This window comes from Pan troglodytes, chromosome 8 (genome assembly GCF_028858775.2).
Source record: "Pan troglodytes isolate AG18354 chromosome 8, NHGRI_mPanTro3-v2.0_pri, whole genome shotgun sequence".
NCBI classification, from domain to species: Eukaryota; Metazoa; Chordata; class Mammalia; order Primates; family Hominidae; genus Pan; species Pan troglodytes.
This window is the reverse complement of record NC_072406.2, coordinates 140,768,838-140,840,926: the sequence shown is the minus strand read 5'-3', so window position 1 is coordinate 140,840,926 and position 72,089 is coordinate 140,768,838.

Genomic DNA, 72,089 nt, shown 5'->3' with positions numbered 1-72,089 from the left:
CCTCCCCCAACACGCCAGGGGACTGGCCACACTGCACTTATACACACCCCAAAAGTCTACTGCTGCTTTCAACTGGGTCCTTTGCAATGACCATTCTCTCTGAATGCCCAACCTCTGGTCCACCATGACAACTCTTGGCCTTTGTTCAAGTAGAAATTAGTGTGTAAGAGGGCAGACTCCGTGTAAGCCTGGAGGTGACTCCTGCTCTAAAACTCACTGGCTGTGACCTTGGATGTGTCACATAGGAGGACACAACCTCTCTAAGGCCCTGTCTCTTCTGCATCATGGCAAGGAAGGCATGCCTACCTACACAGTTGACACAAAGTTGAAATGAGCACATGGGCCGGAGGGTCAGCACAGAGCCCACTGTGGTACAACTGCCCACCAAGGGCTGCTGAAGCCTCAGCAGGCTGCACCCTCCACAATCCCCTCCCAGATGCCCCAGGCACTTGGGCACACCCTTCTCCATGCTTGTTGGTTTCAGAGCTCTATTGCATGCTTATCTAGTCTGGAGGCTGCTGAAGGGCAGGGGGCTTTGCTGCACACATATTTCTGATTGTTATGGTTTTGAACAGTGCCTGCTACCTGGCTAATGCTGATACAAGCTTCCTATTTCGGGAAATGAATAAATGAACACTGCATTTTCTGAAACTTTCAAACTTTGAATGTGAAATCAGAATTGTCAAATATCCTACAGATTTCCCCACTTGATTTGAATGTTGTCAGAGCGTTTCCTCCAGCAAAAGCCAGAGCCAATGGCATTCGCAAATCAGACTCAAGTCCTCACTCCACACTGCAGCTCTCTACAGAAGTCCCTTCTGCAGCAGAGGGGGGCACTGGCCTTGGCTGGACAAAGTCAGAGGAGCCAGTGGTACCAGGGATGACCACCTACCCCACCCCCAGTCCACCCATGAACAAAGTCCTCTGCCTCCTTCTCCAAAATATGTTCCCAATCTACCCCTCCTAGCTGCCTCCACACAGGCCCCCATACATCAAGAATGCATCACATCAAGTGCCCAGCCAGCTTCCTGCCTCTATTCTTCCCGGTCCTGCACCTGCAAGCATCTCCCTGCAGCCTCCCTCCCTGCCTAAGTAGCTGTCATCGCTCTCCCAATAAAACCCAAATGCCTTACCCTGGCTCACAAAACTGTCTGATCAACAGTGAATTGGAGCATCTTTTCATCTTCTTGTATGCACATTTGTGTATTTTCTACTGTGAATGCCCTTTTTACGTACAGAAGGCTTATCTCATTTTTCTATTTGCAATTTTGTAGATTTTAAAACAAATCTTTAAAATATCTTTAGCATTCATGTTGTCAAGACCTTCTTGATCATCTGCCTTCAGCCTTTCCATATTGTCAAAAATCTTTGGGTTTTTAATTTTTATATAGTTACACCTTTTATTTTTTTTCAATTTGTTTTCTGCCATTAGCTAAATATTTAGAAAGTCATCAGATGACTTAAGATTATGAAAATATTTTCTGGACAATGCTTTTACAGTTTCACTGTTAATGATGTTACATACATATACGTTAACTTTAGGTAACTAGTTTTCATAACAGCATTATTAAATGAACGATCCATTACCTATTGATTTCTTTGTCCTTTCACAATTTTATATTTATCTCCGTCTTTAGCATTTTCATTCTAATCCATTGATCTACCTGTTGTTTCTAACCCTGCACCATTGTATCCTGATACTAGGTTTCAATAACCTACACTAACGGTACCTCTCTTTCAAATGTTTCTGTATAATTCTTGTATGTCTATCCTAGAGAGTGAATTTCAGAATAGTTTTGTTTAGTTCCCCTCTCCCCTAAAACAACTTTCTTAGAAAAGAATATTACTCAACAATAAAAAAGAATATAATATTGATACACACTACAACAAGGTTAAATCTCAGAATAATTATCCTGGGTAAAAGAAGGCAGAAAAACAGAATATACTGTATGACTTCATTTATAAAAAATTTAGGAGATGGAAATTATATGTAGCTACAGAAAGCAGATGAGTGTTTGTTGAGGGATAAGGATGGGGAGTCAGGGAGGAGTGAGAGAAATTTTCAAAGGGGCACCAGGGAATTTTGGAAGGTGAGGTGTATACGTCTTGAGTGTGGCATGGACATACATGGAAACTTACCAAACTGCACGATTTAAATATGAGCAGTTTATTGTATTTCAAGGATACTGCACCAAAGCTCTTAAAAGAGATTGTGGACTTAGGAAAAAAATCACATTCCCCAAATTGACATCTTAACAATAATGAGCCTCCCCATGCGGGGCTTCCATCTTTGCTCTCACTGGCTCAAGTGTCATTTTCATGATCATCTTTGTACTGTCTCCATAAAGGCCTTGGATCTTTCTTGTGAACTCTATTCCATAGCACTATTTTTTTTTGTGATTATAAATAGATTAATTTTACATTTTGTTTTCTACTGACTATTGCAGATTCCTAAGGAACTGCATTTCTACGTTTTGATTTTCACTCCATGCATAAGCTCGTTTCTTTCTTTCTTTTTTTTTTTTTTCAGACGGAGTCTCGCTCTGTCGCCCAGGCTGGAGTGCAGTGGCTCAATCTCGGCTCACTGCAAGCTCCGCCTCCCGGGTTCACGCCATTCTCCTGCCTCAGCCTCCCGCTTAGCTGGGACTACAGGCACCCACCACTACGCCCTGCTAATTTTTTGTATTTTTAGTAGAGACGGGGTTTCACCGTGTTATCCAGGATGGTCTCCATCTCCTGACCTCGTGATAGCCCGCCTCGGCCTCCCAAAGTGCTGGGATTACAGGCGTGAGCCACCGCGCCCAGCCGCATAAGCTCCTTTTTGAAAAAACAAAATGAATAAACATAAAGAAGAAAATCTTACCACTGGGTTTTATAACCTGAAGCTATTGATTTTGAAATGCTTATTTTATAACTGATCATTTTATTGAACATGCTTATTATTTTTAATTTTATTCCAGTAAATGATCTTTCTTTTCGGGAGGGGGAGACTATTTGTGAACAGCCGTGCTATGCAAATAATGGTCACTTCCTCCTCCTTTCAAGAGGTTACATCTTCCAGATCTGCAATAAAATATCTTTTTTTATCTTTTATCTTTTATTTCGTTCTATGGCAATGAGCAGAATTTTCTGAACATGTTGAATGTAAGTGGAGGAAATAGACATCTTTATCCTGTTCCTAATTCTAATAGAAATGACTCAAATCTTTCACATCACATACTTTACCAATTAGTGATTTAAGATGGTCTTAAGTATTGAGAAATGTCACTTTCAATCTTGCCATGTTGAGATGACATTGAGATTAGATGCTGACATTTTTTCTAATATATTTTAGACATCTTCCTTAAAAGATTCTAATTTAATCTGTTGATGCGGTAAGTTATGTTTACACATTATGTAGCAGGAATAAATCCTACTAGTGTATTACTATTTTTCTATTCGTACAGTATTGGAAAGCATTCCTACTCTATATGTGTATTATTATTATATTAGTATGTTTAATTTGATTTGTTGTCATATTTTTGTACTCATAGTCAAAGGTAAAAGCGGTCGATACTTTATTTTCATGTGTGTATGTGCCCGTGTGTGTGTCTTTTTGAGCTCAGAGATTGCAGTTTATTCTAATCTTATAAAATGAATTCAGAAGTTGCCCAATTCTTCTAAGATCTGAGATATTTTAGGTAGCATGAGCATGAGTGATGTCCATAGAATTTAATGTCTGGTACAGGAAGGGCCCAGAGGCTGGCTTAGCAGGAGGTGGGTCCCTGACTGCTAGATTGTGGGGAAAGCCCAGGGCTCCATGCAGTTGGGAGGCACTGAGGGTGTCAAGCTGGGGTTTTTACCAAGTGGCAGAAAGTGTTTTAACCACAGTTATACAGGCTGAACGTGAACCCTGACAATGGAGCTTCCCTATCCTCCGACCCTTTGTCATGACATCACCAAGAGCCAGGCAGTGACTTCAGCAGCGCATGCAGATTTTCCTCTTTAGAGCTCACTGCACACTGCAGGCAGGTGCAAGCACGTGGGGAAGATACAAGGCATGACACGTTCTCAAGACACCGTCAATACAATAATTGGGATGGAGATCATTTTTTTTTCCATCTCTTCCATCATTTGGGGGCTATTTGGTTTTTGTTACTTCATATTTTTAAAAATACATTTATTTCACAGAGATTTTTGAAATTCTCTGGCACAGATCTGTACATGACAGCCTTTTACAATTTATTAAAGTGGCCATGGTTCCTATTAACTTATATTTCTTTACTATACTACATAGGGTTTTGTCTATTTTATGAGGTTTTTTTCTAAATGTTTATGACACCAGCTCTTTGACTTATCAGTTCTTTTTGGTTTTTTGTTTGTTTGTTTTGTTTTCCAGACACAGTCTCTCTTTGTCACCCAGGCTGGAGTGCAGTGGTGCGATCTCGGCTCACTGCAACCTCCAACTCCTAGATTCAAGCTATTCTCCTGCTTCAGCCTCCCGAGTAGCTGGGATTACAGGCATGCACCACCACTCCTAGCTAATTTTTTTTTTTTTTTTTTTTTTTTTGTATTTTTAGTAGAGATGAGGTTTCACCACGTTGGCCAGGCTGGTCTCAAACTCCTGACCTCAAGTGATCCGCCCGCCTTGGCCTCCCAAATTGCTGGGATTACAGGCATGAGCCACAGTGCCTGGCTTATTTTTAAATTATTAATATCTACTCTTATCTTTTTAATTATTTTTGTGATTTTGATTCTAAAGCATTTTAAGCATATAGTATGGTGCTGAGAATAATACAACAAAGGCCCACTAAAGTGCCACACAGATATTGAGAAAGGCAGGTTTTTGCCATATTTACTTCCAATCTCAACTGTTCATAAAATAACCCTTTCCAGACACAGTTGAAGCCACCATCACCATCACTACCTACCTCCCTCACCCCAAGGGTAACTGTACCCTTGAAAGCATTGGGTGTCCATCCACCCTGGTCAGATACCTATACGTACATGTGCATATGTATCCATAAACAATAACTATAGTTTGTTTTTGAAGTCTGTATAAATGGCAAAAACCCTATATATTCTCTTATCAATTTGTTTTTCACTTAGCATTATGAATTCAAGTTTTACACATGTAACTTTAGTTCATTTTAACAGATATTATTCTATTATATAACTTCATAAAAGTTAATTCATCCATTCTTCCATGGAGGGTATTGACATTAGTTCCAGTTTTTAGTATAGGGGAATAGTTATCCAGTTAATATTCTTATCAAAGTGTCCTTATCTGTGGAGTGAGGAATTCTTTAGGATGTGTGCCAAGGAGTAGAATTGCTGGGCCGAAGAGCAACAGATCTTCAATGCATGGACACTGCCCGACTGTGCGACAGTTCATGCCACCCTCCATCTGCAGAAATTCTTAGACAGAGGGTGGCCACATCATTTATTGTCCAAGCCAGAACACTCTGGACAGGGAAAGTGATGTCTGTGGACATTTATGCCTGACAAGAAGCAGAAACCTGAGGGGTTCGAGTTGAGCCAGCACACGTGGCAGCCATGGCCCCAGTCCCCATGTCTCTGTGTCTGCACAAACACTATCCCTAGAGGCTTTCATTCTCCGATGTCAGGTGCAGGACGGTATCTCTCTGTTCCATCAATTTGTATTTCCTTGATGACTGGTGAGGTTGGACGATGTTCTCTCATTCCATGGCAACCCGGGGCTCACTCACTGAATGCCCAGTCATGCTCTCAGTCCTGGGACACAGAAGTGAATCAGGGAGCTAGGGAGCCTAAGTAATCTATCCCCCCGGAGCTCACCTCGACTGGAGGAGATTTTATCATTTCTTCTCAGTCTGTTATCATCCAACTTCAGGCATCATGAAGAGAAATTATGCTGGATTGGGGGACAGAGGTGATGGTGTCAGGGCCCCATTGGGTAGCTTAGGGACCTGTGCCAGGCCTCTCAGAGGAAGCCTGTGCGAGGTGGGAGTCCAGGGAGGAGCATTTCAGTCTCTGGGGCCTGGAAGAGCTTTAGGTGTCTGAGGAAAGTGGTAGGAAGCGATTTGGAACAGGAAGTCAGGGGCCAGGCCATATAGAATCTTAGCCATGGTGAGAAATGTTATTTTCCCCCAAGGGTGACTGGAAAAATTGGGGGGTTTTAAAAAGAGAAGTGAGCTACACCATATATAGGTTTTTATAGTGCTCTGGGGATAGATGGAAAAAGGGAGGCCAAGGGAGAAGTTCATGAGTCCTGGAGGGAGAGGGCTGCGGATCGGTCTCAGCTATAGCTGGAAGTTGAGTTGAGAGAACTCGTTCTATTCGGATTATGCTGTAGAAGTTAAACCAACAGGATATGCTGGAGGATTCCATGAGGAATGTGAAGCAAACAGCAGAATCAAGAATGACTATTATTAGATTTTTGACGTGAGCAACTGGGCAAAGTTCTTCTCCTGTGAATTGTCTGAGCATGGTCTTTGCTTGTTTTTCTCATGAGATTTTAAACATTTTCTTATGAATTTGGCAAGTTTCTCTATTGGTATTTCATAGTCACCATTTGCCAGTTATAAACTTATAGATAATTTCTTGTCTGTGAGGTATTTTTTCACCTTATAGGAGGAAAATTTATGGCTTGAAATTTTTATGTTTTGTTGGACACTGTTAGAAGAAAATAGATGTAAATCTTCAAAGTATTGGGTTTGTTCTTCACATGTCAGTCTGGAATTCAACCAGAATTTAGGTGCATGTGAGATACAATGTGGAATTTAGGTCCATGCAAGATACAATGTTAGCATCAAATTTTATTTTTTCTATGAGAATAACCATGAGTTCTAGTACTATTTATTTAAAACCATCGTTTCTCCCAATCTTAACGCCACCACTGTCATGTATTATATACTAAGTAGTAGTCACGTACATAGTTAATTTCACAGACTTTTGATCTTGTTCCATTATTCTATTTTTCTATCACTGTAAAAATAATAAACCCTTGGATCTGGTAGATATTCCCACCTAATACTTTCTCAACATTTTCTCGGCCCTTGACAAACTGGTCAAAAATTCTTATGGACTATAAGTTTCTAGGGAAAACCACTCTTGGCATTTATATTGAAATTGAATTAATTTTTGATTAACTAGGGGTAATAATCATCGTTCTGGTACTTAGTCTTTCTTCTATGAACTTTCTATCTGCTCAATTATTTAGACCTAAATTCTATAATTCTATAATATTGTTTCTAATTTTCTCCATAAATGTCCTACATACCTTATATTTAAATTTAGGTCATGTATAGATGTTGTTGCCATCTCATAAAAAGCATCTAATTTTATCTTATTTATAATTACTTGTTACAGGAATATGGAAATGACATGAGCAACTGGGCAAGGTTCTTCTCCTGTGACTTGTCTAACCATAATCTTTACCTGTTTTTCCTATGAGATTTTAACCAGTTTCTTGTGAATTTGGCAGGTTTCTCTATTGGTATTTATTGATTGATTTGGAGTATAAAATTTTGATTCTTGTAAACTTCTGATATCTTGTATTATAAGTTCTAATAATGTCTTTAATTTCTAAGCTGACAATCATATCCACGGTGATTAATGGGGACGTTTGTTTCTTCCTTTTGAATTCTCATAACTTTCTTGCCTTTTCCTCCTCCTCACCTTTCCCCACTCTCTTTCTGTCTCTCCTCCTACTGTATTGTCTGGGGTCTTCACAATGAAGGCTTCTATATCTTATTCCTGCTTTCCTAATCTGAAATGATCTGCTTCCAGTGGATTTTACTCTAAGCACAACATTTGCTGTAAAATTTTTTGGTAGTTAGGTTAAATAAATGTATCTTCATAGTTTTTTCATTAAAATATATGTTGGACTATATTAATTTTTTTCAGAATGTAGGGAGGGAGTTTATCCCAGAGCTTTTCTCCTCTAATGTGTTAATTTGACAAACAACCTTAATAGTATTTTTAGCATTAAATCATCTTTACACTTACATGATTAAAGCCTTATTAAATCATAATGAGCTTTAAAGAAACATATCTGGAAATTTCACGGCTAATATTTTATTTAGGATTTTGAAATCTGTTTATAAGGAAGCAAGATCTCAGCTTTCCCTTCATTGTGTCATTCTTGATCTACGTTTGGTATCAGTTAAATGCTAGCTTCCTAAAAGGAGCCATGAGTGCTCCTCTCCTATTTGTTATCTGAGATGGTTTATATGAGGTACAAATGAGATTTTACTTGAAATTTGGGGTAAAATTAAAATTCACTTGCAAAAACACCTGGGCCAAATCATGTGTTTTGGGGCAGATTTTTAATGTCTTATTTAAATAATTCAGTGATTATAGATCAATTCAGTGTTTCTATTTCTCCTATGTCCATTTTGAGGATTTTTATTTTTCTATAAAACTATTTGTTATTTCTGTTTCCTAATGTATTGGCATAAAGTTTCCAAAACACAAGTAACCACTTTGTGTTTTTTGTTGTGATACATATCATAAATACCAAAATTTGCATAAAACATAAAGGTAGAATTCAGAAAGCCACATAACTATCACCAGGTCTTCAAAAACTTCCTGTGCTACAGAGCTACAAATCACTCCTTCTCAACCACAATTCCTGTCTTCTAAATGTAATCACCATGATTTTTGTGATAATCATCTCCTTGCTTTTCTTTATGGCTTTCCAACCTAAAAATACATCAATAAAGTATATAGTAGAGACTTAGGTGTTTTTGAACTTTAATAAATGGAATTGTGCTTTATGTATTCTCTTGCATATCTTCTGCTCAACATTGTTTGAAAAATTAATCTGAGTTATTGTAGATGTCACTTGCAAATTTTCACTGAGGTGTACTATTCCATTATATGCATATATCATAATTTATTCATCCATTTTACTACTGATGAACATTTGGATTATATTCAGTGTTTGCCAATTACCAATAATGTTGCATAAACAGTCTTGCAGGCATCTCCAGACCTAGAGCACATTGTTGCATGTTAGGAAATGCATATCTTCATCTATACGAGATGATGCAGAAAATATTTTTCAAAGTGGTTCTACCTATTTACACTCCCACCCACAGTGTATGAAACATTTCATTGCTTCACATAATTTGGTATTGCAGACTTCTTAACTATTGTCAACCTGATGTATGTGAACAGGAATTTCATTATGATTTTAATTTGCATTTGCATAACTACTAATAAATTTGAGGGTCTTGGCATATTTTATTAGCCATGTAGAAAGTCTTTTGCCTACATTTCTGTTAGATGATCTACTTCTGCCTTATTGATCAGGAGGGGTTCTTCATGTTTTACAGATAGTAGAACTTGTTGATTATACCTGTTACATACACATTTCCATTTTGGGTTTAATCTTTTCATTTTCCTTCTGGTACTTTTTGATGAGTAGAAGTTATTATTTTTAATGTTGAAAAACCTGTCAAACACATTTATGGTTAGCGCTTTTTGTGTCTGTTTTAAGAAACCTTCTCGGCCAGGCGCGGTGGCTCATGCCTATGATCCCAGCACTTTGGGAGGCCAAGGCAGGCAGATCATGAGGTCAGAAGTTCGAGACCAGCCTGGACAACATGGTGAAACCCTCTCTCTACTAAAAATACAAAAATTAGCTGGGTGTGGTGGCATGCGCCTGTAGTACCAACTACTCGGGAGGCTCAGGTAAGAGAATTGCTTGAACCCAGGAGGTGGAGGTTGCAGTGAGCCAAGATCATGCCGCTGTACTCTAGCCTGGGGGACAGAGCAAGACTCCATCTTGGAAAAAAATAAAAAAGAAAGAAACCTTCTCTATCCTGAGATTCTGAAGATCTTATCTTCTATTATCATCTATGTCCTTTGTTATCATTTTATTATCATCTAATAGCTTTAGACTTTACTTTTTTTTTTAATTTTAAAATCAACTTTATTGAGGTATAATTTACATACAATAAGTGCACCCATTTCAAGCATATAGTTCTATGAATGTTGAACAAGTATACACCACTGTAAACAACTCCATAACCAAGACATTTATTTTCTTTCTCTTTCTTCCTTCCTTCCTTTCTTCCTTCCTTCCTTCTTTCCTTTCTTTCTTTTTCTTTTCTTTCCTTCCTTCCTTCCTTCCTTCCTTCCTTCTTCCTTCCTTCCTTCCTCTTTCTTTCTTTCTTTCTTTTTTTTTTTAATTATACTTTAAGTTTTAGGGTACATGTGCACATTGTGCAGGTTAGTTACATATGTATACATGTGCCATGCTGGTGCGCTGCACCCACTAACTCGTCATCTAGCATTAGGTATATCTCCCAATGCTATCCCTCCCCCCTCCCCCCTCCCGACCACAGTCCCCAGAGTGTGATATTCCCCTTCCTGTGTCCATGTGATCTCATTGTTCAATTCCCACCTATGAGTGAGAATATGCAGTGTTTGGTTTTTTGTTCTTGCGATAGTTTACTGAGAATGATGATTTCCAATTTCATCCATGTCCCTACAAAGGACATGAACTCATCATTTTTTATGGCTGCATAGTATTCCATGGTGTATATGTGCCACATTTTCTTAATCCAGTCTATCATTGTTGGACATTTGGGTTGGTTCCAAGTCTTTGCTATTGTGAATAATGCCACAATAAACATACTTGTGCATGTGTCTTTATAGCAGCATGATTTATAGTCATTTGGGTATATACCCAGTAATGGGATGGCTGGGTCAAATGGTATTTCTAGTTCTAGATCCCTGAGGAATCGCCACACTGACTTCCACAATGGTTGAACTAGTTTACAGTCCCACCAACAGTGTAAAAGTGTTCCTATTTCTCCACATCCTCTCCAGCACCTGTTGTTTCCTGACTTTTTAATGACTGCCATTCTAACTGGTGTGAGATGATATCTCATAGTGGTTTTGATTTGCATTTCTCTGATGGCCAGTGATGATGAGCATTTTTTCATGTGTTTTTTGGCTGCATAAATGTCTTCTTTCGAGAAGTGTCTGTTCATGTCCCTCGCCCACTTTTTGATGGGGTTGTTTGTTTTTTTCTTGTAAATTTGTTTGAGTTCATTGTAGATTCTGGATATTAGCCCTTTGTCAGATGAGTAGGTTGCGAAAATTTTCTCCCATGTTGTAGGTTGCCTGTTCACTCTGATGGTAGTTTCTTTTGCTGTGCAGAAGCTCTTTAGTTTAATTAGATCCCATTTGTCAATTTTGGCTTTTGTTGCCATTGCTTTTGGTGTTTTGGACATGAAGTCCTTGCCCACGCCTATGTCCTGAATGGTAATGCCTAGGTTTTCTTCTAGGGTTTTTATGGTTTTAGGTCTAACGTTTAAATCTTTAATCCATCTTGAATTGATTTTTGTATAAGGTGTAAGGAAGGGATCCAGTTTCAGCTTTCTACATATGGCTAGCCAGTTTTCCCAGCACCATTTATTAAATAGGGAATCCTTTCCTCATTGCTTGTTTTTCTCAGGTTTGTCAAAGATCAGATAGTTGTAGGTAAGTGGCGTTATTTCTGAGGGCTCTGTTCTGTTCCATTGATCTATATCTCTGTTTTGGTACTAGTACCATGCTGTTTTGGTTACTGCAGCCTTGTAGTATAGTTTGAAGTCAGGTAGTGTGATGCCTCCAGCTTTGTTCTTTTGGCTTAGGATTGACTTGGCGATGCGGGCTCTTTTTTGGTTCCATATGAACTTTAAAGTAGTTTTTTCCAATTCTGTGAAGAAAGTCATTGGTAGCTTGATGGGGATGGCATTGAATCTGTAAATTACCTTGGGCAGTATGGCCATTTTCACGATATTGATTCTTCCTACCCATGAGCATGGAATGTTCTTCCATTTGTTTGTATCCTCTTTTATTTCCTTAAGCAGTGGTTTGTAGTTCTCCTTGAAGAGTTCCTTCACATCCCTTGTAAGTTGGATTCCTAGGTATTTTATTCTCTTTGAAGCAATTGTGAATGGGAGTTCACTCATGATTTGGCTCTCTGTTTGTCTGTTGTTGGTGTATAGGAATGCTTGTGATTTTTGTACATTGATTTTGTATCCTGAGACTTCGCTGAAGTTGCTTATCAGCTTAAGGAGATTTTGGGCTGAGACGATGGGGTTTTCTAGATAAACAATCATGTCGTCTGCAAACAGGGACAATTTGACTTCCTCTTTTCCTAATTGAATACTCTTTATTTCCTTCTCCTGCCTGATTGCCCTGGCCAGAACTTCCAACACTATGTTGAATAGGAGCGGTGAGAGAGGTCATCCCTGTCTTGTGCCAGTTTTCAAAGGGAATGCTTCCAGTTTTTGCCCATTCAGTATGATATTGGCTGTGGGTTTGTCATAGATAGCTCTTATTATTTTGAAATACGTCCCATCAATACCTACTTTATTGAGAGTTTTTAGCATGAAGGGTTGCTGAATTTTGTCAAAGGCTTTTTCTGCATCTATTGAGATAATCATGTGGTTTTTGTCTTTGGCTCTGTTTATATGCTGGATTACATTTATTGATTTGCGTATATTGAACCAGCCTTGCATCCCAGGGATGAAGCCCACTTGATCATGGTGGATAAGCTTTTTGATGTGCTGCTGGATTCGGTTTGCCAGTATTTTATTGAGGATTTTTGCATCAATGTTCATCAAGGATATTGGTCTAAAATTCTCTTTTTTGGTTGTGTCTCTGCCCGGCTTTGGTATCAGAATGATGCTGGCCTCATAAAATGAGTTAGGGAGGATTCCCTCTTTTTCTATTGATTGGAATAGTTTCAGAAGGAATGGTACCAGTTCCTCCTTTTACCTCTGGTAGAATTCGGCTGTGAATCCATCTGGTCCTGGACTCTTTTTGGTTGGTAAACTATTGATTATTGCCACAATTTCAGCTCCTGTTATTGGTCTATTCAGAGATTCAACTTCTTCCTGGTTTAGTCTTGGGAGAGTGTATGTGTCGAGGAATGTATCCATTTCTTCTAGATTTTCTAGTTTATTTGCATAGAGGTGTTTGTAGTATTCTCTGATGGTAGTTTGTATTTCTGTGGGATCGGTGGTGATATCCCCTTTATCATTTTTTATTGTGTCTATTTGATTCTTCTCTCTTTTTTTCTTTATTAGTCTTGCTAGTGGTCTATCAATTTTGTTGATCCTTTCAAAAAACCAGCTCCTGGATTCATTGATTTTTTGAAGGGTTTTTTGTGTCTCTATTTCCTTCAGTTCTGCTCTGATTTTAGTTATTTCTTGCCTTCTGCTAGCTTTTGAATGTGTTTGCTCTTGCTTTTCTAGTTCTTTTAATTGTGATGTTAGGGTGTCAATTTTGGATCTTTCCTGCTTTCTCTTGTGGGCATTTAGTGCTATAAATTTCCCTCTACACACTGCTTTGAATGCGTCCCAGAGATTCTGGTATGTTGTGTCTTTGTTCTCGTTGGTTTCAAAGAACATCTTTATTTCTGCCTTCATTTCGTTATGTACCCAGTAGTCATTCAGGAGCAGGTTGTTCAGTTTCCATGTAGTTGAGCGGCTTTGAGTGAGATTCTTAATCCTGAGTTCTAGTTTGATTGCACTGTGGTCTGAGAGATAGTTTGTTATAATTTCTGTTCTTTTACATTTGCTGAGGAGAGCTTTACTTCCAAGTATGTGGTCAATTTTGGAATAGGTGTGGTGTGGTGCTGAAAAAAATGTATATTCTGTTGATTTGGGGTGGAGAGTTCTGTAGATGTCTATTAGGTCGCTTGGTGCAGAGCTGAGTTCAATTCCTGGGTATCCTTGTTGACTTTCTGTCTCGTTGATCTGTCTAATGTTGACAGTGGAGTGTTAAAGTCTCCCATTATTAATGTGTGGGAGTCTAAGTCTCTTTGTAGGTCACTCAGGACTTGCTTTATGAATCTGGGTGCTCCTGTATTGGGTGCATATATATTTAGGATAGTTAGCTCCTCCTGTTGAATTGATCCCTTTACTATTATGTAATGGCCTTCTTTGTCTCTTTTGATCTTTGTTGGTTTAAAGTCTGTTTTATCAGAGACTAGGATTGCAACCCCTGCCTTTTTTTGTTTTCCATTTGCTTGGTAGATCTTCCTCCATCCTTTTATTTTGAGCCTATGTGTGTCTCTGCACGTGAGATGGGTTTCCTGAATACAGCACACTGATGGGTCTTGACTCTTTATCCAACTTGCCAGTCTGTGTCTTTTAATTGGAGAATTTAGTCCGTTTACATTTAAAGTTAATATTGTTATGTGTGAATGTGATCCTGTCATTATGATGTTAGCTGGTGATTTTGCTCGTTAGTTGATGCAGTTTCTTCCTAGTCTCGATGGTCTTTACATTTTGGCATGATTTTGCAGCGGCTGGTACCGGTTGTTCCTTTCCATGTTTAGCGCTTCCTTCAGGAGCTCTTTTAGGGCAGGCCTGGTGCTGACAAAATCGGTCAGCATTTGCTTGTCTGTAAAGTATTTTATTTCTCCTTCACTTATGAAGCTTAGTTTGGCTGGATATGAAATTCTGGGTTGAAAATTCTTTTCTTTAAGAATGTTGAATATTGGCCCCCACTCTCTTCTGGCTTGTAGGGTTTCTGCCGAGAGATCCGCTGTTAGTCTGATGGGCTTCCCTTTGAGGGTAACCCGACCTTTCTCTCTGGCTGCCCTTAACATTTTTTCCTTCATTTCAACTTTGGTGAATCTGACAATTATGTGTCTTGGAGTTGCTCTTCTCGAGGAGTATCTTTGTGGCGTTCTCTGTATTTCCTGAATCTGAACGTTGGCCTGCCTTGCTAGATTGGGGAAGTTCTCCTGGATAATATCCTGCAGAGTGTTTTCCAACTTGGTTCCATTCTCCCCATCACTTTCAGGTACACCAGTCAGACGTAGATTTGGTCTTTTCACATAGTCCCATATTTCTTGGAGGCTTTGCTCATTTCTTTTTATTCTTTTTTCTCTAAACTTCCCTTCTCGCTTCATTTCATTCATTTCATCTTCCATTGCTGATACCCTTTCTTCCAGTGGATCGCATCGGCTCCTGAGGCTTCTGCATTCTTCACGTAGTTCTCGAGCCTTGGTTTTCAGCTCCATCAGCTCCTTTAAGCACTTCTCTGTATTGGTTATTCTAGTTACACATTCGTCTAAATTTTTTTCAAAGTTTTCAACTTCTTTGCCTTTGGTTTGAATATCCTCCCGTAGCTCAGAGTAATTTGATCGTCTGAAGCCTTCTTCTCTCAGCTCGTCAAAATCATTCTCCATCCAGCTTTGTTCCGTTGCTGGTGAGGAACTGCGTTCCTTTGGAGGAGGAGAGGCGCTCTGCGTTTTAGAGTTTCCAGTTTTTCTGTTCTGTTTTTTCCCCATCTGAGGTTTTATCTACTTTTGGTCTTTGATGATGGTGATGTACAGATGGGTTTTCGGTGTGGATGTCCTTTCTGTTTGTTAGTTTTCCTTCTAACAGACAGGACCCTCAGCTGCAGGTCTGTTGGAATACCCTGCCGTGTGAGGTGTCAGTGTGCCCCTGCTGGGGGGTGCCTCCCAGTTAGGCTGCTCGGGGGTCAGGGGTCAGGGACCCACTTGAGGAGGCAGTGTGCCCGTTCTCAGATCTCCAGCTGCGTGCTGGGAGAACCACTGCTCTCTTCAAAGCTGTCAGACAGGGACATTTAAGTCTGCAGAGGTTACTGCTGTCTTTTTGTTTGTCTGTGCCCTGCCCCCAGAGGTGGAGCCTACAGAGGCAGGCAGGCCTCCTTGAGCCGTGGTGGGCTCCACCCAGTTCGAACTTCCCAGCTGCTTTGTTTACCTAAGCAAGCCTGGGCAATGGCGGGCGCCCCTCCCCCAGCCTCGCTGCCGCCTTGCAGTTTGATCTCAGACTGCTGTGCTAGCAATCAGCGAGATTCCCTGGGCGTAGGACCCTCCGAGCCAGGTGTGGGATATAGTCTCGTGGTGCGCCGTTTTTTAAGCCGGTCTGAAAAGCGCAATATTCAGGTGGGAGTGACTCGATTTTCCAGGTGCGTCCCTCACCCCTTTCTTTGACTCAGAAAGGGAACTCCCTGACCCCTTGCGCTTCCCAAGTGAGGCAATGCCTCGCCCTGCTTCGGCTCGCGCACGGTGCGTGCACCCACTGGCCTGCGCCCACTGTCTGGCACTCCCTAGTGAGATGAACCCGGTACCTCAGATGGAAATGCAGAAATCACCCGTCTTCTGCGTCGCTCAGGCTGGGAGCTGTAGACCGGAGCTGTTCCTATTTGGCCATCTTGGCTCCTCCCCACCTAGACTTTACTTTTTATAATTGACACCTGGGATTGATTTTTGTGCAGGGCAAAAGTAGATATACCACCCTATTTTGGAATATGTTTGCCCAGCTGGCTCAGCACCATTCAGAGAAAAGATGTGGATTCCCCACTGCTCTGCTGGGCCATATTTGTGATGTACCAGCCTGTGTATTAGTTAGCTCTGGGCTGTCTCTTTTTTCCTGTGCCCATAAGACAATGTCTTATTTATTATGGCTTCATAATAAATACTGGTATTTCAGAAAGCAAAAACAACTTTCTTATGACTGTGAATGACATTCATTTATATATAATGTTTAAACAACTTTTCTTTCCTGTTATAAAACACATTTTGTATATTTTTGAATTTGATAGGGAGTATTTTGTTTAGCATTTTTGCATCTTTATCATGATAGATATAGGTCTGTAGTTTTCTTCCTTTGTAATGTCATTTTCTGTTCTTGGTGTCAAGGTTATGCACATCCCGTAAAATAATTTGAGAAGTATTTATTCTTCCTCTATTTTCTGAAGAAATTTGTATAACATTTATATTATTTGTTCCTTACCTGTTTTATACAATTTGCCAGTGAAGCCTTCTAGACCTGGTGCTTTCTTTGTGAGAAGGTATTCAATTACAAATTCAATGTCTTTAATACATATAGGATTATATTTATTTTCTGTTTCTTCTTGAGTCACTTTTGATAATTTGTATCTTTTGAGAAATTTGTCCATTTTAACTAAGTTGTCAAATGTATTACTATAAAGTTGTTCAGATTTTCACCTGTAATTTTTTTATATGTGTAGGATTCACTTGCATATGTGTAGGATATATCCTTTCTCTCTTTCTTTTACTTTTCTTTTTTATCAGACATGACCTTGTTCTATTGCCCATGCTGGAGTACAGTAGTACAATCAAGACTCACTGCAGCCTCAGCCTCCTGGGCTTGAGTGATAGTCCCACCTCAGCCTACTGAGTAGCTGGGACCACAGGTGCATGCCATCATGCCCCGCTAATTAAAAAAAAAAAAATTGCAGAGATAGGGTCTCACCATGTTGCCCAGGCTGGTCTCAAACTCCTGTGCTCTAGCTGTCCTCCGGCCACAGCTTCCCAAAATACTGAGATTACAGTTGTGAGCCACCATGCCTGGCCAAATGTCCTTTCTTTCATTTCTATTACATGTAACTTTTTTCCCCATCAATCTAGCTAGAGAGCTGCCAATTATCACTATTTCTAAAGAATCAGCTTTGGCTTAATCAATTTTCTTTATTATTCTTCTGCTTTCTATTTTACTGATCTACACTCTTGCTGTTATGATGTCCTTCCTCTACTGCACTCTTTGATATCTAGCTTCTTAAGTTAAAAGTTAGGTTATTTGATTTTAGGTCTAACATAATATTTAAATCTATAAATTTCCCTCTGAAAAAGACTTTACTTATTATTCTGATTTTTTTATATTCAATTAAAAGTACTTTCTAATTTTCCTTCTGAATTATTTCATTAATCTTTGAATTATTTAGAAATATGTTATTTAATTTCCAAATATTTGAGGATATTTTCAGGTAACTTTCTGTTAATGGTTTTTACTTAAATTCTATTGTGATCAATAAACATATTTTGCATATGTTTAAAAATACATTGAATTTTAAACATACATTATGTTTAAAATTTTAAAAATTTAAAAATTTTTAAAATTTTAAAACTACATTAAATTTTATTTCCAGCCCCATCTATTGTATCTCTTAGTGAACGCTGCATGGCACTTAAAGAAATGTATATTTTGCTCTTTGAGGGTGAAGTGTTCTTAAAATGTCAGCTACTAGGTCAAGTTAGTCATTGTGCTGTTTGAATCTTTTAAATTCTTGCTTGTTTCTTTGGCTTGCTAATTCTGTCAATTACTGTGAGATGACTATTGAAATTTCCCACCATAATTGTGGCTTTGTCCATTTTTCATTTTCTTCTGTCAGGTTTTGCTTTTCATATGTTGAAGTTCAGCTATTAGGTGCATACACATTTAGAACTATATGTCTTCCTAATAAATTAAGCCTTTGTCATTATAAACTTAACCATGTTGCTGCTAATATACTTTGTTCTACAGGCTACTTTGACTGATATTAATATCACCACTCTGTCTACACCGCTTATCTGAAAACAGTTGTTTCACTTATTCTGTCTATTTTCCTATTTGTTTATGGCATGAGAGAAATGTCAATCCTAATACATCTCTTATGGCCTGAGTGAAAGTCCCCATGATTCTTTCAGTTGCGGTCTGATAATTTAATATTACTTTCCCAAATTTTCAATGCCCTTAAGGAAATGTCTCTGTATATTTATATGTAAGTCAGTATTTTAAATTATTTCTAGTAGTGATATTGGTTCAAATGAACCAGACTACCATTACTAAAAACAAACTTTCTTTACGATGTTAAAAATTCTTTACTGTTCATATAGTTTTATCCTGTTTACCCAGCAATGCCCATTTGTGTACTTGTTTCCTTGATTAATTTTGCCCAAATATTGGCTCTTTTATTAATCATTTAAAAGAGCCAAGTTTTGATTTCGTTGATCTCTCTATTATATATTCTAATAATTTCCGCTCTTAACTCTTATGTCAATTTTTCCCTTCTTGTTGTTCTTTTTCTAACTTCTTGAGTTATCTTTTATAAGCTTGAAAACATAAATTTCTATGTAAGTATTTTTTCACAGTAACCCACAGGTATTATTATTACTGATATATATTGATATGCAGTGAAATGCTCATACCATAAGTGCACCATTGAATAACTAGTAAAAGTGCATATAATACTATACTTAGTAGATTTCTATCACCCCAGAATATTCCTCTATACCCTTTCCCAGTCAACAGCTCGCAAGTTCTGACATGTAGAATTTTTATTGTATCTCAGTTCCAAATATTTTATAATACCTACTTTGATTTCTTTATTGACACATGAATTATTTAGATGTATATTTTTCAGTATTTGGAGTGCAGGGTTTCCTTTGGTTCCTTATTTCTAATTAATGTGGTTTAGTCAGAAAAAAATGACTAATATGATATGAGTTGCTTTTTGAGACTTAATTTATGGCTTACTGCATGATCAATTTTCGTAAATGGATCGTATGTTCTTAAAATAATATATAGTTTCTTATGTTGCATGCAAGCATCTAGATATGTTTATGACACAAAGACCAGTCATTGTGACATTAAAATTATCTGTATTGTTAATACTTTTACCTGCTTGTTCTTACCAATGTCTGAGAGAAATGTACTATGATCTTGGGATTTTCTGTTTTTCTTTGTAATTCAGCCAATTTTTACTTTATGTATACCTACAGACAGGGCATCAGAAGCATTTGTGTTCAATATTGTTAACTTTCCATTTCACAACTATTTACTGAGTTCCTACCATCTGCCAGGCACTCTCTAAATAACAGGTTTATGGCTGAAATACAAGTCATAGACATCCCTCCCTGTGTGAAGTTTGAATAATTATTATCTTATGCTGGTGATTTTTCCCTTACAATCATTAACTACAACTAGAAAATACTAACGGTTTTTGTATTTAAGACTATTCTGTTAATATCACTGCAACCGTTTTCTTTCAGTATTTTCCTAGTGTATCTTTTCCCAACCTTTTATTTTTAATATTTCCATAGATTATACCTTAGATGAATCTTTAAAAAATAACAATTAGATTTCTATGATGTAGTCCTACAAAATCCTGTTTCTTGAAAACTTTAATCCATCTAAAGATGCCAGTGGATAACATTTCTTCCCACTCTTTTGATTTCCTGAAGAAATGGGCAATCCACTGGGCTGCCTCGACAAACGTAACAACATTTGTTACCATTACTTACGTATTTGGACAATTTCTACTATATTTCATATTATAAATAAATATCTATGTTTCCCTAGAGGCTTTCCTCTTATCTTACATTGGATTTATAATTTTTGTACTCTCCATTTTTTTATCTTTACTCACTTCCAGAATCTTTGAATAGTTTTTATTTGCTATTATCTTAGTGGACAGCCTTAACATTTTGATATGCATAATTGATATATAATATCTAAAATTTATCAATGTCTCTGGTTCTCCTTAGAGAATATAAGACCTTTTACTGAGGTCACTGTCAATAACTTCCATATTAGTGTTACATTGTGTCTTTGTACAACCTTTTAATTTATTTTTTATTTTTAATTTATAAATAATATAAGACCTTTTACTGAGGTCACTGTCAATAACTTCCATATTAGTGTTACGTTGTATTTTTATACAACCTTTTAATTTACTTTTTATCTTATTTTAATATATAAATAATAATTGTATAAATTCATGGAATACAATGTGATGTTTTGATAAATGTACACAGTGTAGAATGACTACATCAAACTGATTAACCTATCCATCACTTCACCTACTTATTTTTTTCTAGTAAGAACATTTAAAATATATCCTTTTAGCAATTTTGAAATATACGTTATTATTAACTATAGTCTCCAGGCTGTGCAATGAACCACTAAAACTTATTCCTCCTTTTTTTTTTTTTTTTTTTTTTTTTTAAGATAGAGTCTCACTTTGTCATCCAGGCTGGAGCGCAGTGGTGTGATCTCAGCTCACTGCAACTTCCACCTTCCAACTTCAAGCAATTCTCCTGCCTCAGCCTCCCGAGTAGCTAGGATTACAGGCATATGCCACCACTCCCAGCTAATTTTTGTATTTTTAGTAGAGATGGGGTTTCACCATGTTGGCCAGGCTGGTCTCAAATTCCTGACCTTGTGATCTGCCTGCCTTGGCCTCCCAAAGTGCTGGGATTACAGACGTGAGTCACCACGCCCGACCTATTCCTCCTTTCTAACTGAAATTTGTACATTTTGACCAACAGTTTCCTTCCCCATTCCCATCCCCCAGCCTCTGGTAACTTCTATTCTACTCTCTGCTTCTATGGGTTTCACTTTCTCAGCTTCCACATATAAGTAACATTGTGCAACACTGATATTTTTCTGCCTGGCTTATCCACTTATTGTAAGGTCATCCAGTTTCATCCATGTTGTTGTAAATGCCAGAATTTTCTTTGTAAACAGTGTGTAGTATTTCATTGTGTAAATATACCACATTTTCTTTATTCACTCATCAGTCGATGAACATTTTGGTTGCTTCCCTATCTTGGCTGTTGTGAATAATGCTGCAATGGACAAAAGGGTGAAAATACCTCTTTAACATTTCAATTCAACTGATTTTCTCTTCAACTGATTTTAATTCCTTTGGATATACACCCAGAGTGAGATTTCTGGATCCTATTGCTTTTCATAATGGCTATGATAATTTACATTTTCACCAATAGTGTGCCAGGGTCCCCTTTCCTCCACATTCATGCTAAACACACTAGTTATCTTTCATCTTCTAACAAGTATGAGGTGACGAAACTCATCCTGGCTTTATTTTACATTCCCCTGATAACTAGTGATGTTGAGCATTTTTTCATATTTCTGTTGACCATATGTATGTCTTTTTTTAGAATGTTGGTTCAGATTCTTTGCCCATTTTTGATTCAGTTATTTGTTCTCTTGCTATTGAATTGAGTTTCTTATATATTTTGGATATTATTCCTTCATCAACTGTATTGCTTGTAAGTATTTTCTCCCAATCTATGGGTTGTGTCTTTATTAATTATTTCCATTGCTCTACAGGAGTTTTTCACTTGATACAATCCCATTTGTCTATTTTTGCTTTTGTTGCCTCTGTTTTTAGGGTCTTATCCAAAAAATCATTGCCCAGACCAACATAAGGGAGCTTTTCCCCTGTTTTCTTCTAGGAGTTTTACTGTTTCAGGTCTTAAGTTTAAATGTTTCACCCATTTTGAGTTAATTTTTCATATGGTGTAAGCTAAGGATCCAATTAGCCTCATACCAAAGGCAAGACAAGGACACTACAAGAAAACTACAGGCCAATATTGAAGATGAGCATAGATAAAATAACCCTCAATAAATACTAGCAAACTGAATCTAGCAGAACATTAAAAGAGTCTTTTACCACAATTGAGTGGTATTTTATCCGTGAGATGCAAGGATGGTTCAATATAAGCAAATCAATGAATGTGATGCATAATATTAACAAAATGAAGGACAAAATACACATGATCATCTCAATAGATGAAGAAAAAGCACTTGACACAATTCAGCATCATTTTATGATAAAACATCTCAACAAATTAGATATAGAATAAATGTACCTCAACACAGTAAATGCTATATATGGCAAGCTGACAGCCAACATTATATTCAATAATGAAAAATTGAAAGCTTTTTCTCTAAGCTCAGAAACAAGGCATGGATGCCCACTCTCACCTCTTCTATTCAATATAGTACTGGAAGTCCTAGACATAGCAATGAAATAAGAAAAAGAAATAAAAGGCATTCAAATAGAAAAAGAAGCAAAGTTGTCTCTGTCTAATGATAACATGCTCTAACATATACAAAACCCTAACGATGCTACCAAAACATTGTTAGAACTGATAAATGAATTCATTAAAGTTACAGGATACAAAAACAATGTATAAAAATCAATCATGCCTCTATATGCCAACAACAAAACTATCTGAAAACGAAATTAAGAAAACAATCCTATTCACAATGCATAAAAATACTTAGTAGTAAGTTTAAAGAAGAAGATGAAAGATATGTACCCTGAAAATTATAAAATATTGATGATGGCAGAAAAATATGAAAATATATTCCATGTTCATAGATAGAAATAATTAATATTGTCAAAATTTTTATACTGTCCAAAGTGATCTACAGATTCAGTGCAATCCCTATCAAAATTCAAATGTCATTTTTCATATGACATTTGAATAGAAATAAAAATAATAATTTTTAAATTTGGATGGAACCAGAAAAGACCTCAAATTACCAAAGCAATCTTGAGCAAAAGAACAAAGCCAGAGACACAGTATAGGATTTCAAAATCTACTACAAACCTTCAAACAACGTAGTAATTCAAACGACATAGTACTGGCATGAAAACAGAATCATTAACCAATGAAACAGGATATAAAACTGAGAAATAAGCTCACACATTTATGGTAAACTGATTTTTGACAAAGGTGCCAAGAGTACACAATAGGGAAAGAAACATTCTCTTCAATAGATCATGTTGGAAAAACTGAATATCCATGTGTAATCGTTCTTTTTTGTTGTTTTATAGCAAGAGCTTATCTAGATTTACAGCAATTTAACTTGGTGACTCGTCTTTATACTGACTGCCTTCTAGTTTCCTTCTTCCTATTTTATGCTCCTGGTTCTTAGAATGAAATTCCCAAAAGAAGTATTTGAACATAAATTTTCCCCTCAGGCTCTGCTTTGGAGGGAACCCAGGTCAAGATATAATTATTGTGAAGAAGAGGAATTAGATGTTTGAGAGGAGAGTTAATTTTTGAAATTACTAATGTAGACAGAATGCTGATTGGAGAAACACAAAAGATCTTATAACACAACTAATGCTAATGTTGGTGACCTTGACTTCAAGGTAACACAAACTACATTTTGGTGTCATTTCTTTCACTAGCCTTCAGCTGCTCAGGTATAAGCACTGAGATGGTGGCAGCTGGTCTGACTGAGGTTTGGAAGATTTGCCAAGAATGTGTGATTAGCAATGGGTCATGGTATTTGGGGTCTTTGGAAAGACAGTGATTTTTAAAGTGGACCTTAAAGTCTACCTTGCAGAGAGAAGGAATTAAAGAGAAGAAGGAGGGTGCTGAAAAAATGAAGAAAAAGTAGAGAGATCAGATTCTAACAGTCTTGATGAGGGAGAAAATCAGTGCAACTGGTTTGCACAGGCCTGGAGACTCCAGGTGTCAGGGCATGAGGCATAAAGTCCAAGTCCCTACAATACGATGGGCTGTAGACAAGATAGAGTACATGAAATCCAAAGCAGTACAGCATCTTGCTATAGATCAAACCACAGCAAAAGCCCAGAGGCTAGCTGGCTGGCAAGGAACTATTCAGGTAACCTCTCAGAGTCTCCTCCAAGTGCGCAAAGAGTCTACTGATTTTCAAATGTCCTCTTTTTTTTTTTTTCATTTTTTCTTTTTGTTTCTGATATCTCAAGGTCTCATTCAAAAATTTAGCATCCAAACTTATTTTTACCAAAGGAAATTTTCAGCTGGGCAATCAAATTCCTAGGTAGGAAATTACGTAACTTTTCTTAGTTCACACATTGCCCTTTATTATGGTTTTGAGAAGTAGTAATAAAATTTTATTTCTTTGCACTTGGCTTATAGGAATCAAAATTCCCAAGAGGAAAAAAATAATGGTAAAAAAATCCACCAGAGGGAGCTTAGAGTTGGCAAGTCTCCTTGGGATTCTTTTCTCCTTTCCCGCCCTTTCTTTGTCTCTTTTTCTTTTCTTTCTCTCTTTTTCCCATCTATTTTTCTCTCTCTCTTTCGTGCTTTCTTTCCTTTCTTCTCAGAAATCAGTCCTCAAAGTATTGTTTGGCTTCCATTTGTTTTTACAGTAGTAAATATTTTATTACTTAAAAGGGAAGAAGTATTTGTTCTTAATTGTTTTTGATTAAATATGCTAATTACATTTTGGAATACTAATGACACACGCAGTTCTAAATGTTTTAATAATGCAGTGAAATAAGATGGCAAAATAACAGCAAATTAACCTGAAATGACTACATAGCTTTCCTCATTTTAAATTGTAATAATACAAAACAGAGGGAAAAAAGTCAAAATTGTGTCATCTAATGCAGAGGAAAAAACTTTATTAAACATTTTTGGCATTTTAATGTATTTTCTCCCTAAAATAGTTCATTGTGAAACTCGTCTTTTCTAGAATAACAGCCTAGGGAACAGCCATTGGTTGTATTTATCTGTCAGAATTCATGCTTCTGAAATCAAAATACCATCATGTTCCGCTGGGTGGTGACCAGAGCCTCCTCCTTTTGCCATGTTCACATCAGAACACAGAAGAGAGTGTGAAAGGCAGGCCCAGAAATGGTGTGCCCTCCAGCCCAGGAAGTCGGCCTGAAACAATGATCAATGTCTCTTTGTATCAATCCAAGTTATGTCACTGTCAGGGAGAAAGAGGTGAGGGAAAAATATTCATCCTGAAGCCCATTCATGTTTATATTGGAGACTGTTAAAGATTTTCCATAGGAGTGAAGCTGTGGTTTAGTCTATTTCTGTATTGTCTTATGAAGGGGGAGCACATCCAGGGATCAGCTCCCCAGGTGGAGCTGTCCCCGTCAGTGACACAGTGACAGCAGTGGCCCCAGATGAGGACACAGGGCTGCCTAGGAGGTGGCCTTGCCTTTATCACATATCTCATGCATGTTCATGTGGAGACATGAGAATATCATGATTTTGCCTCCCAGGGAACATTGGCAATATCTGGAGACATTTGGAGTTGATACAGCTGGAGGTGCTGCTAGCGTCTGATGAGGAGATGCCAGGGATGACTCTAAAAATCCTGCAATGCACAGGACAGTTCCCACCACAAGGAATTATCCCACGCCAAGTGTCAACTGTGCAGCCAGTTGGGAAGCCTGCTGTAGATTCAGCTCCCAAACCACATCCCAGGTGCGGCAGAGAGGAACACACTCAATGGCAGGGGAGCCCCAGCCAAATGCAGCACTCGGAAGCTCCACAGGACAGCTGGTCCCTTCCTTCAGCTGAAATTGCTAAGGAGAAGAAAGGACAAGAAGAGCAAAGAGAGGGGGCAAGAAAAGAAGGGGAGAGAGAGAAGGGCCAACCATCAACAGAAACAAACCAACCAGTTGCAACCCATGTATCTTATTTATTTGATTTCGATCCTGAATTGAACAATAAACCATTAAGTATGTATGACGTGGCCAGGAAAATTTGAACTCTAATTAGATATTTAATGGTAGTATAGAATTTCATAAAGTTTTTAGGATATTGTGGATTTTAAGGAATCCTTTTTTTTAACCAGGATAACCTGAAAAATTGATGAGCTTGAGATTTGCTTTAAAATACTCTAGAGTGGGGGAAGGGGAATGATGCAGAGGCTAGATGAAACTGGATAATTATTGTTTAAGCTGAGTGATTGGAATGTGGGAATCTTACAATTCTATTTTTGTAAGCATTTGAAATTTCCCAGAGTAATTTTTTAAGACTGTATTGTTAAAATTATACAAAGCCCATCCATCAACTTCATGGACAGTCACCCAGGTGGCTGTCCCCCAAGGATGGCTTGACCAAAAGTGGCATCCGAAATCCCAAGGCACCAGAAGACAGCAGAGTGCAGAGGCTCGAGGCTGTGAGTCAGGAGACTTGGATAATGCAGCCTGGGTAGGGTCCTGAGTTCCCCGAGCTTCCATTTACACCACTGTGAAGTGAGACAGGACAGAAATTCCAGCATCCCTCACCATGAAGTCCTGAACTCCGGGACAGTGTGGATCATGGATGCTGATTAACACTGAATCCAAAGCCCTTCATGGGTGCACTGGGCTGTGCCTTCCTAAAGTGACTCTGTTGCTGGTATTCAGAGGAATAGGACATGGGGTCCCCTCTCAAAGAGCTGGAAGACCCACAACCTTCGTAGGCCAGTGCTGGAGCTCAGCAAGAACCGCAAAAGAGATGACGCCCAGGCACCATCGTGTGCCTGGGGAAAGTGCGCTGAGAGAGCCTTAGGGAGGCCAACCGCTCTGTACCTGAGAGTTTGGTGAACCTCAGGAATGAATCTGTGGACCCTGGAGGGGGTCTGGCAGTGCCTGGGCCAGGCTCTCTCAATCTGAGAGACAGGAAAACTGAGCAACGCCCATGGGTGCTCAGCACCAGGAAATGCACCTGTCTGGCAGAGATGAGAGCTGTGTCTGGCCATGGGTAAAGCCTGGAAAGATGAATTTGAGACATGACTCTGTCATGCCTGGCATTCATCAGAAGCTCATTACAAAAAGTAAACACCTGTTACAAACATGTGTGACCTGATGGCCACGTGACTGCAACATGTCACCAATCACCAGTGGATGGGAGGCATTCCCGCCATATATATGGAACCAGATAGGAAGACCAACTTGTCCCCATTTGCCTGGGACTTTTCAGGTACTAGCACTTAAAGGCAGAGGTCACAGAAAACCATTCTGGTTTGCCCTCAGTTTCAAGCAAACTGGGACTGTTGGTCACCCTACAACCAGATGGCCTTGTGGAATGTTAGGATGTGAACTTGAGGGCAATGTGGAGGTCCTGCCCAGGCCACTGTTGGCTCACGCCTCTCAGCCCAAGGGAAGGGGGCTGTCGGGGTCTCCTCTCTGTGACTGGCACAGGGGCCATGCTCCAGGTGCCCCAGGTGGCAGCACTTCCGTCACCAGCTCCTCCAGGTGGAGTTGACCTACAGAGTCTTCCTGGGCTCCAACCCCAGTGGGTATGCTTGTTCTCCAGGGGCCCTCCTGAATCTCCAGTGATTTACAAGTGTTTCTGTTGTCATTCCAGATAAATATTCATTTTCAGTCCTAATTTTGTATCTTTTTCTTTGAAAGGGCTGCCCAAATTGTATACAGTATAAGCCTCACTAAACCTGGACCTGCCTCTGGGTCTAGGGCAGAGGCAAAGGATTTGAACTTGGGAGTCTGTTGGAGCTCTGACCTGGCCTGTGCTTCTTAGAAGTCTCAAACACATTCACCCAGCTTTATTCAGTACATGGAATACAAATTGTTTCAACTGCAAAATTAAGGACATTTTTCTGGTTGGACATGAAGGTTCCTTTTTTTTCTCGTTGAAGTCAAAAGCTCCTTTGACTTTGTTCATCAAGCTCTTATTGAGAAAGGCCACACTGTTAAAAACCTTCAGCTGCTTTCAGCCGCAGTAGAGCCAGCCCCGAGTTGGGGCTTTCTAGAGGGACCCTAGGACTGAGCTGCAAGCTAGGCAGCAGCCCAGCCCAAAAGAAGGGTCTGAGGGAAAGGGCTGCCAGAGTTTTCCCGGGGAATGCGGCAGCGTGAAAGCTTTCATTCATACATTGCCCAACAGCCCCAGCCGCCCCTTGAGACTCCTGTGGCACCTGAGGTGTTTGCAAGGTGCCAAAAGAGAAGACACACTCCAGTTGCGACAATAAAGCAGCCCTTCACAAGCGCACCCTCTGTGATTTGGTTACAAGGCAAACACTCCCACGGTCGTTCCCTGCAAGCCAGCTCTCCCTCTTCCCTGGGATCTCCCCCTCCCCCTGGTCCCCAGCGTGAGCAGAATGACTTCTAAAGAGAGAGCAGTCAGCACATATCCTCAGCAGGCCCCACCGTGGAGCCCTAGAACTAGGGGAGACCCCGTCTCTCCTGAGCTGTCAGGGCAGCTGGGCAGGAGACAGGGACATGGGAGGAATCGGGATTTCTGTCCCAGTCAGGTTGTTCTGGGAACCCAAAGTCTGTGCCTAACACATTTGACCCTGTGCCTGATCCATGGTGGCCTTGAATTAATATCAGCCACAAACGCAGCTGCTCTTCAGACCTCAGTTTCCCTGAAGGTCAGAGTCTCTGGGACACACAAGGTGAGCTGGAGTTAGGACTGCCCTGCTTCATTGGGAAGAAAAAGGAGGGGTGCAGGAATGGGCAGGGGTGGCCATCAGGTTATGGCTTCAAACTGACCACGTCTGTGCCAATGCAGAGGGGACTCTGGGGCAAAGATTGCAAAGTGGTGGAAATGACCCAACCCTCATGCCTTCAACTTACTGGGTTCCTGACTGGGGCTACCTCTAGAAGAGCATCACCTTGGCGCCAAAATTGAGGCTGACCTTGAAGGAAGAACTGGGGGCTGTTGGGCAATCATCCTTGAAGAGCAACTGTGTGGTGTGTCTGAGTCAGTCATCAACACCTCCTTTGCACGATAGGAATAAGAACTACCCGTAAGTGGGTTTTAGGATTAAGCCAGTAATACCTATAGTACACATGGCCCAGAAGAGGCCCTCCGTACAAGCAGAGCTGGCTATGCTGAGTCACAAACACCAGACTTTTCTGAAGAAATAAACCCATCAGAGGGAGATAAATCCCAGGTATTATTGTGGGAAACCTGGGACCTGCAAAAGGAAGATCTTGCTGATCAATTAATCCGAGGATCATCATTTTTAGATGAAAACCTCTGCTCAGCTCTTATTGTTAATATCTCTGTAAAACCCTCATGGCCCATTTTTTGTCTGAGCACATGCAGTGGAAGGACCCTCTGTGTCCCCTGCCAGCCCATACTCAACTAGAGGGTAGGTTGATTTCCCTCTGACACCCCCATTGCGACTTCCATTGTGATGTGCACTGCACTTTGAATTCCAGGCATGCAGTTAGTTCCATGGGGACAGAGACCTTTGCCTTCCTCTTCACTGTTACATTCCCAGGGCCTGCCAAGTGCGTGCACCTGACAGATCTTTCTTGAATTGAGCTGATCTTAACTGGAATTTGTAAATGCGGCCACAGCTGCCTCCTTAGAACATTGCTGACTCTGAAACAAGACTGGGAAAAACCTTCAAATATGGAGATCCCTGAAACAAAATGGCTAACTAAAAATAGAAGAAACACTTCTTAACTCTCTGAAGTCCGGTCCACCAGAAACCCATAGCAACCGTGCGCTTAACTGTGGAATGTGGAGAGTGTTCCCACCAAAGTCAGAACCACAAAGGAGTGCCTGCCCAGTAACTCATATTTTAGTCATTATTGTTTTTTCATGAAGATTCGAATAATCAGCTAAAACAAGAAAAATTAAAAAAATTAACATTAAAACCTTAAAAAGCATAAAACTCTTACTTTGCAAATGATACAGCTGCCTGCTTAGAAGTCTAAATATTCATAATAGCATCGAAAAGAAAAATATTCAGAAATAAATTTAACCAATGAACTGCAAGGACTTTACACCGAAAAGAATTTTTTAAATGATTTCAAATTTTTTTATAGAATAAAGGGTCTGTTACACAGGTATGTTGCAGGTCTGTTACACGGGTATGTTGCAGGTCTGTTACGCGGGTATGTTGCAGGTCTGTTACGCGGGTATGTTGCAGGTCTGTTACGCGGGTATGTTGCAGGTCTGTTACGCGGGTATGTTGCAGGTCTGTTACGCGGGTGTGTTGCAGGTCTGTTACGCGGGTGTGTTGCAGGTCTGTTACGCGGGTGTGTTGCAGGTCTGTTACGCGGGTGTGTTGCAGGTCTGTTACGCGGGTGTGTTGCAGGTCTGTTACGCGGGTGTGTTGCAGGTCTGTTTGTTACACGGGTATGTTGCAGGTCTGTTACACGGGTATGTTGCAGGTCTGTTACACGGGTATGTTGCAGGTCTGTTTGTTACACGGGTATGTTGCAGGTCTGTTACACGGGTATGTTGCAGGTCTGTTACACGGGTATGTTGCGTGATGCTGAGGTTTGGAGTACAAATGATCCTGTCATAGATCCCATTCCCCTTCTTGCTCCCTCCTCTGTCTATTGTCCCCAGTGTCTGTCGTTCTCATCTTAATGTCTATGTGTATTCGGTGTTTAGCTCCCACTTATAAGTGACAGCATGAAGTATTTGGTTTTCTGTTCTTGCATTAATTCACTCAGGATAACGCCCTCCAGCTCCATCTATGTTGTTGCAAAAGACATGATTCCATTCTTTTTTTTAAGTCTGTGTAGTATTCCATGGTGTATATATACCATGTTTTCTTTATCCCATCCACCACTGATGGGCACCTAGGTTGATTCCATGGCTTTGCTATTGTGAATAGAGCTGTGATGGCCATAAAAGTGTATGTGTCTTTTTGGTGGAACTATTTGTTTTCTTTTGGATATATACCCAGTAATGGGATTATAGGATTAGATGGTAGTTCTGAGTTCTTTGAGAAGTCTCCAAACTGCTTTCCACAGTGGCTGAACTAGTTTGCATTCCCACCAACAGTGTATAAGCATTCCCTTTTCTCTGCAGCCTTGCCAGCATGTTCTTTTTTGACTTTTTAGTAATCGCCATTCTGACTGTTGTAAAATGGTATCTCATTGTAGTTTTGATTTGCATTTCTCTGATGATTAGTAATGTTGAGTATTTTTCATATGTTTGTTGACTGCTTGTACGTCTTCTTTTGAGAAGTGTCTGTTCATGTCCTTTGCCCATTTTTTAATTGCATTATTTGTTTTTTGCTTGTTGATTTGTTTAAGTTCCTTGTAGATTCTGGATATTAGACCTTTGTCAGATGCATATCTTTCTAATATTTTCTCCCATTCTATAAGCTGCTTGTTTACTCTGTTGGTAATTTCTTTTGCTGTGCAGAAGCTCTTTCGTTTAATTAGGTCCCACTTGCCAATTTTCAGATTGTTTATTGCTAGTATATAAAAGTACAATTTAATTTTCATGTTGATCTTGTACCTTGTGACATAGATTAATTTATTAGTTCTAGTGAGTTTTTAGTAAATTCCTTACAAATTTTTGTGTAGAAGATTGTATTGTGTGCAATAAAAGAAAGTCCTATTTTTTTTAAAATCTGGAGGATTTTATTGTGCCTTCTAGCATAATTTCCCTGGCTAATAATTCTAGTACAATGTTGAGTAGAATGTTAAAAGTGGAAATTATTGTCTTGTTCTTAAACTTGCAAGTAAAGCACTCAGTTTTTCATTATTAGGTATAATGTTAGTTAGATGTTTTCACAGATGACTTTTAGCAAGACTCAGAATTTTTATCCTATTAGTAGTGTGCCAGAGGCTTTATTACAATGGATGTTGGATTTGTCAAATGTTTTTCTGTGTCTATTGAAATGTTTTCTTTTGTCATTTATTAATGTATAATATGTAATATCTTGATTGACTTTTGGCCATTAAGGCAACATTGCACTTGTGAAAATAAAATCTTACTTGTTCAAAAAAAGTCTAGATATTATCAACAAAAACTAATATTAATGCTAATAAGCTATTTTAATATTAATTTTGTATAAGCTCTATCCCTTTCCTTTCTTGTATGCAATCATAAACAGAGGTGAAGCCCTGAATAGTAAGCTGTACTGCCTCTCTATAAAACACAGAAGGAAAGGCTCAACCTCATTGGTAAACAGAGAAATGAAAATTTTATACATAAGGAGCCCATGGTCTTTGCCTCTCACATTGACATACCTTTTAATGTTAGGGTTGGGACAATATAGAAAATGGGTGGTTTTCATCCCATTAGTGACAGTATGCAATTTTGTACAACTGTTTGGGAAGGCACATTTGTAAATGAGTATATTTTATAATCAATCCTTTTAAGGAAACTTTCCAATGGAAATGTTAGCATGAATCTGTTAGTGTACATGTACAAAGATATCATTGCAATCATATATGGGAAAGCAAATATCTCAATGAAGCTAAATTTTAGATCTCTTTAAAATACAAAGGTATGGGAATGCCATGCAGGCAGCTCTATATTTGCTAATAGGGATGGGTGTCCACAATGTTTGTTGAAATACAAAGAATGACAGATTAGGTATTGGCATAATTTCATTTTTTGCAATGTGTAATATATATACACACATGCACATATATGTACACATGCATGTATATATAACATATACAGGAATGTAAGATATATAAAGTCTGTAAGGCTATGTGTCCACTTACTCATGGTTGTTATCACTAGGCTCTGGGGGCAGGTACTTGTACCTTTTTAATTTGTGCAATTTTGTTTAAATTACTTGCAAGGAGCATGTGTTCCTTTATTTTAAAATAAGTATTATAAAGCTAAATCCTCCATACCATCTGTTTTTGTTGCTGCTGTTATTCTGCTTTACTATTTATTTGCTTATTTTTTATGATTTACCTCTTTTTCCAACAAGCAGTCTCTGAGGGGAAAATCACTCAGAAGAGTCTGAGGTAGCAATAAGTTACTGGAGTTAATTCTCTAGTGGGTGAGGGCAGGCAGGGAATTACAAAAGCAGGCACATTTGTCCCAAGAGTCCCGGGATGGACTTCTTGGGTTAAAGGGACTGGCCATTTCGTATTTAAAAAAACATAGACCAACTGCTTTACCAAAAGAAAAGCTGTTCTAATTCGTATTTTCTTCCTCATTATTTCCGCCAGCAATGGGTAATAGAGCTTTTGCTTTTTACCAGTCAGAGAAATATAAAAATCAGTTCCCATTATTGCATTTCCCTGATGTCTAGTGAGTCTGAAAACTTTTTATCCATATTTCTATTAGGTTGTTTGCTTTCTTCTTGTCAAATTTTAAGAGTTTACTATACATGTGAGATAATTATTATATATAATACGTAACAAATGTTAACTTTATTCACTATCTGCTTTGCAAAATTTTGCCAAATCCACTTTCTGTTTAGTAACTATTTTATATTATATTTCATCATAAAATATTTTTAAATTTTATGTAGTGAAATGAATTTATCTTCTCTTGAATATTGCTCAGTTTCTTGCTTAAGAAGGTCTCTTTTGCTTCTAAATTACTTACAATCTTTTATTTTTTTTCTTATAAGAGTTTTCTTGTTTTGGTTTTTGTATTATATATACTGGAAATAGATGACCAACTTAATTTTATTTCAGAGGCATAGACAGTTGAGGCAGATTTGTTTATTAATTAATGCATGTATTTCCAATAAAATTGAGATGTAATCTTTTCATATATTAAATCACCATATACAGCAATCTAGTTTTATTTACTTATTTAATGAATTGACTAATAGTGCTTACTAGACATGTAGATTCTTCTAAGTACTTAATAGACATTCACTTATCTATTTTTTAAAACTCAAATCCACCTTGTCTATTTTTAAAACTCCTATCCACCTTACTATTACGTAATCAGTTCAACTTTTTTTGTCTGGTTCAATGTCCCTCCCCACGGTGATTTGATCATAGTGATTTTGTAATGTATTCTGGTATCTGGGAAAGTAATTATCCCCCTTCTTCTTGATTCTTCATTTTTATACTTTTCTTTGCTATTAACTTTTTTTTAACTTTTTTAACATTTTCAGAGGATAGTGTATAGAAACCAAATTATATACCTTGATAAACTTTTCCATTTGTAAACAGCCATATAACCACCACCCAGATCAAATTACAGAACATCTCTATCAACCCAGAAGATGCTCACATGCGCCTCCCAGCCCATGGCATCTGTAGGCAGTAAAACTATCCTGATTTCTACCACCGTGGGTTAGTTTGGCCTGTTCAAACCACAGAGTGGCTACTCTTCTATTTCTTTTACACAACATTATGTCCATAAGATTCATTTTCACATAGTTCTTTTTCATCCCATATTCCGTGAATTTACTAGAACTTAATCACTCATTCTACTCTTGATGGACAAAAAGCTGTTCCAGTTTGGGGCTCTTATAAATAAAGCTGCTATGAACCTACTCGCGCATCTCTTCTGGTGAATAAAAGCAACTCATTTTAGTTGGGTATATGCCTAGGAGAAGAATTCCCAGGTCATAGCGTCTATATGTGATTAGCTCCAGTAAATTCTGCCAGATTGTTTCCAAAATAGAACCAAGTTTTACTCCCAGAAGAAATGAAACAGACCTTATTGTTCCATATCCTTGCTGACACCTCACATTCACATCCTTTTTAATTTTAGCCATTCTAGTGAATGTGTAATTATGTCATCGTTTAAAAATGATATTATTCTAATGACAAATTATGTGGTGCACATTCTTATATATTGATCGACCATTTTGATTATTTTAATGTCTGCATTTGTGAATGTTTTATGCAAGTTTTGCCTATTTTCAAGTCTGTCCTTTTGTTCTTGATTGAAAGACAGGAATTTTAAAAATATTCTGCAGTTGCGTCTTCTGTTGGATATACTTTGAAAATTATAGATTTAGAGGGTACAAGTGCAGTTTTGTTACATGGATATATGGCATAATGGGTAAGTCTGGGCTTTTAGCGTGACCACCACCTGGTCGGTGTCCATTGCACCCATTAGATAACTTCTCATCCTTCATCCCTCCCCTACTCTTCTACCCTTCCAAGCCTCCAGTGTCTATTATTCCACTCTCTATATCCATGTGTACACATTATTTAGCTTCCAGTTGTAAGTGAAAACATGCAATATTTGACTGTTTCAGAGCTGTTTCAGTTAAGATAGTGGCCCCTGGTTCCATTCATGTTACTGTGAAAGACATGATTTCATTTTTTTATGGCTTAGTAGTATTCCATGTTGTATGTGTATATATATGTGTGTGCTGTGTGTGTGTATATTCCATGGCATGTGTGTGTGTGTATACTTAGTAGTATTCCATGGTGTGTGTGTGTCTATATATATATGTGTGTGTGTGTGTGTGTATGGATATATACACACACATACACCATGGAATACTACTAAGTATATATATATATATATATATATATATATATATACACACACACACACACACACACGTACATTAAATTACTTGCAAGGTAATTTAATATATACACACATTAAATTACTTGCAAGGGGTAATATATATGTGTGTATGGATATGTATATGTACATACATCATGGAATACTACTAAGTACACACACACACACACACACACATTTTATTTATCCAATCATCCATTGAGGGGCACAGATGGATTCCATATCTTTGATATCATGAATAGTGTTGCAATAAACATAAAAGTGTGGGGATCTTTTTGGTATAATGATTTCTTTTCCTTTGAGTAGACACCCAGTAGCAGAATTGCTGGAGCTAATGGTAGTAGTTCTATTTTTATTTCTTTGAGAAATCTCCATATTGTTTTCCATAGGGGTTTTGCTAATTTACATTCCCACCAATGGTATATAAGCATTTCTTTTTTTTTTTTGCATCCTCTCCAACGTGTTATTTTTTACTTTTTTTTTTTTTTTAGATGGAGTTTCACTCTTGTTGCCCAGGCTAGAGTGCAATGGCACAATCTTGGCTCACTGCAACCTCCACCTCCCCGGTTCAAGCAATTCTCCTGCCTCAGCCTCCCAAGTAGCTGGGATTATAGGCATGTGCCATTGCACCCGGATTTTGTATTTGTAATAGAGATGGGGTTTCACTTTGTTTGTCAGGCTGGTCTCGAACTCCTGACCTCAGGTGATCTGCCCACCTCGGCCTCCCAAACTGCTGGGATTACAGGCGTGAGCCACCATGCCCTGCTTATTTTTTACTTTTTAGTAATAGCCTTTCTGACTGGTGTTAAGATATCTCTTTGTGGTTTTAGTTCACATCTCTGATGATTAGTGATGTTGGGCATTTTTTCCATATGATTGCTGGTCACTTGTATGTCTTCTTTTGAAAAAATGTCTGTTTATGTGCTTTCCCACTTTTTTTTTTTTTTTTTTTTTTTTTTTTTTTTTTTTTGCGATGGAGTCTCGCTCTGTCACCCAGGCCGGAGTGCAGTGGCCCGATCTCGGCTAACTGCAACCTCTGCCTCCCGGGTTCACGCCATTCTCCTGCCTCAGCCTCCCGAGTAGCTGGGACTATGGGCATCTGCCACCATGCCCAGCTAATTTTTTTTGTATTTTTAGTAGAGACAGGGTTTCACCATGTTAGCCAAGATGGTCTCGATCTCTTGGCTTCATGATCCGCCTGCATTGGCCTCCCAAAGTGCTGGGATTACAGGTGTGAGCCACCACGCTCGGCCCTTTCCCACCTTTTAATGGGGTTATTTTTCATTGTTGTTGCTGAGATGTGTGAGTTCCTTACAGATTCTGGATATTAGTCCTTTGTCAGATGCATAGTTTATAAATATTTTCTTTCATTCTGCAGGTTGTCTGTTCATTCTGTTGATTATTTATTTTGCTGTGCAGAAGCTTTTTAGTTTAAGCTTTTTTGTGTATTTCTGTTTTTGTCACATTTGCTTTTGAGGTCTTAGTCATAAATTTTTGCCAAGGCCTGTGTCTAGAAGAGTTTTTCCTACGTTTTCTTCTAGTATTTTTGTATTTTCAAGTCTTATGTTTGATCTTTAATCTATCTTGGGTTAATTTTAGTATGTAGTAAGAGATTGGAGTCTAGTTTCATTTTTCTGCTTGTGGCTATCCGATTTTCCCCAGAACTATTTATTAAATAGTGTGCCGTTTCTCCAGTTTATGATTTTGTTGAGTTATAACTGAAACTTTATACCCATTGAACAACTCTCCATTTTCTCCAAACTTAGCCCCTTGAAGCCACCATTCTGCTCTCTACTTCTATGAGCTTGATCATTTCAGACACTTCATATAAGAGAAGACATGCAGTATTTGTTCTTCTGTGACTGTCTATTTCACATGGAATGTGAAATTATTTGCAAACCATACATCGGATATCCAACAACATATAAAGAACTCCTACAATTCAATGGCAAAAACTCAAATAACCCAAATAAAAATGGGCAAATTGCTTGAACAGAGATTTATCCAAAGAAGAATACAAATAGTCAACAGGTATATGAAAAGGTGCTCAACAGCACTAACCATCAGGGAAATGCAATATTCAAAACCACAATGAAATATTACCTCATACCTGTTAGGATGGCTATTATCAAAAAAAAAAAAAAAGAAGAAGAAGAAGAAGAAGACAAGAGTTGGTGAGACCGTGGAAGAAGTGGAACCCCTTGTAAACTGTTGCTGGAAATGCAAAGTGGTACAGCAGCTATGAAAAACAATACAAAGTTTCCTCAAAAAATTAAAAATAGAATTACTATATGATCCAGCAATACCACTACTGGGTGTATATCCAAAGGAAATAAAATCAATATGTTGAAGAGAAACCTGATATCCGCACTCCTATGTTCATTGCAGCATCATTCACAACAGACAAGGTGTAGAAACAACCTAACTGCTCATCAGTGCATGAATGGATAAAGAAAATGTACTCTATAGATGCAATGCAATATTACTCAGCATTGAAAAGGAAGAAAATTATGCCATGTGTGACAACATGGATGAACCTAGAGGACATTACCCTAAGTGGCAACGTTTTTCAGTCTACTTAATATTGTTTTGATTTGCGTAGGATCTGTTCTCTTTTCAAATCCTCACACTGGTAATTCCTCACATTGTTTTATCTCTGTCTTCTTTAATTAGTGAGTATTCCTAGGTATTTATCAATTTCATAATTTTTTTTCCAAGAGCCAACATTTTAGCTTTGTTAATTTGTTTATTATACATTTGTTTTATATTTTATTGATTTCTGATTTTATCATTATTGTTTATTTCTTCAATTTTATTTGAATTTAATTTGCTGCTCTTTTTTAACTTATTGAATTGGAAGCTTGGAACATTAAATTTATACACACCTACACATATGCATACATGTGTACATACAGGTACACATATGTGTGTGTGTAATATATGTGTATGTAGGCAGGCATATACTTGTATTTTCTGGCTTTCATTTTAATTTCTTCTTGGCCTCATGGGTCTTTATAACTATTTTCTAAATTTCTGGACACTTGGAGATTTCTACCTTTTTACTGCTACTGAGTTTTAATATAATTTTCAGGTAGTCACAGAATATTCACTAGAAGATTTCAGTCTTTGAAATTTGTTGAGATTTGCTTTATAGTATGGTGTGTTTTACCAAATGGACACTCAAAATTGTATATTCTGCAGCTGTGGAATGTAGTATTCTATATATTTATTGAGCCTAGGTAGTTGGGTTTTTCAAATTTGCTCTATCCTTATTGACTTTTTGTCTATTTTTCTTTCAGTCAATTTGGAGTGTTAAAATTACCAAATATCATTGCGGCTTTTCTACCCTTTATTTTAGGTCTGACAACTTTAAGTTTCCAGATCTTGAAGCTATTTCAGTAGGTAAATTTGCATTTAGGATTGTTATATTTCCCTATTGAGTTGACCCTTTTATCTTTATTAAATATTCCTTTTCTACTCCCATAGTATTTCACCCCTGAATCTCTCTGATATTAGTGCAGGCCTTTTTGGTTGTTATTTCTGTGGCACATTCTTGCCCATCACTGTACTTTCAGCATTTCTGTGTCTCTACCTTTAAAACCTGTGCTCTACAAACAACATGGTGTGTGAAGGCACAAAAATTCTCCCTCCTGAACAACACATTCTTGCAGGTAGGTGACTAAGCAGCCGAAAGCACTATAGTAAGAATGCTGAGGGAGAAGCGGGGCCCAAGGAAAAGACCGGATGTGTCTCAGTCGAGGCAGGGAGTGGAGAGGCTGAGCGCACGGGAACTTGTTCACCATTGACGAGGCTGTCCAAAGGCATGCACGCAGGGAGTTCTTCAGAGAACCACAGCACCAAAAGACAGTGGGAGCAAGCGTAACGCTGAAAGTAAACGCAGGAGAAGAAGAGGCTGGTCCCGCAGGGCCCTCCAGGTTCCAAACAGGGCACTGGTGTCATTTTCCAGAGTGTGAGCTGAGCTGAGCACATGCTGTGTTGACTCTGACTGATTCCCTCTCCCTCCTCAGCTGGGTTGTCATTTGTCCTTGTCCGCCCATCAAGGCTCATCCTCATTGCTGGCACACAGTATGGACTACAGCACCTGAGTGGTGGAATGAAAGTCTTCTCAACCCTTGCGAGGCAACAAGGCAACAGCAAGTGTCCACTATCTGTCCTCCTCTGAAGGAAGGAGGAGTGAGCCTATGGTCTGTGCCTATGGTCTCTTCTTACTGTCCCAGACTCAGGGTCAGAGGGAGCCCAGCCTACCCACTGAGCATCTCCCCAGACTTGTGTGTGCAATGACGAAACGAGCCAGGGCTAAAAATGACATTCCTCCAAGGACCACATGACACTAAGGACCAGGCTCTTTCCAGAATTCTCTTGCTCCAATTGTCCCACTAGCAGGAGAATCCAGACTCTTTCCAGCCTCACAAGGAGAAAACCCCATCACTCTACCTGCAGGAATCCCACAGCTGCCAGTGAGCTCTGAGGTCATATGCTCTTTGGGAGAGCTGGGTAGCCTGGAGTTAAGTGAAGTGGTAGAAAGTTATATTCAAGTTGCCACCTCCATGAATCCATGTGTAAATTCTAAATTGAATTGACCCTCTTGTGACTTAAAAACAGCTCATATAAATTACTTGAGAATAGGGATTTTTTTCTATTGCCTATGATTTCATTATATAAAACACTGCTGAAGCCACTATTGATTGTGCTACAGTTTGCTTTTCAGTTTGCCTTCCCTTTGAAAGTGCCCACATCTAACACAGGTTGTGGAGGTATTCGGCCACCCTATTGCACACTTCCCTGACCCCCCGCCCAGCCTTGGTCTTCTGGGTCTTGGATAGTGTAGCATCTTGTTTCACATGGGGATGTGTAAAGGGATATCCCACACTGCCTGTGTACCACATGCTGGCTGTGCAGTGGCTCTCAGAGCCAAATCTGCGTCCCCTTCAGAAGGCTGTGGGCCTTGTGCTCCTCTTGGCTTCTATAAAGGGGAGGCTGGTATCCTGCTGGGGCACCATGGAATGGCAATTCACATCTCTGGCTCACATGAAAGGACTCAAGTGGCTACAAACTACAGAAAGGAAGATTCAACTGGAAATTCCTGGCACATTTATTCCTATGGCCTTGGAATAAGGTATGAGGGAAGAGCACATGACTTCTTGCTTGAAAGTTATTATTAATTTTTCTAGAGTAATTCCCTGAGACTCATGGATGAGTCAATGTAGCTTCTTAATTTCTCATGAAGTGGCATCAGAATCACAACCTAGACGTGTCCCAGGCAACTCCTGGTAATATAGTCTCAATGCTTATGTACCCCAAATCCACATGTTAAAATCCTCACCCCTAATGTGATGGTGTTAGGAGGCAGGGCTTTTGGGAGGTGATCAGGCCATTGAGGGGGGTGATCAGGCCATGGGAGCAGAGCCCTCATGAAAGGGATTAGTAGTGTCTTTATATAAGTTACCTAAGAGAGATCTTTCACCCCTTCCACCATTTGTGGACACAGTGAGAAGGGAGTTTAGGAACAAGAAAGCAGGGCCTCGCCAGACACAGACTCTACTGGCTCCTCTCTATAGAACTTCTTAGCCTCTAGAACTGCGAGCAAAGCATTTCTGTTGTTTTCAAGGTATATTGTGGCAGCAGCCCAAATGGACTAAGACACCTGGGATGCCACAGTGTCTAAGCTCAAGGATGAGCACAGATGCATTCTCCCAAAATCCTCCCCAAGTATGAGTATTTAAATGTAAATGGATGAAAATTAAAGGAATCTTTTTTTTTTTTTTTTGATATAGAGTCTCAATCTGTCGCCCCAGCTGGAGTGCAGTAGTGCAATCTTGGCTCACTGCAACCTCTCCCTCCCAGGTTCAAGCAATTCTCTGTCTCAGCCTCCCAAGTAGCTGGTATTACAGGCACCCACCACCACGCCTGGCTACTTTTTGTATTTTTTTAGTAGAGATGGGGTTTCACCATCTTGGCCAGGCTGGTCTTGAACTCCTGACCTGGTGATCCACCTGCCTCGGCCTCCCAAAGTGCTGGGATTACAGGCATGAGCTACCACTCCCGGCCAAGAAATCTTAAAAGTTAAAAATTCCATTACTTTTTGCACTAGCCAGATTTCAAGGGTTCAACAGCACATGTGAAAAAGACGTGGGAGGAGTATCCCTGGATAGCACAGACAGGGAGCTCTCAGTCAAGGCAGAATGTTGTCTTCACAGGACAGACTGCTCGAGACAGAGGACATCTCACCTTTCCACATGCCAGCATGACACTGTAGCACTAATTATGTGAGATGTCCAAACCTCTGTCTGTCTCCCAGGTTGAAAAAACTGGAGCGCCTAGCTGGGTGTCTCTTCCCTGTGGCTGGACCACATAATCAGTTAGCAAGAAACAGAGGAAGGATTCTGATATGACCCCCAGCAGAACAGTCAAGAAAATGAAAATAATTACAATAGTCCCCCCTTACCTGTGGTTTTGTTTTCCACAGTTTCAGTTACTGATGGTCAACCATGTTTCTAAAATATTAAATGGTTTATTAGTCCATTCTCACACTGCTGTGAATAAATACTTAAGACTGGGTAATTCATAAAGAAAAGGGGTTCAATTGACTCACAGTTCCACAGGGCTGGGGAGGCCTCAGGAAATTTACAATCATGGAGGAAGGGGAAGTAAACACGTCCTTCTTCATTTGATGGCAGGAAGGAGAAGTGCCAAGCCAAATGGGGAAAAGCCCCTTATAAAACCATCGGATCTCATGAAAACTCACTCACTATCACAAGAACAGCAGCCAGAGGGGAACTGCCCCCATGATTCAATTACCTCCCACCGGGCCCCTCCCACAACACTTGGGGATTATGGGAACTACAATTCAAGATGAGATTTGGGTGGGGACACAGCCAAATCATATCAAATAGAAAATCCAAGAAATAAAGAGTTCATAAGTTTTAAATTGCATGCTATTCTGAGTGACATGATGAAATCTTGAACCCTCCCTTCTGGGATGTGAATTACACCTTTGTCCAGCATATCCACACTGCACACGCCACCCCACCTGTTAGTCACAGAGAAGCAGGCTTGGGAATGAGATCACTGTTATGGTATGGCAATGCTTATGTTCAAGTCACCCTTATTTTACTTAATAACAGCCCCGAAAGCACAAGAGTAATGATGCTGGCAATTCAGATGTGCCGAAGAGGAGCTGAAAAGTGCTTCCTTAATGTGAAAAGGTGAAAGTTTTAGCTTAAAGAAAGAAAAATAAGTGTATGCTGAGGTTGCTAAGACCTATGGTAAGAGTGAATCTTCTATTCGTGAAACTGTAAAGAAGGAAAAGGAAATTTATTCACAGCATATATAGAGTTCAGTAGAATCTGCAGTTTCAGGCATCCACGAGGGGTCTTGGAAAGTACCCCAGATGGATAAGGGGAGACTAATATATCATGAGAATAAGGCCAAATGGGGAAATTTTATAGTGAGTTGGATCAAACTTGCAAGGTTTTTAAATGTTTTGATTAAAGCGAAGCCAGTTGATGAGTCTGCCTGATTAACACAGGGGACTTGAAGCCATGTGCAGGGACTGAGAGGGAGCTGGAACTACTACGGTCTATCAGGCGGGCTTTAAAACCCAGACAAGATTTTATTATTTTCATTAAAAAATATTTATAAGTAAAAACTAAAATGCCTAAAATAACACGCACACAATTTGCTAGAGCTGCCATAAAAAATTGTCACAAACTAGATGCTGAAAACAATAGAATGTACTCTCTCACAGTTCTGGAGTCCTGGAGTCTGAAATGGAGGTGTGGGCAGGGCCGTGCTGGCTCTGGAGGGTCTAGGGCAAGCTTGTCCAACGCACAGCTGATGGGACACCTGTGGCCCAGGACAGCTCTGAATGCTGCCCAACACGAATTCTTAAAATTTCTGAAAACATTATGAGATTTTTTGTGTGGATTTCTTTTTAGCTCATCAGCTATTGTTAGTGTTAGTGTATTTTATGTATGGCCCAAGGCAATTCTTCTTCTTCCAATGTGGCCCAGGGAAGCCAAAAGATTGGACACTCCTGCCTAGGGCAAGAGCCTTTCTGACTCTTCCAGCTTTGTGGCTCCAGGTCATCCTTGGCTTGTGGTTACATCACCCGGATCTCTGCCTGCCTCTTCATACAGCCTTCCCCTCTTGTATCTCCTTCTGCCTTTTATGGGAACACTTGTCATTGCATCCAGGATGATCTCATCCCCAGAACCTTAACTCAATTACATCTGCAAAGACCTTTTTTTTTTTTTTTCCAAATAAGATCAGATTGACAGTTGCTAGGAATTTTGACACGGGTACGTATTTTGAGGGACCACCATTCAACCCACTGTGAGGAGTGGGTTACTTTTTAGTTCATATAAGAAATTAAAACACTGCTCAATTTCATCAAAATTGTGGGAAAGCCCATCCCACATATTACTGATTCCAGAAGCAGTAAGAATGGCAGCAGCATGCCTCGGAAGGCATGCAGTCTAGCTTTCTAAGGGGCACCAACAGGCACAGGCTCATGGAAAAACTGCTCTTGAGAAAAACCTGGACTCAGAAGAGCCTGGACCACACAAACGCACCCCAGCTTCTTTCTGAGATCATTTTCCTGTCTGCCCAAGGGAGGTTCTCCCTCAAGGGTGCCATCCATCCTCCTCCAGCCTGTGAATCATCTGCTATTTCTGAAACCCAGAGTGATGAACGAGTCAGCCCAGGGTAGCACCGTGCCTTCATCTGCATCAGACAACCTGAGAATACTCATTTCATTTCACTTCTGACCTTTTTGCTATTCTGCATACCCACAAGATCTGGGCTGCATAATAATATCTGAGGATCAGAGGTGAGTGTTTAGAGTATCATCCAATCCATGTTTACTTGACCTTATGGTGTTAGAACCCATATTAATCTTAATTGCACTGTTAAAATATAGTAAATATCTTTATACAAATTAAGCGATAATGGGAATTTGCAGAGGGTTTTTTTTCCATGAATTAATCTTAAAATAAGCTGATTATACAAATCTTTAACCAAGCAATGACTAATCCAAAACACAAACATTACTTTGATAAGATACATTCAAACAAACATTTTTGTGACAAATATTAGCAGAAACCAAGCAATAATTGGGAGATGGCATTCAGTGACTGACAATTGTGAACACAAAGGGAGATGGCCAGATGTGCCCAGTGCTTACAACCACATTCTAGAATTGGGTCCTTTCTGGATTCATTGTCAGATGTTAGTGACTTTGGACAAAGTAAACTGGAGCATCCGGGGAAAGAAGATCATGGGGACTTTTTTGTAAAATTCAAATTTAAAGAGGGGATGATAAAATAATTGATTATACTTATGCCCATTAAGCTATGTTTTCTTTAAGGAAAAATACATTTATTTGACAATGACTCAATCTTCACTAACTGGTAGACACTGCTTATCCTGAACAACTGCTGTGTTTTCAGCTGCACAAAGTACCTTCTGAACTGAGTTCATTAACCTCTTTTTTTTGACCAACAGGAAGCTCAGCACTGAATATACAGTACATTTTTAATAATAGTCCAGAACCACATAATATACACTTCTTTTTAAGTTTTCATATGTAATACTTGACAGATAGGATATTTGTAATAGATATAGTATGAAACACAATAAAATTTAGACCCTCAAATCTACACCGAAATTAAGCCGAAGTCTTTGTCCCAGCAATATACCTCCTCAATCCCATTTCTATGCACCCAGGAGTTACCTCTACTCAGAATTTTGTATCTATCACTCCTTTGTTTTCTTTTTTGTTTAGTTATATCACAGATGTACCTATACCTGTACAATATGTTGTTTAATTCTACTTGTTTCTGAGGCTTATAAAATATTGTATTCTATGAATTGTTCTAGGATTTCTGACATATTGGTATGATTCATTCATAGTGTTGCATACAACTGTATTTCCACTGCTTTATAACTGTCCATTTTAAGACTTATTGAAATATATTTATCTATTTTCTTGTGGATGAGTTTAGGATAATTTCTGGTTTTGCTGTTATGAACACTACTTCTATGAATATTCATGTATATGGCTCCTGACACATACATGCAAAATGTTCTGCTATATCCCTAAAATTATTTGGTTAAATATTCATATTTGTAAAATAATGCCAAATTATTTTCCAAAGTGGTCATTACAAATTATACTTGGACCAACAATAAAGTCTCTGTTGATTCATAGCCTCACCAACATTAGGTATTATAAGATTTCCAAATTTTTGCCCAACTAGTAGATTAAAAAAATACATCACTACACTCTATGCATTTGCATTTTCCTAATCTCTACTGAGGTTGAGCATTATTTTATATGTTTAATTGTCATTTGTGTTTCCTTTTTAGGAAAATACCTCTTTAAGTTTTTTGCACATTTTTCTTATTGATTTGTATGAATCCTTTTGTATTCTACATATAAATCCTTTTTTAGTTATATGTGGTATGAACGTCTTTTCTTAGTACATGCCTTGAAATTTTACATTCTTCCTGTGTATTTTGAAGAACAAAAACTTTCTAATGAAATTATAGAATTTATCAGTCATTTATTTTATGGAATATGTATTTTATGCACTTTTTAAAATCCTTCTCTATCCTTTGGTCATAAATGTGAAAAAGCAAATTAAAATACTTTTAGAAAACAGGAGGACAAGGGGACTATTATTAAGTCTTTCAGTCACCTGTAATTGATTGTTGAGTAGGTATGAGGTAGGTGTCAGGTTCCACTGTTTTCTATATAAACAACAATTGGCCCATTATCGTTTCGCTAAATAGCGTTTCCTTTCCCCTCTAATGCACAGTGCCCACCCTGGCATGAGTGAAACTCCGTACTTCTGGGTGTCAGTTTCTGGCTGTCCATTCTACTCCATAGGCTATTTGTCTAGGCCCATGAAAACCCTAACACATCTTATTTTTGACATTTTCTCATAAGAAAGAAATCTGATAAGGCAAGTTCCACCTCACCTCCATCTTATTCTTCAGAAGTATCATGGCTATTTAGGGCTCTCTCTCTCTCTCTCTCTCTCTATATATATATATATATATATATGAACAATACTTCTATGAATATCCATGTACATGTCTCCTGGTGCACACACACGCACACACACACGGATATATACACACATATATATTTTATATACACACTTGTCAAGTTCTATTAAACCTGTTAGCATTTTTGGGGAATTCCATTGAACCTAGAGATCAATTTATAAATAATTTGCATCTTTATCCTACTAAGTCTTTCTATATAAGTGCCTTCTACAGTTTTCCATTTATTTAGATTTTTTTGATGTGCTATATTAAGGACTTAATTCTTTACATAAAGGATGCTTTGTGTAAACTTTTGTTACTGAAAATTACATTTTAAAAATTATATTTTCTACTTTGATTAAATATAAATGTATTTTTAAAAAAATTTCTATATAGACAATCAGCAGCAGCAACTAATGACAATATTATTTCTTTCTTTCCAATGCTGTCACTTTTTATTTCTTTTTCTTGTCATGGTGCAATTGCTAGTACTTACAGTAAAATTTTGATTAGATATTGAATAGAAGCCATCTTTCTCTTTTCCTAATATTACAGACAATCCTTTTGAACTTCCATTGTTATATATAACGTTTACTATAAATTTTATATGCCTTTTATCAGGCAAAGATAATTTTTTCTTCTTTTGTAGTTTGCTATGAAATTTTATAATAAGTTGACCTTTCATTAAAGCATTACTAGAAGGTGATCCTTCATTGATAAAGATCCTTCTTTGAATTTGAGGATGCTATTAATTGCCTCTTATTAAATCAGAATTGCATTCCTGGTATAAATCCAAGTTATTTAAGATGTGTTGTCTTTTATTATATTGCTGGATGATATTTGCTAATATTTTTGTTTAAGGTTTCTGGTTTTGTGTTCATCAGAGAGACGGGATATGTAATTTTTCTTTTTCATACTATGTGTGTCTGGTTTTCTTATCAATGCATTGTTAGTCTCATAAGATATTGAGTTTTCTTTTTTCTTTATTTTTTTCTTTCCTTTGGCATAGTAGAAATAGAAATTATCTTTTCTTTTGCTTTGATAAAACTCATCTACAAACAGATCTGAGTTTGGCATTTTCCATTTGAGAAAATTTTAATTTTCTTAGTGACTGTAGGACTATTTAAGTTTTCTATTTTTTCTTGTGTATGTTTTGATACATTGTATTTTTCTAATAATTTATCTATTTTGTCCAATTTTCTATTTTTTGACATTGTTTTTAATAATTTTTATCATCTACTTAATTCTGTGGTCTCTAAACATGTTTCATTCATTCCTAAAATTGTGCCTTTTCCTTCTATTAATCTTTATTAATTCTACTGTTCTTTTTCTATGACCTTTAAGTTGAGTGCTTGGCTCACTAATACTGAGTCTTTCATTATTTCTAATATAAGCATCAAAGGCTTAAATTTCTCTTGACTTGCTGGTTTAGAGGTATGGCATAAGCTTTTATATGAGTAGTATCCTCACTATATTTTAGTTCTAAATGTTTTTTAGTTTCCTTTTTATTTTTTTCTTTCAATATAAATTGTTTAAAAGTAAGGTTGAAAAATATTCCAAATGTGGGGAGTTTTCCAGGCGCCTTTTTCTTTTTTGTGTCCAGAATACTTAAAGCATGTTATAGCATGCTGTTAGTTCACACCCTTTGACATTTTCTGAGGCTAGAATTACAGCCTGACAAGGTGTCAATTTTAGCAAATATTCCATCTGCTTTTATCTTTATTGTTTCCTCTTTTTTGCTTGCTCTGGGTTCACTTTGCTCTTCTATTTCAAGTTTTTAAAGTAGAAAATTAGATTATTGATTTGAGTCCTTTCTTTACCATTAATACAATTCCTTAATGTTATACATGTCCCGCTAAGTACTGAGTTAGATGCATCCCACACAGTCTGATGAGTTACATTTTCATTTTCATTCAGTTAAAAATATTTTCAAACTACCCTTGAGAGTTTCTCTTTGAACCAAGGAATTTTGGAAATATGTATCTAATTTCCAAATATTTGAGCATTTTCCAAGTATTATATTTTTCTGTGATTGATTTCTAATATAATTCCATTGTGGTCAGAGAATATGTTTTGTGTGATTTCAATTGTTTTACATTTGTTATGGTTCTGTGTGTGTGTATGTGTGTGTGTGTGTGTGTGTGTGTGTGTCCTAGAATGTAGTCTCTCTTGGTGAATGTTCCATATGCCCTTGGAAAGAATGCATATTCTATTATTCTATTGTTTTTGGATAGAGTGTGCTATAAATTTCAATTTGGTCAAGTTCATTGATGGTGCTCTTCAGGTCTTCTCTATGCTACTGATTGATTATCTATTGTTCCATTGATTACTTAAAAAGCAGTGGTGAAGTCTCTGGCTATAATTGTGGATTTGTCTATGTATCTTTTACTTTATGTCAGTTTTCATGTAAGTTGCATGCCCATTTAGGATTCTTATATCTTATTTGGGAATCCACCCTTTTATCATTCTGCAATGTTCCTTTCTATTTCTGGTAATTTTCCTTGTTCTGCAGGCTATGTTGTGTGATGTGAATAAAGATGTTTCAGTTTTCTTTTGACTTTTATTTGCTTGGTACATCATTTTTGATCATTTTACTTTCAACCTATCTATAGAATTATATTCTAAGTAGATTTCTTGCAGACAATATATAGTTTAGAATAATTAACAAACAAAACAGGGAACTCATCATCATATTAGTCATTTTCAAGTTTTGAATTTTCTCCTCATTCTCCTTGGTATTTTTTTTAAATTTCAGAATCTTCAAATAGTCATTGAGTCATTCTTTTCAGAGTTTCTAGCTGTGATCAGTGTGAGAGATAAGTGGAATGTGATTACTCGATCTTGGCCAGATCTTGAAGTTTCTTTTGCTAAGTTTTAATTTAATTCCAAGTTAGGAACAAAGCTTATACTTTATGATTCTAATCCTTTAAAACCCACTGAGATTTATTTGTGCTTTAATACATGAACACTGTGTTAGTCCTTTCTCATACTGCTATAAAGAACTGCCTGAGACTGGGTGATTTATAAAGGAAAGAGGTTAAATTGACTCACAGTTCAGCATAGCTGGGGAAGCCTCAGGAAACTTACAATCATGACAGAAGACAAAGAGGAAGCAAGGCACCTTCTTCATAAGACAGCAGGAAGGAGAAGTGCCAAGCGAAGTAGAGAAGAGCCCCTTAAAACCATCAGATCTCATGAGAACTCACTCACTATTCTGAGAACAGCATGGGGGAAACTACCCCCATGATTCAATTACATCCACCTGGTCTCTCCCTTGACATGTTGGGATTATGCAGATTACAACTCAAGATGAGATTTGGATGGGGATACAAAGCCTAACCATATCAAACACAGATTTTGATAAATGTCCTAAAGGAACTTCAAAAGAATGAACTTTAAAAAATTGGTGAGAAGTAACACAACTAACCAACCTGACCTAATTGTATAATATTTATATATATATAATATGTTTTATATATACATGTAAGAATATATGTAACGTACACATAAAAGAATAATACATCATATTTTTCATATGTATTATATATGCTATATATGGTATATAAAAATATAATGGATTCTTATTTTATGTATACCTTACATATATGTTCTTATAGATACATCCTATAAAATACATATAACATATTATATATAAAAATAATAAAATTAGGTCAGATTGGTTAGTTGTATTACTCCTTACTGATTTTTTTATCTGCTTATTATTAAAAGAAGCATGCTAAAAATCTCCAGTCATGCTTGCACATTTATTATCTCTCTCCCTTTATTTCTGTCAAATTATATTTTATATATTGTGGGATTATAGTCTCATATATGTACAGATGTAGGATTCTTATGTTCTGCTGGTTGTTGAAAACGTTATTATTACATGTCCATTTTTACACCTCATAACACTACTTGACTAAAGTCTATAATGTGTGATTTTAATATGGCCACAACAGCTTTCTTTTGATTGGTGTTTTCATTGGTACAGTATATATTTTTTCTATTTTTTCTTTACTTTTAACCTCTCTTTATCCTTAAATTTGATGTTTCTTGTAAACAGCATTGGATTTTCTTTTTTGTTTTTGTTTTTTTTAATGCAGTCTGAGAATCTTTGTCTTTTCAATGGAGTATTGTATTTAAATCTATGCTCTTGCAATTTGTTTTCTACTTAGTTTTTTGCTTTCTCCTTTCCTGACTTTAGTTTTTGTTCTTGTTACTTAGTCAAGCATTTCTATCATTTTATTTCTTCCTAGATATTAGGTTTTTTACTGTGTATCTTTTTTTTTTAGTGATTACCCTAGATTTACATTTATTCTTCGAATATTACACTAGTTTAACTTAGTAGTCTTACCACTTCCTGAGCAACTCAGAATTTTGAAACAGTTCAACTATATTTCCTCTTTGTGTTTTTGTTGTCATGTAAGTCACTCGTATACATGCTATCCATTCCATAATGTATTGCTGTTGCTGCAGTTTTGTGCAGTTGATACTCAATTCTATTGACCCATGTAGGTATCTTTTCTGGTGCTGTTCTTTCTACTGCTGATAAATTTTTTCCCAAAAGAATTTAATGGTTTTTTTAAGTTAGTTTACTTAAAATTTAATGTTTTATTTCCCAAAACATTTTCATTTTGACATCAATTTTTAAAGATATGCTTGATGGATATAGAATGCTAGGTTTTTAATTTTTGCCTGTGTTTTAATGGTGTTATTTGATTGTCTTCTGTCCTCCCTGGTTTCTGTTGGGGCAGCAGCCCTCTGTTTTGCCTTTGAAGATTCTATGCCCCTTCCTCCCCCTTTCCTTACTTTCCCTATTTCTTTGATTTTCAGCAGTGGAGCTGGGATGAATGTAAGGGCCTAATCATGTAGGTCTTGTGAATCCTAATGAGAGTTTGGACTTTATTTGACGACAGAGATGGAGTCACTGAGTCATTTGGAGCTGATGTGTATTTCCTGTTGTTGGAAGAAGCAGGAGGCAACAGGGAGAGTGGAGGCAGGGAGGCCAGGCAAGGCTGTGCTGCAGTTCCAGCAGATGACACAGTGACCAGGGCCAAGAGCCAGTGGAGATATTGAGCTATCACCAGAATCAGGGCATATTTTGAAAGTAGATGAAATAAAAATGTTTAAGAGTATATATATGCGTGTTAAGAAGAAAGAAAAACTGAGAATATTTGCCGGGTTTTCTACCTGAGAAATTGGGTAGATGGAGCTGCTATTTATTGAGAAAGGGAGAAGCTGAGGTGGAGGGAGTAGACTGGGGAAATCTACAGTTCTGTCTTCATCCTAAGTTTGAGATGCCTGTTAAATGAAGACGATGAACAGGAAACTGAAGAAATAAATCTCATCCAAGAGTCTAGGCTATGCTGGAGATTGAAAAGCAACAGCAAGTTTGAAATCATCAGAGCACAGAGGAGGCTCAATGCCATGAGACTGGATGGGATACATCAGAAGAAACAAGTATGTGGAGAAGAGGACCCAGGACAGATTGCTGGAGAGCTCTGCTCTGTGGAAGATCATGGAGAAGCAAGCAATAACAAAAGGGAATAAGAATGAGCCACAAAAATGCAGAAAAACTGAGAGAGGTGGTTGCAAAAATACCAAAAGCAAACATTTCAAGAAAGAGGGAGTGATAACCACTTTGCCTGCTGCCAACTGGTCAAATCAGAAGAAAACCACGCAGCTGGCCTGGGCAAGTTGACCATGAAAGAACCATTTCAACGAGCTGCTAGGGAGGAATCTCTGGAGTGGCCAGGGAGAGGCTAGGGATGAGGAAGTGGAGAAAGCGAGCAGGAGCCACCTTTTGTGTTGTGCATTTTGTCTGGAGTCTCACAAGCACCAAAGAAAGATGCGCACAAAGAATCTGTGAGCCCCATTGGAATCAAGAAACTGCTTGACCCTCTGCTTGTCCTTTGCAATGCATTCTCCATTCTGTACATTGAGAGAAGATGTCAAATATGATAACTGGAAAGTGGAACACCTGAAAATTAAAATTATGTGGAATTTGGGGCCAGTTCCTTGCTTACTAAACATCTCCTTTTTTTGTAGATTAACTGAATTCAACTCTCCAAATCACACAGTAGCTGTAGCCTGAGATGTGGCTTTCTAAAACAAACATCCCAAGGTCCCAAGAAACTGTTTTTTTCTAAATGTCTGAAGCCTAAAAACAAATACAGAATCATTACAAAACTTGTTTTTGATTAGAAAAGTAATATACGTAAGTAATTAATCAAGAATCAAGAAAGAGAAAAATAGATAGTCAACCTATAATCTATTTTTCATTAGCCACTTTGTCTCATTTTCCAGAAGCAACTACTGTCAACAGTTCATTTTGTACCTATAAGCATATCCTTTAGTTTTTATACAAATAAGATAATATTAAACACACTGCATTTTAGTTTGCTTTCACTAAACAAATACTACAAAAGCATTCCATGTCATCACATGGCGATCTGCCTCAACCTTTCTGATGGCCTTTCATTTTCTGATTTATGTATATATTATATTTTATTTAAACAGTCCCTGATCAATTTCATTTTGTTCCTTTACTTGAATGTTTTCCCTTCTAACAAACCATTCTTCAGTGAACATATCTCTTGGTGTTTTTGTAAACCTACCTATAGGTTAAGTTCTTTGCAATGGACATGTTTCTCAGATCTTGACAGATATTGCCAAATTGCCTTCAAAACCATTTTTCCAGTTTATATTTTCACCTATAGAGTATAAGAGCACCACTGTTTCCTCATCCTTGCCCACATGTATATGGTCAATTACATTCATGGCCTCAATTTGTTCCCTTCCCTGGGCCACGTCCTTGGTTAGGTGACTTTGCAGAGTCCCTCCTTCTACTGGTTGAGGTTTCACTGCAGACTTGCTTCGGCACACTGGGGCAAGCCTTCAACAGCAATGAACCCAGCACTGTCCCTCGGGGCAGGAGAGCCCCAGGCCCCTGCACATGCTGCTGATGGAGCAGGATCCAGGCAGACACCCTGGGACAATCAGAGAGACCTGCTGAGTTCCCCTCAGGTCCCATTCTGCTGGCAACTGACATTTCCGCCAGGTGGTCCCCTGTCCTAAGTGGAGTCCCCAGGCCTGGAACTCTCCTGCTTTCCTTTGGCCACCTGCCGAAAACCAGACCCCAGCCACCTGCTTATTGTCCCCACTTAAATGGACTCGCTGTCCAGCACCTTTGCTCTGCCTCTTAGAGCAGCATCAGGCAGATGGCAGAGACAGCCAGGAGCCCATGGTCACGGCTCATCCGATGGAAACATGGGTTCTAGCTTGGGACCACGGCTCCCTTTTGGCCTCCCTCCCGTTTCTCCAGGCCACATTTCAGAGGAGAGCAGAGCCTGAGGAGCCAGCACCTCCTCCCTGTCCCTCCCCTGCCCACTCCTGCATCTGCTTTCCTTCTACCTGCTCCGCACCCTCCCTGGGCCCTTAGCTGGACTTGGATGCCAGCCAGAGTTTGGATGTCTGGCACCCCGGGCTGGGAGGAGGGGGAGGCCAGGGAGCACCTAGGGCCTATAATTTCAGCAGGCACTCACTCCCAACCTCCTTAAATTTTGCAACCTAGGCACCTCACTGCCTGCACCCTAGTCCCGACCTTGCTGATGTGCAGAATGTATTTTTAAACGCCCTCCACTTTTCCGTGTTTCTCTGAAACCCTCTGATGCCCACAGAAGTTTTCTTGTCATTCGCCACAATCGTAGATGCACCGAGACCAGCCTTTCGAAACAGGAGCAAGGACTGTCTGTGCAAAAATATTTTACCCTCAGTACCAAACATAGCTAACTGCAGATTAGTTACGAAAGGGAGAAAACCCTGAAATTATTTTCTGCATTTAGTAACTCAAAAACAGTAATAAGAAAACTCCCCCTACAGACGCTTTGTGGTTACTGCAAAGTAAACAGATAAATGTCCTGCAAAATATTTGCTCATCTATCAAGACCATCTAGTGTTTTCATTCGACTTCTTAAAAACAAAGCCCCTTCATTATGGCATCCAGCAACTCCGTTTCCCTGGGGAGATGAATAAGGCAGCAGGAGCACCTCTCCCTTCCCCAGTCCCTCTGGCCACGGCTGCCGAATTCAACAGCAACGCTAAAGGGGCGTTTTTTTTGTTTGCAAAGAGCTGAAAATTATCCAGTACATTTTTATTCTCATTCTCATAAATTCACTACGTAGAAGAACAAATTTTAATAGGGAAATATTTGATTCCTCCCAACTTGAAGATGAGGAGTGAAACACTGTGAAATGCCACATAAAAATCAGGTGTCGCCAAGTCCTCGTCGACCTTGGGAACCAACACATAATCGATAAACAAGTAAAAGGACCATCGCTTGGCTGGAATCCAAAACCGAACTTCTTACCTCTCTTTTTCCCAGAGCTGCTCTACTCTTGTCATCACCTTAAAATTCTGACACCAGTTTGTGTTTTAAGCAATGGTTGTTTAAATATTAGGTTCCAAATTAGAAGAAAAGCCTGCCAGAAAATAACTTCAAATTAAATAAAATGATGTTTTATGGGAATCCCTCCCAGCCGTGCCCTGGTAAGAAATGCACCGTCTCCACTGTTGTCCTGGGAACCACACATGAATTCAGCTGTCTGGTTATGGCCCTGGGTAGAACAGGAAGTCCATGCTGTGGCTATCCCACGGGGTATAGGAGGTGGGTGGAGGGGTAACCTCCCCATCACAAAAGAGTATTGTTCCCTTCTGGTGTGCTTGTTACTTTACAATTACGTATATTATGAGCCCGAAGGTTGAAAGAGCTCTTGGTTTTTGTTAACGTGTTCTCAAACCACTAATTATTTCCTCCTGTCTTGAGGTGCTAAATACATAAACACATGGAGTCCTCAGCTTAAAAAATTAGGGCTTGGCTTTTCTTCCAGATGAATCAGCGTGAAGGATGATTCCTTCAGTCTCCATCCTACACACACTATGACCACACACTAAACCATGCAGCAGAGAGAACAGAACCCCGCCGGGCTGGGCTGCCAGGTTGCTAGTGTCAGAAGTTCTGAGCACACACCGAGGCCGCGTGGAGACCCGCTCTCTCCTTAGAGTAGTTCACGGGGAGTGTATTAATCTGTTTTCATGAAGCTAATGAAGATATACTTGAGACTGAGTAATTTATAAAGGAAAGAGGTTTAATTGACTCACAGTTCAGCAGGGCTACGGAAGCCTCAGGAAACTTACAATCATGGCAGAGGGAAAGCACACACGTCCCTCTTCATACGGCAGCAGGAGGCAAAAGTGCCCAGCGAAGTGGGGGATGAGCTCCTTATAAAACCATCAGATCTCGTGAGAACTCACTCACTATCCCGAGAACAGGATGGGGGAAACGGCCATCATGATTCGATTATCTTCACCTGGTCTCTCCCATGAGCTGTGGGGATGATGGGAACTACAATTCAAGATGAGATTTGGGTGGGGACACAGGCAAACAATATCAAGGGATTTGAGCGAGGTCCCTTCCAGCACCTTTGAATTGACAGTGTTTGAGCACCTGCTGCCTAGTCTTAAAGTGTGAATTTGGCCACATGACAACACATTTTGATAAATAAAAACACGGGCTTCATCAATCTTGTATGGACATGAGACGTGTAAAAATATTTTTTCCATTTGGTTAAATGAACATTTTCGTCTGCAGAGAGAGGCTTTATAAATTCTAAAGTTCAGTAGCCATGTGGCCTAAATTACATTAATGTTTAAGTTATTCAATAGCAAATGTCTACACTTCACAGTTAATTTCGGGATGTCCCCAGAATCTGTCCTATCTTCTCTGTGATGTAGGCAAGGTGAGATTAAGCTGGCTGAGTTCGTTGAAGGAAAACAAGAAACCAGCCTCTGCCTCTCGGGTCCCTGAGTCAGGCCCTGGTTCCTGGACAGAGTGGGCCTTGGATGCTGATAATTGAAGGCGGCACCGCCGGAGGAGACGGTGACGCCTGCAAAGACATCTGGTGGGAGTCCAGTCTTATAGAGAGGTGAGGGCCCTGCCAGCCCACGGCCCCAGGATGTCAGTCACTCAGCTGTTTCTCTTCTCAGACAGGCAGGGCTGGCGAGCTCTGGCCATTCCTGGGTTGGGTGGCTCAGAGAGCCAGTAGACATGTCACAGAAGCCAGGCCCCCCGGACTGGCACCATCTGGCCCAAGGCTCATGTTAATACAGCCACCCGGAACTGCAGGGGACACTCCAGCAGGGACGCTCCTCTGGGCCTCTGAGTCAGAGCCACCTTCTTCAAGAAGATGCAGGCCTCCCCTCACCACTGGCTCTTTGCTCTCCCTCCGGCAGGGGTGAGTCATGCTGTCACTTGCAGGTTCAGACTGGACAAAGTGGTGTGGGTGACTCACCTGGATGAAGACCAGGACATGGGGTGTCATTTCCTATTTATCTGTAATACAGATGAAAACCCAGGACATGTCCAACGAGCACGGGCAAGGACACTCATTACTAGCCGACAGGGAAAAGCAAATTAAATAAGCAAATTCACAGAGACAGAAAGTAGAAAAGAGGTTGCCAGGGCCTGGGGGAGGGGGAACAAAGAACACTTTCAATGATAGTTAATGTCTGGGAAGATGAGAAAGTTCTGAAAATAGGTAGGTGGTGATGGTTACATAACATTGTGAATGTACTTAATGCCGCAGAATTATACACTTAAGGTGATTAACGTGGAAAATTTTATGTTACGTATCTATTATCACAATTATTTTTTTTAATCCCAGGGCAATGCGACATGGGAAAACTCATGAAAGTGGCCCACAGAGCCACTTTGTGGCTGGTACCTCTCTCAGACCCCTTCCCTGTGTCCTCAACTTCTTCATCTTTGCTGGTTTCATTCCCTCCCTCAAGCCCAGAAACAAACAGTTTCTCCTACAAAAAAGAGGAAAATTAAGTTCCTGTGGAAACTTCACCACCTGTTAAAAAGCTGAGGTAGGGCCTGGCCCTATTTGCCATGCAAGTGTGTCCGCAGGACCTGCTTTTAGAACATGCCGATTCGCCCCGGAAATGCAGGTGTGGCCTTCTCCCACAGGTACGGGGACAGGCACTCATGGGCCCAGAGGCATCTGGGGCTAAAGGTTGTGTTTGTTTTTATTACATATTAGCCATTGTCATCCCCCTCGCGCCCCCTCAAAATATGATAATCAGCACATCTGATTATCACCAATTTAAAACCAGCTTTTCCTCTCACTAAAAATTCAGTATGAAGCCATTGTAGTAGAATTCCTCTCACATTCCAAGGCTTGCAGAAGAGAAAAATATCAATAAAAATCATGTGAAACGTCCACAATAGATCAATTCAACCAAAGTGGCCAGATTCTATGCTATCAGTCTGTGCGAGGTTTATCTGGTTTTCCATGAAGCATTCCCTTTTCCTGAAGAACACAATTATGGCTATAAAGTCATTTATCGGGCACTGCTCAAGGCATCTCCAATCACACGTCATAGTTTATGAAATGCCGTGAAAGGCACAGTGAGGTGCTTTTCCAAATGGTAAAGGCCAATTTTATGCAATCACATCCCAAAGTACAGGCTACATTTTTCTTCCCTAAACTCCTTTAGCATATCTTTTTATTTGGCCATTATTCTCAGTAGTCATTACAGATCGTCTCAGTAAATTAACCTTTTCACATTGTAATCACCCCAACAAGGATTAAAGGTCCTCGCATAGCACACAGGAAGGACAAATGGGAAGTGGGGCTCTCGGTCATACTCCAGCCCGGCTCCGGCGGCTCTGTCCGCTGGCTTGCTCAGAAATGTGGGCCTGGTGGGTGTTGCCCCACTCTTTGCTTGACAGGGTCTCTCACCTGTGCAGTGACTCTCCAGCCTGGGCCAAGGGCAGGCTGCTTCTACATCAGAACATGACCTCCACATCAGTCCCCTGCCTCTTCCTCCCCTCATCCCCATCTCCCTTCCCACCCTTTTCCTCAGCCCATCACTCAGTCCTGATGCCTCTTCATGAAGTCTCCTCCACCTGCCACTCCTTCCCCTTGCTACTACAGCCACTCTCCGATCCCTTCTGCACTGCACCTTGAATGACCCTCCAGCGTGCCCCTGCTGTCCCTGGCCTGCCATTTGCCCCATTCCCTGCCTACTGGGTCATGGCTTCTTCTTTTTTTTTTTTTTTTTGAAACAGAGGAGTCTCACTCTGTCGTCCAGGCTGGAGTGCAGTGGCACGATCTCTGCTCACTGCAACTTCTGCCTCCAGGGTTCAAGTGATTCTCTTGCCTCAGCCTCCCAAGTAGCTGGGACTACAGACATGCACCACCATGCCTGGCTAATTTTTGTATTTTTAGTAGAGATGGGGTTTCACCATGTTGGCCAGGCTGACCTCAGGTGATCCTCCCACCTCAGCCTCCCAAAGTGCTGGGATTACAGGCGTGAGCCACCGCGGGTCGTGGCTTCTATTTACACTGGCTCCATGCCTCATGTCACCACACTCTCACTCCTCCCATACAGGTGTTCCTCCAATGCCAGGTCTTCTATAGAACTCCAGGAACACCTGCAATCTCTTTGCCTTTATCTCTCCACTTTACCTCCTCAAAACACTTTTTGTCCTCAGGTGCATCCCTCTAGGTCTTTTGTTGTTGTTTCCTGGCCCACCTGAAATGGCACCACTCCCAGAGGCTTCCCTGCAAGCAGCTGATGGTTGCTACCACCTACCCCTGGCTCTCCCCGCCCACACTGCCCAGAGGCCAGCCTTCAGAGTTGCAGATTCATACTGGGTCCTGTGCATTCTCAACTTTCCTTTTGTCTTTACAGGCACCACACACTAAAAAGAGAAAGTGAATACAAGCCCAAAACACATTTTCTTCTTCAGTTAAAACTCAAGCAAACGAATTCAGGCAAGTAATCCTTACAGGTGTCACCTTCCCGCATCTCCACAGGAAGAGGATTGGGTGTCCCATTAGAGTGTAGGTGGAAGCCCTGCTCCATTCACATTCCACTGGATCCTGAGACAAGTAAATCCTTACAGGTGTCACGTTCCTGCATCTCCACAGGAAGAGGATTGGGTGTCCCAACAGGGTGTGGGTGGAAGCCCTGCTCCATTCACATTCCAGCGGGTCTTCCCTGAATGCTCCCTTCCCTGGCCCATGAAGGTTACTGTGGGTCACAGCATGTGAAGCTCAGACTTTGCATAAGAAATGAAATACTTTTATTTCTAGATCTTTCATCAGCTGAGTGAGTGAAAGCAAAGCCCTCATCATAGGCCCTTGATCCTAAATGAGCCAGAGTCAGAAAAAAGGAGCCTCAGATTCTTGTGTGGCCATCAGCCCGCACAGAGGTCCCCAAACTCCACAGCACATGCCAGAGCCCAGGGAGGAGGATACAGCAGGAATGGCAGGAAAATGCATTGCCACATGCTAAGTGTAAAAAGTCATCCGTGTTGGAGGAAGGTAAAGTTTTCTGTGAGAAGACGGAGGGCAGTTCTGGCTGAGGAGAGGACACAGCATCAGGTAACACCCAGCATGGAGCTCCTGCTCATGATGGGGAGACATTCAGCCAACTTCAGAGCATCCCATCAGCAGTCACTACTCATAGGACCAAGGTCAGGGTGCCATCCGCAGACTGCACGTTTTCAGGTGGCTGGGGCCCATCCACAAGCTTGCTAGCAGTTCCGACAGTTGAATCAGGGCTGCCTGTATGAGGCTCAGAGATGGGAAACATGTGCCCGACACCTTTCTTTTTCTATGGTGAGAGTCTTCCCTGCTGGGCAGTGAGGAGGAAAACATAAGCTTGTCCCCACAGAATTCTTCCTCGGTGGGATGACTCAGGATCTTTGTGGGAAATGCTCATAATTTTGAAATCCTGGCTTCTCCCTTCTACACTTCATGGGGTTGAGGGGTCAGCCTGTGTGTGTGCACGTCAAGGTGGGGTAACTGTGCAGCCTGTCCTACTCCCTGCTGCAGAGAGACCCCCAGGTCTGTCCCCGGTCTGGTATCTGCTGATATGTCTTTGCCTTGCTAAAGTCTCTGACCCCAGATTTTCTTTTCTTTCTTTCTATTTATTTATTTATTATTTTTGCCATTTTCAACTCCAGGCTTTTATTGACCAACTGACTCTCTCCCCATATCTCTAAGGCATTATCTACTAGGGCTTTGGGAACTTCAGGGTCCCCTGTGTCCCCTGCACAGCCAGAAGGGATCCGGGAGTCCTGCCACTGGCTCCCTTTGTAGCCAGCTGGCCCACCCTGCCAGGCAGCCTCTGTGCACCGTGTTGGTTGTCAACTTCTAGAGGCCAAAAGCCCTCCCCAGGGAGGGCCAGCACAGCAGGCCACACTGGCCACATTCTAGCCTGTCACCACACCTGCATGCTAGGCCCAGGGACAGGGAGATGGCAGGATCCTGGCCCCGACACCCTCACCACACTGGATCTACTGCATCCCGAACACCCCTCCAACCCAGATAGGAAGCACTTCCTTTCCTTCCTGGGTGATAAAGAATTTCTGTACCCTACATCCTGAGATAATTCCATCCCAGGCTTATGGAAAAGTTCCATGATCTCATCCAGCAGGCCCAGCCCTTTGCATAGCAACTAAAGGAATTTAGTAAATCCTTCTCTCTCCCAACCTAGCATGGCTTTCAAAACCTTTGCTTGCTAGGGACTCACAAATCCTATTTGCCAGTCAAAACTGAAAAATGACTTTGTTTTCCTAGCCGGTCTATGCCAGCCCTTCCCTTGGAACACTAAAACCCACTCCCCCCAAGGCAAGGAGCCCGAGGACAGCACGATTTATAGGTTATGAAAATTCATTTGAAAATATGTTTCAAAATATTATCCCCATTACGTGGAAGGACGAAGGTGTTAGTGAGTCATGCCCGGCATCTTCTACGGAGTCAGGCAAAGCCTTGGGACACTTTCATTCCCGGAGTTGATTTTATGCCCTTGGTCTACGCGGAGAGTTCGAGATGGAACTACAGTCCAGTACGCAGTAAACGGGAGCCCATGGAAGCTGGGGCATGGATGACCCAGAGAAAGTGTGGGCGAGGGGAAGGAGGAACAGATAGGGTGCTCCTCAATGCCCAGAGACACCTAGAACTATGCAAAAGCATGCTTTGGGGAAGAGGTTCAGCAGGGTCCTGCCCTGTTTCTCTGCCTCTGGGAACATGCGCCATGCTGGTGGACGCAGGCCCTCGAGTGCCATCCTGGGACCCCGCCAGCCCTGCAGCGGGGACAGTGCATATGCCGAGGAGCTCGGTCCCCACAGAGAGAGGAGCACGTACCACCGGGTGATGATATCATTCCGGAGGCTCCAAGAATTATCCAGCTTTTCAGCATGAAAAAAATGCATTTTAAAAGTTAAATGTCAAGAAAAAAAAGAGAATAAATTAAAAAATCTTCTGTGTTTACAAGACCGAGTTGCATTAAAAAAAAAAAAGAAGAAGACGTGCACAGAGGTGAAGCCCTTCCGTCTAGAACACTTGAAAACAATGAGCAGCCTGTGCTGTGTTGCTTCACTTACTATGTGTTATTGAAGTGACTTTTGGTGAGGTTTGCACCTACAGACTATGGCACAGTTTAATTGTTCTTAATATCATTGATTTTCTTCTTACTAAATGAAGTTGCATCATTTATTTGGCAGTACCACATGTGATAGGAAGCTTTGGAATGGATTTCCTTTATAATAATGGTATTCTCATCGTGTTGGGTCCCTAGAATATAATTTTTCAACAATGAACGGCACCTCTGATTTCTTGGAGTGGGGAGTTTTCATTTCTCTGATCATTACCGAGGCCTAGTGGCCGTGCATCTGTGGAAATGCAGTGTCTTCCGTAAGGGATTTGACATCTGTGAAGCTCCAAGCCAGAGGGGGTTAAACTAGACAGTTACTTGTCCCTTTCAACAGAACAAAAGCCCGGGAGGCCTGAAAATGTAATCTGCAGCCTCCCCCGGCTGCGTGACTGCCGGCGCTCCATCTTCACAACCAGCGCCGCCGGCCGGGCTCTTCCGCTCTTCGGAATTCAGAAAGCTACAGCTAAAAATATTCACCTGCTAAATATCCTTGGGTAGGCTCTTTTTATTTTATTTTTTTAGCCGTTGTCTTTCTTTTCCTTGTTTCTCTTTTTGTTGTTGTCGTCATGGGAGCTTGTCAGGAAGAAAGAAAAAGCACGGCATAGTTGTCCTTGATCCTGCAGATTCGCCAGCACGGTGGGATGGAAAAACAAGCCCGTGGCCAACGAAACCAGCCACTGGCAAACAGGGAGGATGTGGCTCTGGCAGCCTGGGAAGTGGGGTTTGGCTCCACAGGGACCTCAGTGGTTTGTCCCCCATCTGTCTGTACTACTCCAATCCATGACCCCTCTTCTTGCCAGCCCTGCCCTTTTCCCAAACTGCACCTTCAGCCTGCCTTCCGTGCTGCTGGGACTCCTCCTGGGGACTTGCAACGTCCCAAGAGCATGGGTGGAGTCAAGGCTGGGGGGGTGTCATCCCTGCTGACCTATGGTTCTCACCACGACCACCTCTCCCGTCTCTGCCCTCCCATGCCCAGTGGGCCCTTGAGAAGCAGCACTGCCGGGGCTACCTGCTGGTTTGGGCCCCCACCTCCTAGTCATGGGAGAGCTGCGCTGAGACCTTCTGGGACCACTTGATTAGGGTCGGAGCATGTGCCTTACGCCTGGCACCAGTGAACCTCGTTGCTCTGGCTAGAGTGTCACATGCCCCTCTCACTGTCACAAGCTTTTAATCCTTTTTCCCCCACTTTGCCCCTGGTGTGACTATTTTGGCCAGCCCCTTCCTCTCTCCCCGGATCTCTGCGTGGTGTGGGGGCTCTGCCAGCAGCAGAGCCCTTTCTGCCCAGGAAGCCTAATTAATTAGTCCACCAATCAGTGGCAAAAAGCGAACCCCTTGCTTGAGTCCTAGTTTACGTGTTTTTTCTCCTGAGACCATCCGTGACTGTGAAAATCAGAGGCCATGCGATCCGACGGGGGTCACTGATGACAAGAACCTTTCCAGAGGGCTCTGGGCTACACTACTTATGTTTCTGCTTGTTGCACCACTTCCAAGGCCATTTATGTTCCCTTCACAAACACAGCCTCTGCCTCCTGTGGCTGAACTTGCTTCTCGTTTTTGATGAAGACAGTTCTGACCTATAGGCAATCACCCCTTTTGTTCCTTAGAAAGCTTTCTCAGGTTGTGGCCCACTTCTAGGTTAGTTAGCCACTTTGTGACAAATGCTGCTCTTGAGGCATCCCTGGGTGAGTGGTGAGGTCACTGGCTTGGCTCGGGCATGAGATGATGAAGACAGAGGGGGACTCTGGGCTGGTAATGAGCCAGGAGGATCTCAGCCAGGCCCAGGCTCCCAGAACAGGCAGGAAGCCTCCTACACAGGCCAGGGTTCAGGGGGAGGCTGAGGGCTTCATTGTATGGATGGCACTGGGGGAAAGGTCCCTGTGTGGTCTCATCGCACCCCCTTATCTCAGGGAAGGTTTCAAATAAGAAGCCTTCCCCAAGCACTGCCAGGCAGTGCCAGCTGGGCTGAAAGGGTCCCCCGGAGCCATGCATGGCTTTGTTTAAACAAGCTTCTTGGACACAGGTGTTCCAATGGTTGTAGGAGGTTTGCTGCTGGAGACGGGAATATCCTCAATCTGTGCCTGAACAAACGCCAGGATGTAAGTCAATAGGCAGCCTCATCACTACACCAAAAACCAAAAACTAGTTGTAGTTTGTTTTCTGCGAACTGCAAATTGAAAATATAGCTTGTTTTTCCCCATAAATTGTTGGAGTCAGGTAAAGGTTATTTCCAGAATGACAAGGGAAAAAGTCGTAAGCAATTTATAGGACATGTGGACATCGCTTAATCACAGTTTTTGATGCAGTGGGTTGTTGATGTATTACTCGCAATGTTTTCTGTTAAGGCACCCATGTGGGAAGAATAAAGCGGCTTTTTTTTAAGAACTTTGCCCAGGCCAGGTGTGGTGGCTCATGTGGGAGGATCACTTGAGGCCGGGGGTTCAAGGTCAGCCTGGGTAACATAGAAAGACCTCATCTCTACCAAAAAACAAAAAAAAGCAAAGTGTGGTGACTCGCGCTTGTAGTCCCAACTACTTAGGAGGCTGAGATGGGAGGATTCCTGGAGCCCAGGAGTTTAAGGTTGCAGTGAGCTGTGATTGAGCCACTCTACTACTCCAGCCTGGATGACAGAGTGAGACTCCATCTTGAAAAAGAAAGGAACTTTGCCCAGATGTTTGTCGTTTATCTCTGGGGATGACCATATCTGAGTTGGGTGGGTTGAATGTCAGAAGCTGATTGTGATGGTTGGATTCCATAGGGAGAGAAACCAAGTTATTGCAACTTTATATGCATCCAGATGAAAGACGGTAATAATAATGGCTTACTGTAAAATGAAAACAACACTAATGATTGTATTCATTGGCAAAATGATATTTGCTGGACTAGCATTAGCAGTTATCGAATTGCAGGCGATAATAGGAATGTGAAATTAATTTCATTGAAGGAATTGAAGAATGATTTATTTACAGTGAATATCCATTATATTTGAAACTTCACTGACTCCATTAAAAAATATAGCTGTATTCTTCTTAGAATGTGCAGCTCAAAAACTAACAGTTCGCAATCTCGTTGCTTTATGCTTTTTAAAAAGAGCATATACTTCCTTCTTATCTCCACCATAGTGGACACAGAGGTGTCACTTCAACTCTTGAATGAGGATATTTTGTTAAAGTGTGAGAAATGATTGTTGCACCACTTCCAAGGCCATTTATGTTCCCTTCACAAACACAGCCTCTGCCTCCTGTGGCTGAACTTGCTTCTCGTTTTTGATGAGGACAGTTCTGACCTATAGGCAATCACCCCTTTTGTTCCTTAGAAAGCTTTCTCAGATTGTGGCCCATTTCTAGGTTAGTTAGCCACTTTGTGACAAATGCTGCTCTTGAGGCATCCCTGGGTGAGTGGTGAGGTCACTGGCTTGGCTCAGGCATGAGATGATGAAGACAGAGGGCTTGAGATGATGTAGACACCTACCCCTACCCCTCAGGGAACCACTATGCCGACCCCAGCACTGTAGAGTAGCTTTGTCTGAGATCCAGTTTGTCTAAATTGAATCGTGCTGTGTGTATTCTCTGATATCTGGCTCCCTTCCCTCAACATGGTATCTTTGAGAAGCATCCATGTGTTGTCATGAATCAACACATGTATGTTCTTTTTTTATTGTCTCATTTCAGTCTTTAGATAAATGTTCTTAAAATGTTCCAGTGTTCACTGGAAGGGGCAGGGAGCTCTCTTGGGGGGTGCTGGAATGTTCTATATCTTGATCTGGGCCATGGTTACACAGGTGTATCCATACATAAAAATCCATTGCACTCTACACTTAAAATTTGCTCACTTTTCTTTTTATAAATTATACTCTAGTAACATAAGAATGACTACACAATATCATTAGGCCAGTTGAAACAGGGAGAAGTCACATAACCTAAACTATCATTTCTTTAGTGACCTAAAGTGAACTGGTTCATTGTGATGAAATCGAGCCCATTCTAAAAGATAGTGTTGTGGTTGGGAAGGACCAGAGGACAGGGAGTCAGGAGACAGTCTGTTGCAGATGGGGGGCCTGGAGTGAGTCCCTTGGCTGCCCTCACTTTGGGGCACGGTCTGTGAACAGTGACCGCAGGGCTGCTCCATGGACTTCCTGGGGTCATGGGTCAGGTGGATGATGAAGGGCCCTGGGCACCCCAGGGGGAACTTTGCTGGTGTAGGTAGCTTCAGGGAGCATGTCCTGCTGGGCCCTCCGATATTTATGCTCTGCAGTGGTGCCACGTGCTTGCTTACCATTGATTTTCTTTTTTAAAATCAGCTCCAAGCTCTGGTACTAAGACTTAACTTTCAATTTTTGCTGCAAGCATACACAGTTCTCAGGCTCCGTATCTCAACACACGACACACACGGAAACCCCCACTGCCCCGTTCGTTGATGTAGTTTGGTGTCTCCTCAATGAGCTCGTGTTTTCACTGAAGTTCTCTTGGCCTGAGCTCCGACAGCCTTCTCTTCTGTATTTATTTATTAATTAGTTTGTTGACTATGAGATCGTCCTCTTTTTCTTATTCATTGTTGTTTAAGGGTTTGAACTGATTATCTAAATAAACAGTGCTCTTAAAATGTTCCCTCAAATAGAATTGCCAACCCCACATTATATTTTTGTTAAAATAGTATAGGATCCTTCTCCCCGTGAAAAGCCCTTTTCATTGCACCTTTTCAGGGACTAGCCAAGAATGGACAAGGATTCAAAACCCAAGTCCAGTCTCATTTCCAGAGGAAAATGGAAGAAGAAAGCATTTGCTCCACAGTGAATAGGTGCTAACAGCTTCAAGAACTGCCCCTTACGTACTAGCTGCAATCCAAAACTGCTTTTAAAACAGAAAATGCAGTTTAAAAGTCTACCTGGCCAGTTAAAAATCAGGAAGGGAAAATGACTTGAGCATATGTCCCCTGAATTTTTCTCCCACTGTGGGAGATGTTGCAGTGGTGAAATATTATGCCTATTATGAAAATAAAGCAATGCCATCTTTGATATGTAGCCTTCCCCAATTCACGCTCATCATAAAAATCAAAGGGGGCAAGAGATCATTTGTGCTTGCTGCCAAAAAAAAAGTGCGACTCTGCCCTATGAGCATTTTGAAAGAACCCTTATCCCAGAAGACCTCCCTTGGTGCAGCTCCCAGGAAGGAGGACAGCTGGGAGCACCAGGGTGGATGGGTGGCTTGGCATCAGGTGGTGGGGGATGCAGCAGAGGAGCAGCCTTGCTAGAAATCAGTGTGTCTGGTGCTCAGAGCACACAAGGGCCCTGACACAGGTACAGCCCTGCCTCCTTCCATGTGCCTGGTGGCTCCACAGGTGAGAGGGACCCCAGGTAAGGGACTGTCCACCATTGCCTAATCACTCCTCCGGGGGTCTCTTCTTTAGGGCGGGTTTGGTCTCCTACAGTCTCTATTACACAAGAAACTAGGAAAGACCAAGGGACTGCCTTGGTACCTGTGAATACTATTGGGAGAACGGTCTTTGCAGATGTGACTAAGTGAAGGATATGGAGAAGAAATCAACCTGGACTTAGGCTGGACCCTAAATCCAATGGTAAGCATCCTAGGAAGTGAAAAGAGATGCAGATTTGGGACAAAGAGACACACAGAAGGGAAGCCCACGTGACCATGGAAACAGAGATGGGAGTTATGTAGCTATGAGCCAAGGAACACTAAAGATTGCTAGAAGCCACCAGAAGCTAGAAGAGGGATGTGGGATAGACTACCCTCTAAGCCTCCAGGAGGAACCAAACTTGCTGCTACTTTGATTTGGATTCTGGCCTCCAGAATTTGGAGAGAATACCTTTCTCTTGATCTAATCCACCCATCCCTTGCTATACAGCCACAGAAAACTAATATGCTGAACACCCTAGACCACTAAAAACGCTGGGAATTTTAGGTCTGATTTGGGGTCAAACCCTAATGAAGAGTGAAGAGTGACCCCATTTTACAGCCACAGTGTCCTCACGTGTGCAATGCCCATTCTAATGTCTGCCTGAGGCTTGCTGTACAGATTTAGGGAACTGTGCTCTGCATAACACTGGCAACAAGCAGCAGAAGGGAAGAGGCTGAGGAAAGACAGAGCTCAGCAGTTATCAGCTCAGTGTGGACAGACCCCAGCATGGTTCTGTGGTTCCAAGTCCCAACAGTGATGGAATAACTTCAGGTCACTAGTATCAACAGAGAAGAAGGGAGGGCAGAGAGCCACTGCACATTAAGGGCTGAACAAGGATTGTGCCAGATATTTGTCAACATAAATACATTTTATCCTCACAACAAGCCTAAAAGGCATTGTCATTCCCTCCAGGTTAGAGGTGAGGGAGCTGAGCTCAGACAGGTGAACCATTGGCTAAGACCTCAGCAGGTGAGTGGGAAGGGCCTACTGCCCAAGTATCAACTCTGTGGGACCTCCCTGGTCGAGAAGTGAGAATCTATGGTGTCATTGTGCAGCTTCATTACACTGGGCTGATGTCACCTGGAGCTTGTGCTCATTCCTAGTTAGTGTGCTTTGAAGTTTGCCTTTAGCCTTACTTGGGCTGTGGAGTGTGAAGGGTGGGGGCAAAGCCTGCAGCAGACAGATGTTCAGCTCTAGTAAGACATAGTGACTGAGGAAACCCTTCAGTCATTTAGGATTATGTACAAATAATGTTTGCAAATGGATCCTTTCTGATCACTGGGAAATGTTCCTAAGGACCCATATGAGGTAAAGGTCATAAAATCCTGCATTAAAAATACATAAATAAGGCTCTTGGAAACACTGGTGCATTTCCTCCAAGGTTAATTGGACAGGCTTTGCTCATAATCCTTCAAGCCACGATGCGAAACACCCGGGGCTGCTAGGAAGACCTGCCCACACTCACTGATGGGTAAGTTATGATTGTGACAACAGTTTGCTTTTTGACATGCCTATTGACCTAATCAAAACATTTTATGCGTTTTTGAGCGTTGGTTTACTTAACCCCATTTTAAGAAAGGTATAAAAGAAAACCTGCAGAGGCCGGGCGTGGTGGCTCACGCCTGTAATCCCAGCACTTTGGAAGGCCGAGGTGAGTGGATCATGAGGTCAGGAGATCGAGACCATCCTGGCTAACACGGAAACCTATTTCTACTAAAAAATACAAAAAATTAGCCAGATGTGGTAGTGGGCACCTGTAGTCCCAGCTACTCGGGAGGCTGTGGCAGGAGAATGTTGTGAACCCAGGAGGCAGAGCTTGTAGTGAGCTGAGATGGCACCACTGCACTCCAGCCTGGGTGACGAGCAAGACTCCATCTCAAAAAAATAAAAATAATGTAAAATAAAGAAAAAAAGAAAAAGAAAACCTGCAGAAAGATTCAGAGCTGAGGCACACATTCAAGTCATCATGGAATCTCTTGGAAGATTCTGTGCCCCAGAACAGAATGCTGCTCACAGGTCTGGGGGAGTTCCCAGCATTAGTGCATTGGCTGTGTAGCCAGGGCTGAAAACCACAGGCCATGAAAGTAACTGCATTAATCCTTTCTCATGCTTCTAATAAAGATGGACCCAAGACTAGGTAATTTATAAAGGAAAGAGGTTTAATTGACTCACAGTTCAGCATGGCTGGGGAGGCTTCAGGAAACTTACAATCATGGCAGAAGGGGAAGCAGACACGTCCTTCTTCACAATGGCAGCAGGAGAGAGAAGTGCCCAGCAAAGGGGGATGCCCCTTATAAAACCATCAGATCTCATTAGAACTCACTATCACAAGAACTGGATGGGGGATACTGCCCCCAAGATTCAATTATCTCCACCTAATCCCTCCCATGATACATGGGGATTATGGGAACTACAATTCAAGAAGAGATTTGGGTGGGGACACAACCAAACCATATTGGTAACATACACCTCAGTTCAGGAAAACAGGGAAAGAACTTTGAAGAAAGAAAGGAAGAACTGGGTGAGTGAAACACTGTCAGATATCCATTCAAAATATTGAATTAAAAAGATCAACATGGTGCAGCCTGTGTGGAAGGAGCACAAGGCAGAAACCAGAGTTTAAGTGTGAGCACCACGAAACAGGGAGGTACTTCCAGGGAAGCCATGGAAACCAGACATGAAAATGACTTTTTTTTTAATTTTTGAGATGGAGTCTCGCTCTGTCGCCCAGGCTGGAGTGCAGTGGCACGACCTTTGCTCACTGCGAGCTCCGCCTCCTGGGTTCATGCCATTCTCCTGCCTCAGCCTTCCCAGTAGCTGGGAGTACAGGTGCCTGCCACCACGCCTGGCTAATTTTTTGTATTTTCAGTAGAAATGGGGTTTCACCTTGTTAGCCAGGATGGTCTCGATCTCCTGACCTCGTGATCCGCCCGCCTCTGCCTCCCAAAGTGCTGGAATTACAGGTGTGAGCCACCGCGCCTGGCTGAAAATGACTATTTTTGATGGTTAAAAGGTGGTGGCTCTCTCCAGGTGACCGTCTTCCATGACCTCAAACAGGCATTAGGATGGTCTTGATAGAATTGGCTTAAACCTTCTGGAACTTTCCACTGGTCACCCATGTTATTCCCTTGAGAGTTTAGTTGCTGGACTCATTAAATTCGATATCTAAGATGAAAGGTGTCATTGATTGAATTTCCAAAAAATCAGTGCACTAATATTTTATTAGTAATCATTAAAATCTTCTAAAACAACCTGATTATCCTGGATATGGCCATACATCAGGCAACAAAATGATGAGAAATTATTGAGTTCCGACTGAATATTGAGGAATAAAGTCTCCAATGACCTGATGATTCTAAGATGGCTTGGAGCAAGGAGTGTGGATTCTAAGTTCTGGCCTTATTAAGAACCTAAGAAATTGTCAACCCCCAAAGAAGACAGACAGGTCAGAAGGAGGTGGCCCAAAGGTCCCTATCTGGTGCAGCCAGGCTGATCTGTGCACTGCAGGGCAGGGTTCACTAGAGCCAAGGTTCCTGGCCAGTCCTAGCTGCCCCTCACTTTCCCAGCCCCTGCAGTCTCCCTGCCCACCTAGGCCCCTCACCCAGCACCACCCTCACAGCCAGTAGTGGAACACACTCCCGAGACACTCTCCCATCAACCTGCCTTTCTTTCATCTGCCACCACAACAGAAAGTCTCATTTTGGTGAAATGAGAGCCACAGGCCTGGTTTTCCATGCACAATGCAATCCTGCCTCAGCCTCATCTTTCCAAGGCCTGACCACGTCTTCCTGTTCTTGCTGGCCCGATTCACAGGCGAAGGCCTGCATTTCTAGGTTATAGCTGGGAATGTGAGCAAAAGACCAGCAGCTGGAAGTCTGCCTTTGAAATGCTTCCAGCCAGACCAGAGGAGGAAATATTGGATTCTTCACCAGAAACCTGTTTTTATCCACTGTGAAATTCAAGTCCAAAGTCAGGCTTCCAAGGATTTAGAGGCCTGCCCCTGCAGCATCTGAGTCATGGGAATTTAGGAAACTCCAGGTCCATCCTGAAATCTTGAGACTAGTCTCTCTCCTAAACAGCTACATTCACCAGGCATTTCCATGGAATAACAGGTACTGGTTTTGTTCTAAGTATCAAAAATAAAAGTATAAAACGCAATCTTAGGGTAGCAGAAGCTATATCCATGACCAAGGAAGCCAGCATCAGTTTCTCTAGAAATGCTATATCTCAGTATCTAAAAAGAAAGACATGTGCACCCCTGCCGTCTCACAGTTACACAACAAACTTAAAATATCATAGGATTTTAATGGGAAAATAGGAAACAATAGTTTCCTACATAGCATGTTGTTTATTTCTTATTTTCCCATTAAAATCCTACAATATCTTTCAACATCTTCACCGTAATCACAGGCAGCCCGACCACGGGCTCACCCGAGGCCTCACCGGGGGCTTCTGGGAGCCATGGCAGACCTGCACGGCTGCTCTTTAAGAGGACAGGATTCAGGCTCTCTGGCTGCCTCTCCCTGGGACCTGCTGGTTGCTGTCACTTTCCTTTTGCTCTTATTGTCACTAACTTTGCTTAATGACCCTGTTCTCTGGGACTTACCATTTCTCCAGTGGAGAAACAGGCCCAGCTCTCCAA